General features: G+C 34.5%; 8 protein-coding genes and 1 pseudogene across 16 annotated transcripts; 5 read left to right on the forward strand and 4 right to left on the reverse strand.

Moving 5' to 3' along the window:
* The first annotated feature begins 18,175 nt into the window (after positions 1–18,175).
* On the forward strand, positions 18,176–20,724 carry LOC144571874 (uncharacterized). The gene is made up of 2 exons (XM_078321266.1): positions 18,176–18,293; positions 19,158–20,724. Exon 2 carries the CDS (start codon positions 19,169–19,171, stop codon positions 20,483–20,485), a length of 1,317 nt encoding a protein of 438 aa, XP_078177392.1. The 5' UTR covers positions 18,176–18,293; positions 19,158–19,168; the 3' UTR covers positions 20,486–20,724.
* A 262-nt stretch (positions 20,725–20,986) lies between these two features.
* Positions 20,987–22,662, forward strand: LOC144571398 (ferredoxin C 2, chloroplastic-like). Its single transcript, XM_078320670.1, has 6 exons — positions 20,987–21,361; positions 21,685–21,748; positions 21,872–21,960; positions 22,051–22,119; positions 22,291–22,335; positions 22,423–22,662. The coding sequence occupies exons 1-6, from the start codon at positions 21,122–21,124 to the stop codon at positions 22,465–22,467; spliced, it is 552 nt and encodes a 183-aa protein (XP_078176796.1). The 5' UTR covers positions 20,987–21,121; the 3' UTR covers positions 22,468–22,662.
* Positions 22,663–22,931: 269 nt separating this feature from the next.
* LOC144571397 (SWIM zinc finger family protein / mitogen-activated protein kinase kinase kinase (MAPKKK)-like protein) lies at positions 22,932–24,053 on the reverse strand. Its single transcript, XM_078320669.1, has one exon. The coding sequence runs from the start codon at positions 23,884–23,886 to the stop codon at positions 23,134–23,136; it is 753 nt and encodes a 250-aa protein (XP_078176795.1). The 5' UTR covers positions 23,887–24,053; the 3' UTR covers positions 22,932–23,133.
* LOC144571400 (uncharacterized) lies at positions 24,011–27,792 on the reverse strand. Of its 4 annotated transcripts, none has more exons than XM_078320678.1 (3): positions 27,521–27,783; positions 27,166–27,354; positions 24,011–24,140 (listed from the first exon to the last, which is right to left on the reverse strand). In XM_078320678.1, the coding sequence occupies exons 1-3, from the start codon at positions 27,590–27,592 to the stop codon at positions 24,108–24,110; spliced, it is 294 nt and encodes a 97-aa protein (XP_078176804.1). In that variant the 5' UTR covers positions 27,593–27,783; the 3' UTR covers positions 24,011–24,107. The 4 variants fall into 4 exon arrangements, with proteins under 4 accessions (XP_078176804.1, XP_078176806.1, XP_078176805.1 ...); XM_078320680.1 differs by lacking the exon at positions 24,011–24,140 and adding an exon at positions 25,277–25,546 and having other exon boundaries at positions 27,233–27,354; positions 27,521–27,781; XM_078320679.1 differs by lacking the exon at positions 24,011–24,140 and adding an exon at positions 25,277–25,546 and having other exon boundaries at positions 27,521–27,757.
* On the reverse strand, positions 26,844–39,693 carry LOC144571399 (protein NONRESPONDING TO OXYLIPINS 2, mitochondrial). Of its 5 annotated transcripts, none has more exons than XR_013517507.1 (3): positions 39,434–39,678; positions 39,034–39,267; positions 26,844–27,120 (listed from the first exon to the last, which is right to left on the reverse strand). XR_013517507.1 is itself a non-coding variant. In XM_078320675.1 (3 exons), the coding sequence occupies exons 1-3, from the start codon at positions 39,556–39,558 to the stop codon at positions 37,470–37,472; spliced, it is 273 nt and encodes a 90-aa protein (XP_078176801.1). In that variant the 5' UTR covers positions 39,559–39,685; the 3' UTR covers positions 37,221–37,469. The 5 variants fall into 5 exon arrangements, 4 of the variants coding, with proteins under 4 accessions (XP_078176801.1, XP_078176799.1, XP_078176798.1 ...); XM_078320675.1 differs by lacking the exon at positions 26,844–27,120 and adding an exon at positions 37,221–37,495 and having other exon boundaries at positions 39,146–39,267; positions 39,434–39,685; XM_078320673.1 differs by lacking the exon at positions 26,844–27,120 and adding an exon at positions 37,221–37,495 and having other exon boundaries at positions 39,079–39,267; positions 39,434–39,675.
* Positions 33,277–35,296, forward strand: LOC144571931 (ferredoxin C 2, chloroplastic-like; annotated as a pseudogene). Its single transcript, XR_013517612.1, has 6 exons — positions 33,277–33,397; positions 34,198–34,323; positions 34,447–34,535; positions 34,626–34,696; positions 34,868–34,912; positions 35,004–35,296. The product of XR_013517612.1 is annotated as a ferredoxin C 2, chloroplastic-like (transcript).
* On the reverse strand, positions 35,469–36,475 carry LOC144571932 (uncharacterized). The gene has a single exon (XM_078321325.1). It carries the CDS (start codon positions 36,207–36,209, stop codon positions 35,469–35,471), a length of 741 nt encoding a protein of 246 aa, XP_078177451.1. The 5' UTR covers positions 36,210–36,475.
* A 3,902-nt stretch (positions 39,694–43,595) lies between the features above and the next one.
* LOC144571523 (Leucine-rich repeat (LRR) family protein) lies at positions 43,596–46,860 on the forward strand. Its single transcript, XM_078320849.1, has 6 exons — positions 43,596–43,966; positions 44,492–44,722; positions 45,098–45,244; positions 46,017–46,159; positions 46,250–46,364; positions 46,500–46,860. Exons 1-6 carry the CDS (start codon positions 43,721–43,723, stop codon positions 46,575–46,577), a joined length of 960 nt encoding a protein of 319 aa, XP_078176975.1. The 5' UTR covers positions 43,596–43,720; the 3' UTR covers positions 46,578–46,860.
* A 610-nt stretch (positions 46,861–47,470) lies between these two features.
* Positions 47,471–48,927, forward strand: LOC144571808 (early nodulin-like protein 17). Its single transcript, XM_078321189.1, has 2 exons — positions 47,471–47,809; positions 48,467–48,927. Exons 1-2 carry the CDS (start codon positions 47,614–47,616, stop codon positions 48,766–48,768), a joined length of 498 nt encoding a protein of 165 aa, XP_078177315.1. The 5' UTR covers positions 47,471–47,613; the 3' UTR covers positions 48,769–48,927.
* The last annotated feature ends 22,054 nt before the right edge of the window (positions 48,928–70,981 follow it).

Raw genomic sequence — 70,981 nt, forward strand, 5'->3', positions numbered from 1 at the left:
CTCTAGTAGTGTCTCTAGATTGCAAGATAATTGGGCATTTACACCACTAATAAAACACTACAATTGATAGTCTTTTGAGCACTGTAGTAGTGTCGCTAGATGGCAAGATGGTAGGGCATTTACAACCATAATAAAACACTCCAATTGAACGTGTTTGGAGCACTCTATTAGTGTCTCCAGATGGCAAGATAATAGGGGATGTAAAACCCTAATACAACCCTCCAATTGATGGTGTTTGGAGCATTGTATCTCCTGATTGCAAGATAATAAGGCATTTACAACCCTAATACAACACTCCAATTGTAGGCGTTTGGAGCACACTAGTAGTGTCTCCAGATTGGAAGGTAATAAGGCATTTACAACACTAATACAACACTCGAATTGAAGGTGTTTAGAGCACTCTTGTAGTCTCCATATGGCAAGATAATAGGACATTTACAACCATAATACAACACTCCAATTGAATGTCTTATGAGCACTCTAGTAGTGTCTCTACATGGCAAGATAATAGGGCATTTGCAACCCTAATAAAACACTCCCATTGATGGTGTTTGGAACAACATAATAGTGTCCCCCTATGGCAATATAATAGGACATTTACCACCATAATACAACACTCCTATTGAAGGCGTTTTGAGCACTCTAGTAGTGTCTCCAGATTGCCAGATAATAGGGCATTAACAACCCTAATACAATACTCCAATTTTACGAATTTGGAGCACACTAGTAGTGTCATTAGATTGGAAGACAATAGGGCATTTACAACCCTAATACAACACTCCAATTGAAGGTATTTAGAGCACTCTTGTAGTGTCTCTATATAGCAAGATAATAGGGCATTTACAACCATAATACAACACTCCAATTGAACGTCTTTGGAGCACTCTAGTAGTGTCTATATGGCAAGATAATATGGCAGTTACAGCCCTAATACAACACTCCAGTTGAAGTTGTTTGGGGAACTCCAGTAGTGTCTCTATATGGCGAGATAAAAGGTGATGTAGAACCCCAATACAACACTCCAATTGAAGGTGTTTGGAACACTGTAGTTGTGCCTCTAGATTGCAAGATAATAATAGGGCTTTTACAACCCTAATACAACACTAAAATTGAAGCCGTTTGGAGCACACTAGTAGTGTCTCCAGATTGCAAGATAATATGGCATTTACAACTCTTATAGAACACTCCAATTGATGGTTTTTGGAGAACACTAGTAGTGTCTCTATACGGCAAGATAATAGGGCATTTACAACCATAATACAACACTCCAATTGAACGTGTTTGGAGCACTCGAGTAGTGTCTCCATATGGCTAGATAATATGACATTTGCAACCCTAATATAACACACCAATTGAAGGTGTTTGGAGCACTCCGGTAGTGTCTCCAGATGGCAAGATAATAGGGCATCTACAACCCTCATATAACACTCCAATTGAAGGTGTTTGGAGCACCCTCGCAGTGTCCCTCTATGGCAAGATAATTGGAAATTTACAACCCTAATACAAACCTCCAATTGAAGGTGTTTGGAGCACTTTAGTAGTCTCTCAATATGGCAAGATAATATAATATTTACATCACTAATACAACACTAATACAACACTGCAATTGAAGGTGTTTTGTGCACTTTAGTAGTGTCTTCATATGGCAAGATAATTGGGCATTTACAAGCCTAATACAACACTCCAATTGAAGGTATTTAGAGAACTCATGTAGTGTCTTTATATGGCAAGAAAGTAGGGCATTTATAACCTTAATACAACTCTCCAATTGAAGGTGGTTGGAGCACCCTAGTAGTGCCCCACTATGGCAAGATAATAGGACATTTACAACCCTAATGCAACCCTGCAATTGAAGGCGTTTGGAGCACACTAGTAGTGTCTCCTGATTGCAAGATAATAGGACATTTACACCCCTAATACAACACTCCAATTGAACGTGTTTGGAGCACACTAGTAGTGTCCCCAGATTGGAAGATAATAGGGCATTTACAACCCTAATACAACACTCCAATTAAAGGAGTTTAGAGTACTCTTGTAGTGTCATATGGCAAGATAATAGGGCATTTACAACCCTAATACAACACTCCAATTGAAGGAGTTTAGAGCACTCTAGTAACTAGTCTCTATAAGGCAAGATAATAGAGCAGTTACAACCCTCATACAACACTCCAATTGAAGGTGTTTGGGGAAAGTAGTGTCTCTATATGGCAAGATAAAAAGGGATGTAGAACCCTAATACAACACTCCATTTGAAGGTGTTTGGAGCACTGTAGTTGTGTCTCCAGATTGCAAGATAATAATAGGGCATTTACAACCCTAATACAACACTAAAATTGAAGGCGTTTGGAGCACACTAGTAGTGTCTCCAGATTGGAAGATAACACAGCATTTACAACCCAAATACAATACAACAATTGATGGTCTTTTTAGCGCTCTAGTAGTGTCTCTATTTGGCAAGATAATCGGGCATTTACAACCGTAATACTACACCCCAATTGAATGTGTTTGTAGCACTCTAGTATTGTCTCCATATGGCAAGATAATAGGGCATTTACAACCCAAATACAACACTAAAATTGAAGGTGTTTGGAGCACTTTGGAAGTTCTCCAGATGGCTAGATAATAGGGCATTTAGAATCCTAATACAACAATCCAATTGAACGTGTTTTGAGCACTCTGGTAGTGTCTCCAGATGGCAAGATAATAGGGCATTTAGAACACTAATACAACACTCCAATTAAAGGCGTTTTGAGCACTCTAGTAGTGTCTCCAGATTGCCAGATAATAGGGCATTGACAACCCTAATACAACACTCCAATTTTAGGCATATGGAGCACACTAGTAGTGTCATTAGATTGGAAGACAATAGGGCATTTAGAACCCTAGTACAACACTCCAATCAAAGGCGTTTAGAGCACTCTTGTAGTGTCTCCATATTGCAAGATAATAGGGCAGTTACAACCCTAATACAACACTAAAATTGAAGGTGTTTGGAGCACTCTGGTGGTGTCTCCAGATTGGAAGATAATAGGGCATTTACAACCCTAATACAACCCTCCAATTGAAGGTGTTTAGAGCAAGCTAGTAGTCTCTCAATATGGCAAGATAATATAACATTTACAACACTAATACAACACTCCATTTGAAAGTGTTCGGAACTCTCTGGCAGTGTCTCTAGATGACCATAAAATGCGGCAATTACAACCCTAATACAACATGCCAATTGAAGGTGTTTGGTGCACTTTAGTAGTGTCTCCATATGGCAAGATAAAAGGGCATTTACAAGCCTAATACAACACTCCAATTGAAGGTGTTTAGAGAACTCTTGTAGTGTCTCTATATGGCAAGATATTAGGGCATTTACATCCGTAATACAACACTCGAATTGAACGTGTTTGGAGCACTCTAGTAGTGTCTCCATATGGCAAGATAATAGGCCATTTACAACCTTAACAAAACATCAAATTGAAGGTGTTTGGCGCACTCTAATAGTGTCTCCAGATGGCCAGATTATAGGGCATTTAGAACCCTAATACAACAATCTAATTGAAGGCGGTTGGAGCACTCTTATAGTTTCTCCAGATTGCATGATAATAGGGCATTTACAACCCTAATACCACACTAAAACTGAAGGTATTTGGAGAACTCTAGAAGTGTCTCTCTATGGCAAGATAATAGGGCATTTACAATCCTAAAACAACCCTCCAAATGCAGGTGTTTGGAGCACTTTAGTTGTGTCTCAATATGGCAAGATAATATAACATTTACTACACTAATACAGCACTCCAATTGAAAGTGTTCTGAGCTCTATGGTAGTGTCTCTAGATGGCCAGAAAATATAGCAATTACAACCCTAATACAACACTCCAATTGAAGGTGTTTGGTGCACTTTAGTAGTGTCCCATATGGCAAGATAATAGGGAATTAACAAACCTAATACAAGACTACAGTTCAAGGTGTTTAGAGAACTCTTGTAGTGTCTCATATAGCAAGATAATAGGGCATTTATCACCTTAATACAACGCTCGAATTGAAGGTGGTTGGAGAACCCTAGTAGTGCCACTATGGCAAGATAATAGGGTATTTACAATCCTAATGCAACCGTGCAATTAAAGGCGTTTGTAGCACTCTAGTAGTGTCTCCAGATTGCAAGATAATAGGGCATTTACACCCCTAATACAACACTCCAATTGAAGGCATTTGGAACACACTAGTAGTGTCTCCAGATTGGAAGATAATAGGGCATTTACAAACCTAATACAAAACTCCAATTGAAAGTGTTTGAAGCTCTCTGGTACTGTCTCAAGATGGCCAGAAAATAGGGCAATTACAACTCTAAAACAACACTCCAATTGAAGGTGTTTGGTGCTCTTTAGTAGTGTCCCCATATGGCAAGATAATTTGGCATTTACAAGCCTAATACAAGACTCCAATTGAAGGTCTTTAGAGAACTCTTGTAGTGTCTCTATATGGCAAAATAATAAGGCATTTTACAACCTTAATACAACGCTCCAATTGAAGGTGGTTGGAGCACCCTAGTAGTGCCCCACTATGGAAAGATCATAGGGCATTTACAACAGTAATGCAACCTTGTAATTGAAGGCGTTTGGAGAACTCTTGTAGTGTCTTTATATGGCATGCTAATAGGGCATTTACCACCGTAATACAACACTCCAATGAACGTGCTTGGAGCACTCTAGTAGTGTCTCCATATGGCAAGATAATTGGGCATTTACAACCCTAACATAACACTAAAGTCGAATGTGTTTGGAGCACTCTAGTAGTGTCTCTAGATTGCAAGATAATAGGGTATTTACAACCCTAATACAGCACTAAAATTGAAGGCGTTTGGAGCACTCTGGTGGTGTCTCCAGATTGGAAGATAATAGGGTATTTACAACCCTAATACAACACTCCATTTGAAGGTGTTTTAACCAATCTAGTAGTGTCACAATATGGCAAGATAATATAACATTTACAACCCTAATACAACACTCCAATTGAAGGTGTTTGGAGCACTGTAGTTGTGTCTCCATATGGCAAGACAATAGGGCATTTACAACCCTTGTACAACACTTCAATTGAACGTGTTTGGAGCACTATTGTATTGTCTCCATATGGCCAGATAATAGGTCATTTACAACCATAATACAACACTCCCATTGAACGTGTCTGGAGCACTCTAATAGTGTCTCAATATAGCCAGATAATAGGGCGTTTACAACCCTAATAAAACACTCCAATTGATGGTGTTTGGAGCACCTTAATAGTGTCCCTCTATAGCAAGATAATAGGGCATTTACAACCCTAATACAACACTCCAATTGTTGGTGTTTGGAGCACCCTAGTGTCCCTCTATTACAAGACAATAGGGCATTTACAACCCTAATAGAGCCCTCCAACTGAAGGTGTTTGGAGAACTCTTTTAGTCTCTATATGGCAAGATAATAAGGCATTTACAACCCTAATACAACGTTCCAATTGAAGGTGTTTGGTGCACTTTATTAGTGTCTGCATATGGCAAGTTAATAGGGTATTTGCAAGCCTAATACAACACTCCAATTGATGGCATTTGGAGAACTCTTGTAGTGTCCCTATATGGCAAGTTAATAGGGCATTTACCACCGTAATACAACACTCCAATTGAACATTATTTGAGCACTCTAGTAGTGTCTCCATATGGTAAGATAATAGGGCTTTTACAACCCTAACACAACACCAAAATTGAAAGCGTTTGGAGCACTCTAGTAGTGTCTCCAAATGGCGGGATAATATAACATTTACAACACTAATACAACACTCCAATTGAAAGTGTTCGGAGCTCTCTGGTAGTTTCTCTAGATGACCATAAAATAAGGCAATTACAACCCTAATACAACACGCCAATTGAAGGTGTTTGGTGCACTTTAGTAGTGTCTCCATATGGCAAGATAATTAGGCATTTACACGCCTAATACAACACTCCAATTGAAGGTGTTTAGAGAACTCTTGCAGTGTCTCTTTATGGCAAAATATTAGGGCATTTACACTTGTAATACAACACTCCAATTGAACCTGTTTGGTGCACTCTAGTAGTGTCTCCACATGGTAAGATAATAGGGCTATTACAACCCTAACACAACACCAAAATTGAAGGCGTTTGGAGCACTCTAGTAGTGTCTCCAAATGACCTGATAATATGGCATTTAGAACCCTAATACGACACTCCAATTGAAGGCGTTTGGAGCACTCTAGTAGCGTCTCCAGATTGCAAGATAATAGGGCATTTACAAACCTAATAGAGCGGTAAAACTGAAGGTGTTTGGAGAACTCTGGTAGTGTCTCTAGATGGCTAGAAAATAGGGCAATTACAACCCTAATACAACACTCCAATTGAAGGTGTTTGGTGCACTTTAGTAGTGTCCCCATATGGCAAGATAATAATAGGGAATTTACATGCCTACAAGACTCCAGTTCAAGGTGTTAAGAGAACTCTTGTAGTGTATCTATATGGCAAGATAATAGGGCATTGATAACCTTAATACCACGCTCGAATTGAAGGTGGTTGGAGAACCCTAGTAGTGCCCCACTATGGCAAGATAATAGGGCATTTACAACCCTAATGCAACCCTGCAATTAAAGGTGTTTGGAGCACTCTAGTAGTGTCTCCAGATTGCAAGATAATAGGGCATTTACAACCCTAATACAACACTCCAATTGAAGGCATTTGGAGCACACTAGTAGTGTCTCCAGATTGGAGGATAATAGGGCATTTACAACTCTAATACAACACTCCAATTGAAGGAGTTTACAGCACTCTTGTAGTGTCTCTATATGGCAAGATAATAGGGCATTTACAACCCTAATACAATACTCGAATTGTACGTCTTTGGAGCACTCTAGTAGTGTCTCTATATGGCAAGATAATAGGGCATTTACAGCCCTACTACAACCCTCTAAATGAAGGTGTATGGAGAACTCTAATTGTGTCTCTATATGGATAGATAATAGGGGATGTAGAATCCTAATACAACACTCCAATTGAAGGTGTTTAGAGCACGGTAGTTGTGTCTCCAGATTGGAAGATAATAGGCATTTACAACCCTAATGCAACACTCCAACTGAAGGTGTTTGGAGCACTGTAGTTGTGTCTCTAGATGGCAAGACAATAGGGCATTTACATACGTAATACAACACTACAATTCAACGTGTTTGGAGCACTCTAGTAGTGTCTCCATATGGCCAGATAAAAGGGCATTTATAACCATAATATAACACCCCAATTAAACGTCTTTGGAGCAATCTAGTAGTGTCTCTATATGGCCAGATAATAGGGCGTTAACAACCCTAATAAAATACTCCAATTGATGGTGTTCGGAGCCCCCTTAAAGTGTCATTATATTGCAAGATAATAGGGCACTTACAACCCTAATACAACACTCAAATTGAAGGTGTTTAGAGAACTCTTGTAGTATCTCTATATGGTAAGATAATAAGGCATTTAAAACCCTAATACAACACTCCAATTGAAGGTGTTTGGTGCACTTTATTAGTGTCTCCATATGGCAAGATAATAGGATATTTACAAGCCTAATACAACACTCCAATTGACGTCATTTGGAGAACCCTTGTAGTGTCCCTATATGGCAAACTAATAGGGCATTTACTACCGTAATACAACACTCCAATTGAACATGCTTGGAGCACTCTAGTAGTGTCTCCAGATGGCAAGATAATCGGGTATTTAGAACCCTAATATAACACTCCAATTGAAGGCATTTTGAGTACTCTAGTAGTGTCTCCATATTGCAAGATAATAGGGCATTTACAACCCTAATACAACACTAAAATTGAAGGTGTTTGGAGCACTCTGGTAGTGTCTCCAGATTGGAAGATAATAGGGCATTTACAACCCTAATACAACCCTCCAATTAAAGGTGTTTAGATCAATCTAGTAGTGTCTCAATATGGCAAGTTAATATAACATTTACAACACTAATACAACACTCCAATTGAACGTGTTTGGAGGTCTCGAGTAGTGTCTCCATATGGAAAGATAATAGGACAATTACAACTCTAACACAACACTAAAATTGAAGGCGTTTGGTGCACTCTAGTAGTGTCTCCAGATGGCAAGATAATATGGCATTTACAACCAAAATACAACACTCCAATTGAACATGTTTGGAGCACTCTAGTAGTGTCTCCATATGCCTAGATAACAGGGCATTTACAACCCTAATACAACACTCTAATTGAAGGTGTTTGGAGCACTCTGGTAGTGTCTCCAGATGGAAAGATAATTGGGCAATTTTCAACCCTAATATGACATTCCAATTGAAGGTCTTTGTAGTAGCCTAGTAGTGTCCCTCTATGGCTAGATAATAGGGCTCTTACAACCCTAATACAATACTCCATTTGAAGGTGTTTAGAGTACTCTTGTAGTGTCTCCAGATGACAGGATAATAAGTATGTACAACCCTAATACAACACTCCAATAGACGGTGTTTGGAGCCCTCTAGTAGTGTCTCTATATGGCAAGATAGTAGGGCATTTACAATGCTAACACAACACTCAAATTGAAGGTGTTTAGAGCACTTTTGTAGTGTCTATATATCAAGAAAATAGGGCATTTACAACCCTAATACAACACTCCAATTTAAGGTGTTTCTAGTACTCTAGTAGTGTCTCTAAATGGCAAGCAAATATGGCATTTAGATCTCTAATACAACACTCCAATTGAAGGCGTTTGGAGCACTCTGGTAGTGTCTCCATATTGCAAGATAATATGTCATTTACAACACTAATACAACACTCCAATTGAAGGCGTTTGGAGCACTCTAGTAGTGTCTCCGGATTACAATATAATATGGCATTTACAACCCTAATACAATACTCCAATTGAAGGTGTTTGGAACACTCTTGTAGTTTCTCCAGATGGCAAGATAATTGGGCATTTACAACACTACAATTGAAGGTGTTTGGAGCTGCCTAGTACTGTCCCTCTATTGCAAGATAATAGGGCATTTACAACCCTAATACAACACTGCAATTGAAGGTTTTTTGTGCACTGTGGTAATGTCTCCAGATGGCAAGATAATAGGGCATTTACAAGCCTAATACAACACTCCAATTGAAGGTGTTTGGAGCACTCTGGTCATGTCTCCAGATGACAAGATAATAGGGCATTTATAACCCTAATACAACACTCCAATTGAAGGTGTTTGGAGGACCCTAGTAGTGTCCCTCTGTGGCAAGATAATTGGACATTTACAACCCTAATACAACACTCCAATTGTAGGTGTTTGAAGAACACTAGTAGTGTCTCTAGATGGCAAGATAATAAGGCATTTGTAACCCTAATACAATACTACAATTGAAGGTGTTTGGAGCACTCTAGTAGTGTCTTCAGATGACAAGATAATAGGGCATTTACAAACCGAATACAGCACTCCAATTGAAGGTGTTTGGAGCACCCTAGTAGTGTCCCTCTATGACAATATAATAATTTATGACCCTAATACAACACTCCAATTGAAGGTGTTTCGGGCACTCTTGTAGTGTCTCTATATGGCAAGATAATAGGCATTTACAATCCTAATACAACATTTCAATTGAAGATATTTGGAGAACTCTAGTTGTGTCTTTATATGGCAAGATAATAGGGCATTTAGAAAATACAGCACTTCAATTGAAGGTGTTTGGAGCACTCTAGTAGTGTCTTCTGTTGGCAAGATAATAAGTCATTTACAACCCTAATACAACACTCCAGTTAAAGGTTTTGTAATACTCTAGTAGTTTCTCTAGATGGCAAGATAATAGGGGCATTTACAACCCGAATGCAACACTCCAATTGAAGGTGTTTGGATCACCCTGATAGTGTCTCTCTATGGTAAGATAATACGGCATTTACAACCCTAATACGACACACCAATTGAAGGTGTTTGGAGAACTCTAGTAGTCTCTCTATATGGCAAGATTATAGGATATTTACAACCCTAATACAACACTCCAATTGAAGATCTTTTGTGCACTCTAGTAGTGCCTCGAGATGTTAAGATAATAGGGCATTTACAACCCAAATACAACTCTCTAATTGAATGTGTTTGGAGCACTCTAGAAATGTCTCTATATGGCAAGAGAAGATGGTTGTTGCAACCCTAATACAATACTCCAATTTATTGTTTTTGCAGCATTCTAGTAGTGTCTCCAGATGGCAACATAAGATGGTATTTGTAACCCTAACAAAACACACCAATTGAAAGTGTTTGGAGCACTCTAGTAATGTATCTAGATGGAAAGATAATAGGGTAGTTGTAACCCTAACAAAACACTCCAATCGAAGGGATTGTAAGAGGGTTGCTTCAAACATTGAAGGGAGTTGCATTGGTGGTTTCAAAGAGATTTAAACACTATAGAAGCTTCAATTTGACTTGAATTAGATTTTGCTCAAGTTCTGACATCAATATACTTGTATTTTCTTCCGATTTAGTCCCTTATACATGAATTATGTATACAAGTGTATAATTTTTGTTTATATAATCAAAGATATATAAGGAGGGATAGAATTAAACCTTTTTTGGTGACACTGAATTACACTCTCCATTTACAAAGTTTTCAAAGTTCAAATAGATCGAAAATTTGATCTACAAGCACATTTTAATATATCCTTCTTGTGAACGGTTTGGATCGACTGTTTGGACTTTCAAAATGTAGGTGTGTCACCAAAAAAGTGTGTAATTGGGTCCCTCCTCAAGATATATATATCTAGTATTTATTTGTTGAATTTCAAAAAATTTTGGAACTCAATTTCTATGCTTAATGGTCAATTCAATATAAAGGGCACCACAGGTTATTTTACACTTTTTATTTTAGAATTTTTATATTTTAAAGTTGAACTTCAGAAAATCATAACTAATTATAATCTGCACTGATCATTCTATCAACAGAGGTCATTTAATGCATTTCATTGTACCAGTTGGGTTTACATGGCCATTTGGTACGGAGTCCTTACTTGGTTTGATACCAGGGACTGTCTCAAGTGTCTATATCATAACAGAAAGGTCTGATATGAGGTTTATACTCATTTTAACAGCTTTGAACCACTGTTTTCATACCAGTAATAAAGGAAATGAAGATCAAAGTGTTTAAAATTCTTCAAATCATATTTTTAAGGTGTTTAAGACATGTCAAAACTTGGAAAATTGCATGGAAGTCCTTGGTTGTCTGAAAATCATGTTTTAAAGCATATTTACTTGATTTAAAGGGCATTATCATCAAAACTTCATGGATCTAAAGGTACAAATGACATGTAGCAACTGGTATTGCTATTTTTTTTACACTTTAGACCTCAATTTCTCACTATTTGTAAATAAGCCCTTGAAAATAGTAAAATTAGCCATTTTAATAGCATAACTTCACTATTTCTTTGATTTTATTTGCAAATAGGCCCTCTCAAGTGAACATAGGGTTAAGAACGACAAAGGATGTCATATAGCTCAACTTTAAATAGTCCTTTTATGATAATTTTTTTATTTAAGTCACTTTAGTCCCTTTTTTAATTATTTTTATAAAGAAATCATAGGGTCTGATGAGCAAGGATGCCAGCTGGCTCTGCTACACTCATCTTTGCCAATAATCAAGTTATAAAAATGATTGAGGGAGGCAAAAAAGAGAAAAATGCAAAAAAATAAATATGATAAAAATATGCATAAAAATGCCGTTTTATAAAAGATTTGTCTAGAAACTGTCAAGTTTTCATTTTTAAACATCAATGTGCATATTTTTATGCATTTGTATGATTTTCGAAAGAAGGCAGCAAGAAAGAACAGAAAAAAGAAGAAATGAACAAAGAAAAATGTTCAAATTTCAAAAGAAGGAAGCTTTATTCATCAAATAAAATACATATCTTGGCCCCTAAAGGCCTTACATCATGCCTAGGTTTTAAGTACCTAGTTTCTTGCTTTTCTACAGAGGAAGAAAAAAGAAAAGGGCTTCTAAGCCACTGATTTGCTAATTTACTGCTATATAATAGCTTTCTGCCTAATTTCAGGTGTATATTTTAACTTGGTTTGGATATGTTTATATAGCCTTCAAGGGATCAGAGGTGTATATTTTAATGCTTCATATTTGAGTCTTGGCCTTTAAGGCATCATTTGCTGGGAGTTTAAACCAATGATTAGAAGCCAGGTTGGCAATCCTTGACATACTGTAATCATAGCCATTGATTTAATTCATTTAAAGGGCTGAGATCTGATAATTTGGAGTCATGCTTCTCCTTATGCATGGGAGGGAAGATTCTTCTATTTTGTCATGTTATACAGGCACCAAGCCAGTTGTGCAGGAGGTTAATTGAGTGTTAGACCCCCCCCCCCCTTTGGCAGCCAATTTACATTTTATGATTTACTGCACCTCTCTTTCATATACATAAAGGTGTCAGTACCCAATTCGGGCATATACTCTTTAATTAAAGCATTGAAGGACTTCATTTAACCTCCAACGATTTGTTTTAAACACTCATAGAGCTCTGATTTCCTTTTATTGCTCTCAATTTTGCTAGACCCTAATTGTTTAGGTGTTTGAATTTGAGTTGTTGAAACCCTTTTTCATCAAATCAACTGTTCAAAGGGCATCGTATAGAGGTGAGAAATGTTCTTATGTTCTCAATTTATCCTTCTTAGCTTTAATTTCTTCCTAATTTTGCTTTTCTTAGCTATCGGAGATGAGAAAGGGAGAAAAGAGGAGGAGAGGGCTATCAGTAGGGTCCGCCTAATAGTCATCTGCACTGTTCCGTATTTTTTTCTCCTTTGAATCCCATTTGCACTTGGCACTTGGTGAGCCGTGTAGAAGCTCGGGCATGGTGCAGGGTGCTCTGGGTTCAGCTAAGCTGAAGGTGTCGCTCGCGTTAAGTTAAAATGCACAGCGACATGTCCTTCTAGTTGGGTGCTTTTGGCATACAATGCACTAAGGCACTGACAACTCGGCTCATGCTATTCTGGGATGATAAGCTGAATCAACACAGATTGAAGGGGTCAAAAATAGCGTTGGGCACTGATGTTTAATTTAGCTCAGAATTTGGTTGAGCATGGTGCATGATGAACCAACATATTGATATCTTGGTGTATGAAGTTCATCTCTCGTACTCTAGGTCCATCTATGTTCATAGATCAGCGAATTTTCATTGAATCACTGACCTGTGGGCCCAGGGAGGCAGGGTTTGGTTCAGGTGCTCCAATTTGTACACAAAATGACTAGGGTAATTATTATGGGTACCCAGAGCCACGTGGCACCAATCAGAGCTTGCCATTTCATCTGATTTTCAAAATTTCATATCTTTTCATCCATTTTGACTTAGGAAATGTATAATATATCAAAATTCATGATTATTTGTGTAGATTTTAATCATGAATTTCATTTTGAGGAATTTGTTTTCTATTTTGTGGATTTGTACCAATTAACATATGATTGACATTTGATTGGTCAATTTTGATTTAATCAACTGGTATCTTTGTCCAAATGATTATTTTCAACTTTTTAAGGTACAACAGAATTTTACTTGAGTTTTATTCTTTATATCATTGTCTATTTTGGTGCGTTTTAACCTCGATAGCATGGAGACGTACACTCCATGGTGGTATATAGGGTTGACCAGTAGGAATATGGTATGATTATCATAGATCCAATAAGATAATAGACGTAACAGTATCGGATGTGTACGGTTCTATCCAAACTGTGTGCGACTCCGATTAGAAGTGAGAATTGACACTGTACGGTTTGCGCAGTAGCATGCGGATGGTGACAGAACCATATGCGATTGACTAACTTTACTTTTGCAGATTTACGCAGTAGCTAGCTAATGGTGACAAAATTGCATGCGATTGTATACTTAACCAGAATTAGATTAAACTCGTTTGAATGACATAATGTATAATCCCTAGAAGCCTCATCTCTTATCTACTAATCAATCAACCTTCAACCTGTTGTAACTGAACATTACAACACAACACAACTCAATCAATCAATCAAACAAACAACAAAACCAAACCTAAAAAAAGACTTAGCTTTGCAATTAGATCTCTTAATACACCATCCTTATGGACCAACACCCCGATCTATACTATACGATTGATTCGTGCGCTTGCGAATTATTAGTAAAGTAGACAATTAGGGTTATAAATATTATTAGATCTAATTTTGACCCATTAGTGACCTCGACCCTAATTGATGGTTCACCGGAAAGACATTTCAAGGCAGTGGCATGGGCATATGGGCCATTTATTGTGGCAATACCGTTTCTCAGACCAGTGATTAGTATTGATGCATGTTTCATGTCGAGATAGTACCAAGGTAGGTTGCTGATGGCATGTGCACACGATCCCAAAAACCAATTTGCTCAATTGTCTTTTCGAATTGTGGAGAAAGAAAGTGCAAAAAACAAGATTTTTTTTTATGAGATGGTTGAGGTGGAAAATCATTAGAAATGACAGATTCTTTTGTGTTATATCATATAGACACTTGGAATTAAATCTCTCTTCCAGGATCCATATCTCGGATGAATGAGTGTACCGATCAATGTGTGCATCGCTTGTTTTCAATATTTTATTGAGAACCTTTTAAAGCATGTGAGGGCAGAGGAGAGAGGTTAGCGATATATTCAAAATTGGAGTAACCAAGAAAACCTAGGAGCTTGGAAGAGATGTTCCAACACTTTAAAGTCGATTGCCCAAAAGTAATCGATTACCTTAATAAGGTGGGTAAGAGACACTCGAATGATGAAGACAGCTTCTATGTCCATAGAAGCTTTACTAAACAATAGATGGAGAGCATCGATTGGGAACAATGACAAAAAAATGGATCTGAGCTTCTGAGGTATTGAAGAATGTGCTCAAATTAAGTCGGGGATTGCTAGTTACAACCGTCGTAAAGAACACATTCTACAAGATGAATTTTTAATTTTGTGAATGACAGAACAAAACTGAAATGACACTTTGGAATTTCCGCTGAATTATCCAAAGAATTAGTTAGTTTTTAAGTTTCGTTGAAAATTAAAGTACTTTTTAAAATTTTGATTATTAATAAAAATTTCGGTCATCCATCGCTTCAAAGTTACCAAAATACTGACCAATTGCAGTGCTATTCAATTTGTTGTAACTTTTCTATTCTGCTTAATCCATACGTGATCTTTATTGTAATACGAGCAACTAAAATTGAATCTAAGATTCCTGCAAAATCTAAATAAATTATCTTTTTTATTATTTTTCTTTTTTAAATGCTGTGAATAAAAAAAATCGGATGTGCAGCTACTTGTACGGGAAGTTTAGTTTGGGAAGAACGGAACTCTCAGCATCTTATGTGCACATTTCATTTTTTTTTCATAGATTTTTTTGGTTACTGGTTATTTTGTATCCTTAATTCTCTTGAGTTTTGAATGGCATTCCTTCTTATTTGCTTATTCTTTCACAATTCAAGTATTCACCGTCATCATCCAATAAACAGATAAGGACATGACCCTTATTTTTATTTCAAAAAGAAAAATATTTACCTAAAACCAATGAAATTTTTTTCCTTTTATATTTCTAAGACTAAACGAAAGGAAGTCTGTAAATCCTTGATCGTTACAATTAGCTGGTGGATTAGGTGTTGATAATTTGACTTGCTAACCATAGTTGGAGTTGGACGCCACCTAACAAGAAGTAAAAAATTGAAGTTTAGAATATGCGGTACATACTTTATTAGATCTTCTATTTTATAAATATGTATGATCTCGCATGTGCGATTCATGCGGCAACATCTTAAAATATTGTGTTGTTGACATCCCTACTTCTCTCATCACCAAAAATAAAAATAAAATAATAAATAAATGAACTATGTGATCTATAAATTGCCCAGTTATTTTTGTTCCGGCTGAAACAGTTCAAAGAACTGACTGTAATTGAAAAAAAACTGGATGCAGAGGCGGAATTAGAAAATCTTGATAAGATAAGAGAGACTACAAATGAAAATATTAAAATTGTGACTAGTAAAAATTGAATTCAAGCTCTTTCCAATTCCAACACTACATAAGCTTTTATCACTAGACTAAAGTGAATATGTTATTATTTATGAGGGGGACTGAACTATATAAAATGTTTCAAAAAAATAAAATTTAATTAAATCTTAGTATATATAACTAATATTTTAAAATTATAGGGATGGCTTAGCCACCTTTAATTGGCTTTAGATCTGCCCCTGCATGGATGGTAAAATCTAAAAGTTAAAATGCATTTGTATTTGCATGTTCGACTTTACAAAAACTGGACTTCTACATTTGATTAATTAAGAAGGAATTTTAAATATTTGGGTTACAAACTTTTGATTATAAAGCTATGATATAAGAGAAGAGTTTAAATATCTTTATTTTTGTTGTCTTTATTACGCTTTTATTTATTAATTTTTAAAGAATTAAGTTTATATAATTTATATGTCAAAATAAATTATTAGAAGTGATCTATATTATTTTCTTTACATCCACATAAAAACTTATTACTTTTTATTTTGTTATTATATGAAAATTATTAAATTAAAAAATTGGCGTACATAATTTATCTCTATCAAAGAATTTTTGCAAGATTTTAATACTAATTAAAACAAAATAGAAATATTGTGATCTTTAACGTGTGAGTAGAGAAAATGATATATATTATATTTAATAATTTTTATTTTGACATTTACGTTTTAAATTTTAAAATAGAGACATAATAAAAACACAAAAACTAAACGCATTTTAACCCTTCTCTTATTATAATAAATTAATAATTCATCCATTTGTAAATTCCAAACATATCATGAATAATTTAAAAATGTAAGTTTTATTAGTAACTTGTATTGTTAAGTTATTGAATGAGGCAATGGTATTCTGCATAGTGCACATTGATACGGCCATTTTTATTAATAACCCAAAAAAAAAGTTTTTTACAAAAGTAACCCCAAAATCTGAGTTTTTCCAAATATAACCAAACCGCCAGGGATGCTGGCGGTCCACTTCTATAGCGGACCGCCAGGGACATGGGCGGTCTGCTAGGGACCAGACCGCCAGCGTTCTGGGCGGTCCGCTTTTTTTTTTTTTTTTTTTTAGATCTGATTTTTTTTCTTAATATTTTCATTTGTGAAGTTTTAGTTTTTTTTGCTTAGAGTATTTGCCAAAAAATAAAACATTTGATATATTTATAAGTGATGTCGTAACTCTTTATAACTTTCAATTGATTTGTCAGTTGGATATCACGAGTCTACAGATAACACTAATTAAGGACTTGGCCTTGATTCAAAAAATTTCAACCTCTGACAGCTTGTTGATCTTCTTCTCTATATTTATGGTACTAAAACAATAGTTTAGAGATACCACTAATTTTTTGAATCAAGGCCAAGTCCTTAATTAGTGTTATCTTTACACTCGTGATATCCAACTGACAAATCAATTGAAAGTTATAAAGAGTTACGACATCACTTATAAATATATCAAATGTTTTATTTTTTGGCAAATACTCTAAGCAAAAAAAAACTAAAACTTCACAAATGAAAATATTAAGAAAAAAAATCAGATCTAAAAAAAAAAAAAAAAAAAGCGGACCGCCCAGAACGCTGGCGGTCTGGTCCCTAGCAAACCGCCCATGTCCCTTGCGGTCCGCTATAGAAGTGGACCGCCAGCATGCCTGGCGGTTTGGTTATATTTGGAAAAACTCATATTTTGGGGTTACTTTTGTAAAAAACTTTTTTTTTTTGGTTATTAATAAAAATGGCCGACATTGATATGTAGATTGAAATAATATCTTCGTTTATAAAATTTAAATAGTTAATTAAATAGTGGATCTTAAATCTTTTAATATAGTTTTCATGTGAAAATGTACTTACAACTTTAATTTTACAATTTAAAAAAAAAATTACTATTTTACATTAGTAGAAAATCACTTCATCTAAATATTTTGGAAATAAATCTCTTTGCTATAGAGCTCCAATTCTAATACACACAGGAAAGAAACCCTTTTTCGTCGATTTGGATGTAGACCCAAAATAAACAGCCATTTAATACTTAATTATTTATCGGCAAGATTTTTTTGTACAGAGGCAGTACGAGCATGTAGACCTGTGTCTCTTATATATATATATATATATATATATATTTTTTTTTTTCATTTTCCTAATATGGTAGTGAGTAGTTTATTTACAAAAATACCCTAACCAAAAAACGACACGCTCTCTTTAATCTCTCAGTCTCTGATCCAGTGTTCTATCCCTCTCTTTCCGAATCAAGAACAGTACGCACTTCTACTCATCGAAAGGTATGCTCCTTTTTGATCTGTATCTCCTGAATCTCTGCTCTTATCCTGCTACATTATGTGATTTCCCGCTATTTGAATAAAGTACTTCACTAATTGTGTCGTTTTTCTTTGAAGATTCGGGGACAGGGTTTTGTTTCTAGATCTTTTTGGTCACAAATAGATCCAGTTTTAGGGAGTTGAGGATTTATCTTCCCGCTTGACTCAGTTTCCAAATCGAGGATTCTGTTAAAATATTTCCAGATCTTTTCCCATCACATGTTGTTAAATGTGAATATCCCTGGTTTGTAGATAAGAAACATTCTTTGAACTGGAATTTCGGTTTAAAACAGTAAGGCATTCAATTTCTTATATAGGATAATAGGAAATGGTTATAATTGGAATTTGTTAGTTCTTAATGGGGAAAAATTGTTGCCATATGGCTGTAGACTCTTGGCTACTATGCAATTTGGTCCCTGCACTTCTATTCTCAGTACAATATGTGGTAATATATTCTCCATTGCAATCTGGCTAAGAGAAAATTGTATTGCTAGTCTAATCCAGTAACAGCACCAGTACAGTACCAAGCTTGTTTTGTACCACAGCCATCAAGATACTGCTTTTTGTTTCTTCTTGCCTGGAACGTGGTATATTATGCTCATTAAAGCCTCAACTTTTCTCCAATATTCCCAAACTAGAACACTGAGATTCAAGAATTGAAAAATAAGAACATGAATAAGAAAAACCAGTATAATTTCCAGTATCTGTATCAGCGTTTAACTGTACCAGAACAGCATGGAATTCTACCTTGTGTGTTATGATTAATAATACAAACTAAAAGAAGTTAATAGAAGATCAATGACCATATTACTTTGCTTAACTTTTCAGAAAGTTGGTCCATGATGTTTCATCACGCGAATAGCCGAGGCACAAGAAATAGGTTTTCTAAAATAAAAAGAACCTTTCAAACAACCCTGATTATATGTGTGGCTGTTTGGCTTCTCTATCAAATGAAGCATACATATGATAAGAAGAGAGAGTTTGCATCAAATGTTGAAACCCTTGACGATGGAAGTGGAGAGGGAGCTTTCTTGGGCCGCAAGGAGAGGGCGGGTGCATCTTTTGATCAGGACCCTGAAATTACCAATGTGGTCATGAGCAATGATTCTGATCAGAGACAGGATGACGGGAATGATAAGAACAGCAATGATGGTAATAATAGTATTGATGAAGGGGTTGAAGAAGTTAATTTTGATCATAATCGGAATGCTGAAGGGGGGAATGCAAATGATGAAAAACAGGAGGGTGAAATTAAAAGGGTGTCTGGTCAGTTTGATAATGGAGAAAATAGTGGTGAGGGAGAGAACAGTTTATCCATAAATGAAGAAAGTGGCGAATTTGATGAAAAAAAGGGTAGTGATGGTGAGGTTAATTCAAGCTCGAATAATGACAATTCAACTGTAGATGTCTCAAATGGAGAGGATCATAAGATGGAGGTGAGAACCGGTGAGAACGGGAATATAGAAGTCTCAACTGAAGAGGATAATAAGCTGGTGGCTCATAATTATGAGAATGGGGATGGTAGTGATTCAAATGGAGAGAATGATAAGCCTCAGGAACAAAATAGTGAGAATAGGACTAGCAATGATCAATATGGAGAAACTAATGAAAATGAAAATGGAGAGAATGATAAAACAGAGGTGCAAACTGATGAGAATATGACTGGAGATGTTCACAGTGAGGAAATTAATCAGAATGGAAATGGAGATGCTTCAAATGGAGAAAATGATAAGCTGGAGGTGCGGCATGATGAGAATACAGCTGGAGAGAATAATGTAGTTGAAGTGCAAAATGAAGGTGGCAGTGACAAGTCTGAAAGTGAGTTACGTGACGACAAGATTCCTGAGATGGAAGCTGGTGGGACCTGGCTTAATGAAAACTTAAATAGTGAAATTAAGGTTGAAGAAAGCACTGTTTCTGACAATGGTACAAATACTAAGTCTGAAAACAGTGAGAATATGAATACTGAGATGAAAATTGAGGGGGCAAATGAATTGAACTCAGCCAATGAAAACAGTAATGGTTTGGATTTGAAAGAGTTAGAATCTAACAAGTCAGAAGAAATTAAAATGGAAAAAAACTCTGATACAGCTGGGGATTTGAAAACCGAAGGTGGCAATGTTAGCGTGTCTCAGGATGGTACGTCTTCTGAATAGGAGTGTGGGAAGTTGCAAACTGGAACTACAAAATTTGTTTCTTAGACTCTTTTTTGGTATCGTAGTAAATATTAGCTATTTAGCTTAAAGGGGTGTGGGTAGTTTTAATGAACTGGAAGATAAGTGTTGTTTGTTTTCCAAATTTATTCCATTTTAATTGTTCAATTTTCCAACACCATGTTTTGGTATGTGACTTGAGCTCTTGTTACATTGTTAGTAAGTTTGAGAAGAATAAATCATTTGCAAAAATTTACTGATCTTTTCCTAAAAGTGGGTATCTATTTCGTTGAATCAAGTGCTTTCTCATGTCGTTTTCTATTATATGTAAAAAAAAAAATTATTTCATCTACAAATTCCTCTGCAGTCCATTACGTCTCTCTAATCAAAGCCCAAATCGGATTTGATTCTTCGAGGTACAACCATGTATAGCCCAGTAAAGGCCCAGTTTCAAGTTCGACCCGAATCGCTTATTACAGAAACCGGACCCGAAATCATTGTGGCCCGACCACAAACAAAGCTTATCTATTACTTTTTTTTAGAGCTCGAAGAGGCACCGGAACTTTGAGCTATAGCTAAGCGACGCTGACATGGCGAGCGCTGCGTGAATCCCCAGATTCAATAGAGGTTATTTTGAAAATGGCGAATGCTCTGCTTTCCCTCTCCAGTTTGTCCGCAGCCGCTCATATTTGCCGGAATAATGCGAGTGCGAGTAGAACAGCGAGTAGAACAGGTTCGAGAGGAGTGAGAGCGTCCCTAAGAGCAGCGGAGGTGTTTGAGCCTGGACCCATTGTCAGTACCTCAGGTGTGGTTCCCACGCACCGGGTCACCGTGCACGACCGCCAGCGTGGCGTCACTCATGAATTCGTTGTGCCTGAGGTGTGATTTAAGGCTTGGTTGATTACAAGCTTTACCGTTGTGGCCTGATTGAAACATAAATGCCAAATAATGACCAGAAAGAGCAACTGTATCTGTGGTACCAGTCAATCACCAAAACCAGCACAGAGGGCACCAGGTGGGGTCAAAACCTACTTGAATCAAGGGTCCAACCTGACCCCATCTACTGTTCATTTCTTGTTTATGTTAAGACGGAAGACTGAGTCTCAAATTACCTTGATATCTTTTCCTAATACTGATACTGTAATTTGTTCTACCCAAATTTTATCATTTTTACATTATTGTTTCTTAAAATACATTTTCAGGACCAATACATACTCCACACGGGTGAATCACAAAATATAACACTCCCCTTTTCCTGCCGTCATGGTAATTTGTCTCACACTGATTCTGCTTCTATTCAATTATTATTTTCTTTTGACAATATTTTAAGTTAATTTAAAGTATATAGTTTTCATTATTAATTAGTTGTCTTCTTCTTTCCATTGCCAGGTTGCTGTACCAGTTGTGCAGTACGAATAAAATCTGGCCAAATTAGGCAACCTGAAGCTCTAGGTATATCTGCCGAGCTCAAGGAAAAGGTATTATGGTCTTTTCATGGCATGTAAAGAGATAATTTTAATTTATTTCTGATATAATGAAATAATTATGTATACTTTTTATTTGGTCAGGGTTACGCATTGCTATGTGTTGGCTTTGCATGTTCTGATGTTGAAGTAGAAACTCAAGATGAAGATGAGGTTAGTATTAATACTCTTGTAAATAATTGATATTTGACAGATACACTTACCGGTGCCATACAATGGATGATCAGTGCTGGTATCCTACCAATATTAAAGTTATCGGGGCAACTAAGGCACCCATTTTTTTAATGATTGGTTTGCATTTAGTAGTTAACTATCCTTTTTCAGGTATACTGGCTTCAATTTGGAAGATATTTTGCAAGAGGACCTATTGTGAGTCTCTCTCTCTCTCCTCCCCTCCCCTCCCCTATTCTGATAAAGTTATGAAATGAATTTAAACGTTGTTCTATTGTTGCGCAGGAAAGGGACGATATTGCCTTGGAACTTGCTCTAGGGGATGAGTGACCAGTCCATGTTATGGCAACTGGGAATAGAAATAAGGGTTTCCCTCTTTCTCCTTGCTTTTATTGTTCAAAAATGATAGGCGGTTGTGTAGTTAATTCTATGAGAGGATACATCGTGAAACAGTTTCCCTACTTTCTACTGTTCTCATGAACATTGTGTAAAATAATGAAGGCGAAATTTTGCGTTTGCTGAGCACTCTCTTTTGTTGAATTGGTCAAATGAAAAATAAAAACAAGGTATTTTACCAAACATGCCAATTTAACTCGGACACGATACCTATCATTTGTTCTTTGGGTAAAACAACAAATTGGAAAAAAAAAAAAATCAGAAATTCCAATAACCAAAGCTGGGTTCAAGAACCTTTTGATCTTTGATAATATGGTTCAAATTCAACTGACACGCAGTTGTTTCAAAAGGTGACAAAGGGTTGCAATGAACAAACAAGCGGTAACACAATTAAGAAGTCCGTTAGAAAATAGCATTATCATAACAAAGAACAAATGAAATCTTTACAAAGAGGTTAAATCAGTGATCTAATCCCTTATTCAATGTCAAACTAAGAACAAATTTTAACTCCCCAGTTAGAAAACTATTTACATTTACATGAAATTAATCATACACGTTCTAACAAGTAACTAAATCCCTGTATTTTCCTTTAATGCATCATCAATCTATGCAGAACCGTTCATCCGTCTCTTGCACGAGCTCATCATCCCCGGTAACATAAACCGACAAGTTCACATACATCTCTCCTTGCCTCCTATCTCTCCACCGGGCTCGGCAGACAACACAGCTGACCCCACGTCGACCCCGGCTCCTTTTCCACCTATCAAAGCACTCTCCATGAACCGAATTCCCACATGTGCCGCATGTAACCAACCTAACTCCTTGACCATCAACCATCTCATCTAAACAAACTGGGCACACTGCACCTTCTTGCGTTAGCACTGTAACCTCCGCCAATGGCCTTCCCTGCTGATTTGAACCAGAAAGTAGCCTCAGAAACATTGCGCGTGCACGTGGCCCTGCTAAAACATCTGAGGCAGATGGCATGGCCAAAAACCGTGCAAGTTCGCAGGGACGAATCGACCTGCGCCACACACATGCTTCATCGAATGTTAAGTTTAATACACGCAGAAGAATGAATAGAATGTGTTTGCATGGGTTTGATCGGTCAGGGCACGTGCATGACGGGGTGGCAGCTAGGGTAACAGTGTAAACATTGCCGGTGGAGCCAAGGATGTAGAAGTAAGGCCCATCACGGTGCAGAAGGCGCAGCTGGTGCTCTAGGGCACGGATTATACGGTCCGCGACTTGTTGGGCAGAGTCGGCTTGGTTTGAGTTGTCAGGCTGTGACCGGGTCCGGGTCCGGGTCCGGGTCCGGGTTCGGGGTGGGGAGTTTGACCCAACAGACTCCATTAGTTATGATTTTATTTTGGCAGCGTTGGGTTTCTCTTTGTTTGTGGGAACGGAGGAGGAGTCTGGTGTTGGCGGATTTGATCTTATGTTATGGAAAAATTGGAAGTGGCATGGTAAGAAGGAAGAGAGAAAAGAAAAGAGGCACTTTGAGTGGCGTATTGGAATAGGCCAAGAGGGAATGGCGGGAGGGAAAGGAAAAGGGTTTGTCACTAACTTTTGTTTTAAGTATCCGTTTGAACTTTCCTCAAAGCCTCCTGAATTAGAAAAACTTGGTTAACTTCGATGGCAGCAAATTTGTAGGTTGAGTGGTACGAGAGATGATTCATGCGCTGGTCAATGGTCATACAAGGTAAGCATGGTTGACCAGTTGTTCTTTCTGAAGTTTGAAAGCGATTTTGTTTGTTTGGTATTTAGCCTACGGGCATTCCAGCAACAAAAAACTATTTGGTAATTTTTATTCTGTTTCATAATTCGGCTAAAGGGTTATAGCAACCAACATTGAATGACGAAAACGACAAATTTAGGGAGCAAAAGAGTTCCTCAAATTCATACATCTAAAACACACGTGATATCTCTAAATCACTAAAATTAAACCTCTTTAACTGACAGGGAGACGTGATATCTCTAAAACATAGATTGTTTTAATGACAATTTGGTGTATTCTTCAAAAATAACAATATTAAATTTTTTCTTTCAAAATTTATTATAACATATTTATCCACTAAATTAAAATAGCTCACATATTTATCAAATTCACCATCGTTTCCATTAATTCTCAATTCGTTGCTTTTCTACATTAATATTTTTAGTACCTCCGTTTTCAATACAATGTCTCTTCTTAAATCTAGCTCAATAAAGTAAAAATAATGATAGTAAAGGTAACGAAGCTTGAACAGCAAAAAATGTGATAGAATGAAACTAATGATGCTAATTTAGAGCCACAAAATAACAGTTGCACATAAATAAAATTATTTTAAAGAGTATGGCTAATATAACATCAGTGTAATTTCAGTTTATATAACACCAACTCCAAAACCTATCAAATCGAGTTTAAATGGTGAATCCAAACCGTTCAAACTAATTTACTTTATGAGTGATGCGTTTACATGCAAACTTTTTATATTTTCGAGTTATTTTAGTATCAAATCAAGTAGCAAAAAAATTGAAAAATGAATGTATTAAAATTAACTTAAAAACTCAAACATTTGACCACTTGACTTGATACCAAATAAACTCAAAAACTTATAAATTTTACATGTAAACGCACAACTAATGAAGTAGATCGGTTTGAACGGTTTGGATTCACCATTTGAACTCGATTTGATAGGTTTTGGAGTTGGTGTTATATAGACTGAAATGACACTGATGTTATATTAGCCATACTCTATTTTAAAATGGTGAAAATACATAATATAATTTGCCAGTTTTTCTGCTGCCGCAAAAAATGATATAAGAAATCTACTTGCCCAGTTTTCTCTTATAGCAAGATCATAACTAAACCTCTGCATTACAAAAAGAAATTGCTCAAGAGTTTTTCCTACATAAAGAACACTACAAAAGAGAATTTTATTTAAAATTGCTCCGGTCATACATAAAGCAAAAGGATCCGAAGTCGACTGTGACATCAAATCATATTATCGAGGGGCACTCAGACCATTTTCTGGAAAAGAAACAGGAAAATTATTTTAGAAAATTTTCAAATAATTATCTATATCAAATTCTAAGGTGAAAGCAAAATATGAATACCAAACAGCAAAGTTTCGAGCAAACTAAACTGAATACTTACTAGCAAGCATGCATGATTAACCTAAATAATCACAGAATTCAGTTGACTCATAGACTGAAGTCAAGTTAAGGTTGATTTACTTTTCAAGTTTGGGTTCTTGTAACCTAGTTTATAATTTGGTTATTCAGGCCAGTACTCAAGTAGATTAGAAGCATCTCAAGTTCCTTAGAACACCATTACCAACTATTAAAGTACTTTGTAGCAGCATTCATTTTATTGAGAGTAGCAAAAAAGGACCAATCGAAATTTCAGATTTTGGTCCCTGAATTGTCCTAGAAAACCAACTTAGTCCAATTTTTGTTTGCACCAAATTAGTCCCTGAATTTTCAAAAAAAATAAAAATAAATAAATACTTGGTCCTTTGTACTTTAAAAAAAGATCAAATTTGGTCCCTGCCAAATCAGTCCTAGACTTTTCCGGGGAAAAAAAACTAACTTGATCACGAGATCCTCTCAAACTAAACAAATTAGCCGTGAAAAAGCCTAATAGGACCTGTTGATTATTTTGAGAAGTCAAAGGACCAACTTGCTTTTTTTAAAGTTCAAGGACCCATTGGTGGGGAATGAATCTAGGGCCTAACACATTTTTTCAGAGAAAATGATTCAAAGACCAATTCCGTGCAAATGAAAGTTCAAGGACATTTTATGTTTTTAGGAGAAAGTTCAAGAAGCAAAATTGCAATTTTTCCAAGAATTTACATCTATCCTATTATTGGATGTCGATACGAAAATTTGGAGGATTCGTCAACTCCTTCCAAACCAACTTATTCCTTCATTGACAACAAATTAGTCCCTGAATTTTCCAAAAGGAACCAAGCTGGTCCTGGAACAATGGAAAAGAAAAAAAAATCGTCCCCTGAACTCTCGTTTGAACCAATTTGGTCTTTGGACTTCCCAAAATAATTGAATTGGTCCCTAGATTTTCAAAAGATAAGTTAGTCCTTGAACTCTTGGAGTCAGAATTGGCTTCTATAAAGGTGCTGGCATCTCATAGTCATAACAAACCATACACCATATGGCATATAGCTATATCACCTCTATGGCAGGATATGTGGAGTCTTAATACTCAAAAGAACTAACTTTGTTATTTTAAAAGAAGTTTACGGACCTTTTTTTTTACACAAAAATGTTTGAAGCAGATTTGTTTAGTAAACTGCATGATCTATAGTCCATTTCCACAGCATTATGAACTTTTTTTCATTAAGGTGAAAGATCTTACGGAATATTATTGTGGAGCCAATCAATTTAGAATAAATCCTAATGTTAACAAAAAACATTCACTTCCTATGTGCCTGCTAAAATTTTCATAAATTTTTTGACTTCCAGAAATGTAGTGACAAATATGGGACAAATTAAAAACTTTCAGGATAAGGTGGACAAAGGACTTATTCTTTACCAACAGGCAATTTATTTCTTTGTATCAAAACCTAAGGGTTTTGACCAGGGAACCTCAAAAATAAAAAACAGAGCAAATAAGAGAAGCCAGTGACTTACAGAAGAAGGGAAAATCAAAGAAACTGATAAGGAGATCAGACTACAGGGTTCGACCGGCAGAGCATACCCTGTGATAGCAACCTTGACAGGCCCGAAGCATCGATCCCCAGCCGTGACCTCAACCGTGCTCATGACACTGCACTGTGCAATGGCATGAGCGAATCCATCACCACCATTTGCCGCCTCATACTATCCATTTATTGGGCATCAATCAGTAAAATGTTAAGGCAAATTAAGAAATAGCTACCCTTGTTTTGATCTGGTAAGTCCAGTGCGCTCATGTTATATTAAAGACCAGATCAGATTATAGGAATTGGAGAGAGAAAAACTGATCGATGTCAGTTTGTGATGTTACCTGAGAAAGGACGGAGAAGAGCGATGAAGAGAGCTCGAGGAGTGAGGAGTCGAGGGTTTTGCAGAAGAGCATTGAGGAAGGAGAAGGCGGGTCTTGAGAGAGCACGGCACCGCGATGCCATTGCGTGCGAAAGAGGAGAGAGAGAGAGAGAAACGGAAGGAAAAATGGAGGGGTTTCTACTTTCTAGGGTTTTGATTCGTAATAACTCTCACTGGATAGCTCCATTTCTGTCGAGTACAAAGCTGCGGTGAAACCACTGACAGCGGACCCGCCTATCGCGAAAGAGGTTTGTTAGATTTATGTGCGGGATCCATGGAAAGCAGGGTTCGTTGTCTATGGATGAATTCAGACCCGGGGCAATACTTGACCGAGTAAAATGAGATCTGAGCTATCGGTTTCAGTCCGGCACAAATTTCCGAAACGGACTTTATAATTTATAAGAGAAGAGTTTCATTACCTCATATTTTTCATACTTTATTATATCTCATATTTTATATCTTTGTTTACAAAATTCAACTGTTAATCCGAATCGCTCAATACAATATTTATACTAAAATATATCTGAGGATGAAATTTAAATTATTTTAAAAAAAATTTACTATTTTTTAAAATAAATACAAAATTACTGTGTTTTTTTATCGTTAAAAAAACAGTGATTTTTCACCTATCCTAAAAATTATTAAAAATTATTAAAAATTTCAAAAATTATAAAATTTCATACCCAACCATATTTTAGTATAGATATCATATTGAACAGTTCGGATTGACAATTTAGACTTTGAAAATAATGATATAAAATATGAGGTGTGATGAGGTATGAAAGGCATGAGGCATTGGAACCCTCCTCCTTCTATAAATAGACTCCGTATTATTTTTTGGCTTGATTGTAAAGTATTGTATCCAATTCGGTATCTTAAAGTATATAGTTCTTTGATATGATAAATTAATTATTCTAATTTTTTAGAATAAATTTCGTTGGAGGTCACTGCACTTTATTCGTTGTCATTAATTAGTCATTTAATTTATTTAATTTTGATTTATTCCTCTCAAGCCACTGAACTTCTTATTTGTACTGATCAAATTATTCAGTTATTTTTTCCATTCAAAATACTAATTGAATATCAAGTAGAGATCCAACTCATCTTTTATTGAAAAATATTATATTTTTGGGACGATTTAGGACACCTATTTTCACTCTTTTCTTTGTGATGTTTTTTATTTGAATTGAAGATATTGATTGTAACATCCAATGCTTTCATCTAAGATCATGTGGTGAGATTTATATGTGCTGAAAATTTTATATTTGATTGATGATTCTTGCCTTTGTTGTTAATATTTTAAAGGAGGGATCAAGTTACAATAAGTTCCAACAAGCATTTTCTACATTTTCAAAGTCCAAATCATCGATCCAAACCGTTAGATGTGATCTCTACAATAAAATGTGCTTGGAGACCAAATTTTACATTTTTTGAAATTTTTTACTATTTATTAAGATGGGTACAAAAACTAGTCAAATTCATACCATTGAATTTTGTACCCATCTTAATAAATAGTAAAAAAATTCCAAAAAATGTAAAATTTGGTCTCCAAGCACATTTTATTGTAGAGATCACATCTAACGGTTTGGATCGACAATTTGGACTTTGAAAATATAGAAAATGCTTGTTGTAACTTGTTGTAACTCAAAAATTGTTATAACTTGATCCCTCCTCATTATATTATTGGTTGAAAAAGTTTACTTATCTAGGTGTGTCTTGAAAGCGTACGGTTATGATAAAGTTTATTATGGTATGATGACACTACAAACCAGATGTTTTAGAAACACAGTCTATGTATTTCGATATTACGTAGTGTATCGATGTGCAAAATCCCAATTCTGTTATTTAATTTTCAGATTTTTGTTGAATGGTTCAAAATTGAAAATTCAATTCCTAAGGACTACAAGAGAAAATAACGACGAATAGAATTTTTTTGCTTGATATTTCTTGTTTTTTTTTTAAATTTAACAGGGCCTTTTTGCTTGATATTTCAATTTGCCATTTTCAAGAAATGTGCAGCATTGCTTAAAACCAAAAAGTAAAAAATGCATGAGCACATAATTGAGACATATAATTGAACAAGTGATCTTAATGTAAAACGGATAATATTCAACTCTCTGAACTTAAATTCCTTTGCAGAATAAAATCAAAGTTCACTATCATCAAATAAACACATTGTTTATATAGCATACTTGTATATTGCAGGATTATTTACATCATTACATACTTCTCATACTAAATCAATATCTCCAATTCTTTAATAAATTCAAATATGTAAGAAAGAAGAGTACAGAGGAAGATAAAGAGAAAGGAAGAGGGAAAGGGTGAAACTAAGTGTTCTCAAATCATCCTTAGAATTTAATAATTTTTTAAAAAATGATGAGTTAGACCTCCACATGACATTCTGTTAGTATTTTGGATGGAAAACATAATAGAGTGACTTGATCAGAATAAATAAAAAGTTCAATGATTTTCGATCAAGGGACAAATCAAACTTCAGAATAAATAAAAAGTTTCGTGAACTTTGATGAAATTTAGCTAATTTTTTAGGTGTTAACTCTAAATTACATCATCTAGCAGACTTATTAAAAGCGAGCCGTTTTAGAATTCTACCCCACATTTACTACTAATGTTGTTATTGGAGGTGTTACAGACAAAAACCAACCCAGTAAAAAGCAAAAGAGATTTGAGATAGGAGTTTGAATTTATTTTTGATAGAATTGAGGTCATTAATGTAGTAGATTGAAAGAAAAAAAATATATGTCACAAAAATTTGCAAAATTTGCTCTAGAAAATTTGCCAGCAAATAAGGAATTTCACGCTTATGGAATTATTACAAGGCAAAAAATGATATTATTAATGTAGCTACCGTGCTACGAGACTGACGCTCGACTCAACCTCTTAAGTTCGATATAAATTTTATTTGGAGTCGTCACCCATCAGAAAACAGGAAATACAGTTTTATTTTAGTCTATAATTAATGGGTTCATGTCTTGATTATAAATGTAGAAGGTGTTAAACAGCACACTCGCCCGCAAGATGCCGGTCTTTACTAATTTCTAGCTTTGATTCTTCGAGATACAACCATGTATAGCCCAGTAAAGGCCCAATTTCAAGTTCAACCCGAATTGTTTATTACAAAAGCCAGACCCGAAATCATTGTGGCCCGACCACAAACAAAGCTTATTTATTATTTTTCTCTAGAGCTCGAAGAGGCATCGGAACTTTGAGCTATATCCAAGCGACGCTGACATGGCAAGCGCTGCGTGAATCCCCGGATTCAATAGAGGTTACTTTGAAAATGGCGAATGCTCTACTTTCCCTCTCCAGTTTGTCCGCAGCTGCTCATATCTGTCAAAATAAGAGCATCTCCATTGGTGCAAGTGAGATGCAATTGCAAATAGAAAAAAAAAAACTGTCAAATAAAATTAAAGCTATGCTCCAGTAATGAAGGGGAAATCCTCATTAAAGAGAATGAAGGAGAGAGGACGAGAGGAGTGGCTACCTTCGAAACAGTAGTTTCTACACTCCGATTTGGGGGTGACAAAATTCGGAGAAAATCAAGGCTACGCAGTACCGCTCTCCCCTCCAAACAGTAGTTCTTCACCTTCGCTCCCTCTCTGATTTTTCTCTTTTGAAGCAAGAAAAATCTTCGAGCAGAGACAGTCTAGGGTGAGCGTCTCCCTTCCACAGTGATTTTCTCCTTCCTTTCTTCCGTCTCCCTTCGTCTAGAGCACGACCTAAGTAAAAAATCAATTTCAAATTCCCTACATCCATGCAATTGCAATTCAATTGCATTTATGCCACGTTGGACTAGGTTTTAGTTTTTTTTTCGTTGACTCACGTAAAACCAATTATATGCACACGTAACCTCTTCCTTTTTTTTTTCTCTCCTCTCAACGATATCCTCTTTCTGTTTTAATTCTCCTCTCAACGATACCCTTTCTCTCTCTCTCCTCTCCTCTCCTCTCCATGAAACAAAAAAACAACTCTCCCTCTCTCTTTCTCTTTCTCCTCTCCTCTCCATGGAAAAAAAAATAGATGCTACTAAATCAAGGCATAATACAGTAAAATCTATAGTAAAGTTTACAATCCATAATACCATAGGTATGAAAAATTAAAAATTGATAAAGTTTACAATACCATAATACAGTAGCTTAAAAACTAAAATCTATTTAACGGAAAAATAAGAGACATCATTGAAAGTAAAAAAGGCAGCATTTAATTTTCTAAGTACCCGCTCTCTTCACCTATTGAAAAAGTAAAATAATGTGGGTCTGCTTGTAATTTTCCCTTTTTTTCTTCTGACAACCCCACCAATTACTAGTAAGAGCTGAGACCCTCCATCTTCATCTCAATTTTACCAACAAAAGCTGCTGCATACTTCTTAATGCCAGAACATTTAAGCTAAAAGACTGATAAGTAAATATGTTGAGAAAGTAAAAGGAATTTAAAAAACCAAACTAATATGTGCCAGTAAAAGGAGTAAGGCCTCCTTTGTTTACTACAGGATCAAGCAGATCGCATGTGCTTTTATGTACTCATCACCACACAAATGCTGTCAGTTCCAAGAATAGATGGGGACCAAGTCTGTAAAATATAAAACAAAATGCATAAATTTTCATGAAATGATAAATATTTTATCCAAAAGACAATAATACTTAATTATGTCATAATAAGTTAGTTTATTTACCTTACTGTTTATGAATATATCTGGCCTAATTCTTAATTCTTAATTCTGCATTTACTAAACTTCTGAGTTTAGAGATTCAACTTGTTTATCCAACCGGAGCTCATTAGATCTTAATCAGCCTTAAAAAAATACAAAAGGAAACTAAGTAAAATCAAGAATCTATTATCAAAAAAGTCAATAAGTAATATAGTTGTGCAGCAACTTTGAGTTTGTTTCAACTTCCACTTTGCTGGTATTGTTGTTTTGTTTCGGTTTCATCTGAACAAAAACCATGAATTCCCAAAATGTTGATAATTTAAAAATATATAGTCAAACTGTTAACCAAGCTCAAACCAGTACCTTCTCTTCTAAACTAATGACTTCTGAAGCCAGTATCTTGGCCCTTTCGTCAGTTGCATTGCACTCATGTCTTGCATTGTCATACTCCATTCGTAACGAATCAAGCGCCAGTTATTTGTAGTTTGTAGAATCAAAGCACAAAACCAAACAAAATAATGGTTACTATAACTCATTTGTGCCAGTAATCCAGTTTGTCTCATTTTTGTTCAGTTCTTCCTTAACTGTATAAGTAAGTCACACTGGACTAAATTATGTCTCAACTAACGATCAAACTATTTTAAGTTTTCATGAAATTTGAATATAGTCTTCTTATTGTTCTCTTTATTTTAAACAAAATAGCCGCAAAAAGCAAAGTTTCCAACATTGTTTCTCGTCAATTTAGGCTCAATCATACAGTTGTGACAGAATCAATTTGAATATAAGCTCAATTCTATATGTCTCGTCAATTTGAATATAGCCTTGTAATACCTTCTAGTACCATGTATATCTTGCAAGTAATTTTTGGGCAATAACCTTCTAAATCGAATTTGTATTACCTAAATCAATGGATTTGTGAGCTGGGTTTAGTGTTTTATCTTGCTACAGTGAAGTCCGTTGTCATTCGCGGACTGGAGGCGAACGGGAGTGGAAGAGCGGCAGATGGAGGCGAACGGTGAGGGGAAGAACGGAGGAATCCATTGGCGAAAATGGTGACAGAACAACGGCGGAGGAGGAGCAGGGACGAGAAGGGGAAGAAGGGGAGTTCTCTTTTCCTCACGAATGGCAGCTCGAAGTATAGCAGCGACCAGCAACGAGAGAGGCGATTTCGTATTTTGAGCGATTTGCAAGCGCTATGCAAGCTTGCAAATCTTGAAAGCTTACAATTATGAAAGCCGCTCTCCATCGATGTTTCATTTCTTTGAAATGCCACATCGGCTTTTGCGAGTCTAATTGAAAGAGATGCTCTAATGCGAGTGCGAGTGCGAGTGCGAGTAGAACAGGTTCGAGAGGAGTGAGAACGTCCCTTAGAGCAGCGGAGGTGTTTGAGCCTGGACCCACAGTCAGTACCTCAGGTGTGGTTCCCACGCACCGGGTCATGGTGCATGACCGCCAGCGTGGCATCACTCATGAATTCGTTGTGCCTCAGAGGTGTGATTTTAGGCTTGGTTGATTACAAGCTTTACCGTTGAGGCCTAATTGCAACATAAATGCCAAATAATGACCAGAAAGAGCAGAAAGAGTAACTGTATCTGTGGTACTAGTCAATCACCAAAACCAGGAATCCGTATCCTCTCTGTTACTACAGAGATACTGTTCCATAGAGTTACTAGATCTGAACCGTTCCTTTTAACTTGGCACGAATTTCAAAGCCCAAAAATACTCCCCCCTATTGCGACCTAAATCTCAAACCGGTTGAGATTTAATCTCAAACCGTGAAGTGAGAGTGATCCTCTACAATACTACAGAGGATACGGATTCCAAAATCAGCACAGAGGGTACCAGGTGGGGTCAAATCCTACTTGCACCAAGGGTCCAACCTGACCCCATCTACTGTTCATTTCTTGTTCATGTTAAGACGGAAGACCGAGTCTCAAATTACCTTGATATCTTTTCCTAATACTGATACTGTACTTTGTTCTTCTCAAAATTTACCATCTTTACATTATTGTTTCTTAAAATACATTTCCATGACCAATACATACTCCATACGGGTGAATTACAAAACATAACACTCCCCTTTTCCTGCCGTCACGGTAATTTGTCTCACACTGATTTTGCTTCTATTCAATTATTATTTTCTCTTGACAATATTTTAAGTTAATTTAAAGTATATAGTTTTCATTCTAAATCAGTTGTCTTCTTCTTTCCATTGTCAGGTTGCTGTACCAGTTGTGCAGTACGAATAAAATCTGGCCAAATTAGGCAACCTGAAGCTCTAGATATATCTGCCGAGCTCAAGGAAAAGGTACTTTGGTCTTTTCATAGCATGTGAAGAGATAATTTTAATTTCTTTCTGATATAATAAAATAATTATGTATACTTTTTATTTGGTCAGGGTTACGCATTGCTATGTGTTGGCTTTGCATATGTTCTGATGTTGAAGTAGAAACTCAAGATGAAGATGAGGTTAGTATTAATACTCTTGTAAATAATTGATATTTGACAGATACACTTACCGGTGCCATACAATGGATGATCAGTGCCGGTACTCTACCAATATTAAAGTTATCGGGGCAACTAAGGCGCCATTTTTTTTATGATTGGTTTGCATTTATTTGTTAACTATCCCTTTTTCAGGTATACTGGCTTCAATTTGGAAGATATTTTGCAAGAGGACCTATTGTGAGTCTCTCTCTCTCTCTCTCCTCTCCTCCCCTCCCCTACTCTGATAAAGTTATGAAATGAATTTAAACATTGTTCTATTGTTGCGAAGGAAAGGGATGATATGTCCTTGGAACTTGCTCTAGGGGATGAGTGACCAGTTCATGTTATGACAATTGAGAATAGAAATAAGGGTTTCCCTCTTTCTCCTTTCTTTTATTGTCCAAAAATTATAGCCGGTTGTGTAGTTAATTCGATGAGAGGATACATCGTGAAACAGTTACCTACTTTCTACTGTTCTCATGAACATTGTGTAAAATAATGCAGGCGAAATTTTGCGTTTACTGAGCACTCTCTTTTGTTGACTTGGTCAAATGAAAAATAAAAACAAGGTATTTTACCAAACATGCCAATTCAACTTGGACACACGAATCCTATCACTTGTTCTTTGGGTAGAACAACAAATTGGAAATAAATAAAAAAATTCAGAAATTCCGATAATCAAAGCTAGGTCCAAGAACCTTTTGATAGTAGGAAATAAATCTGCTGTGATTCCAATGGAATAACAGGTTCAAATTCAACTGACACGCAGTTGTTTCAAAAGGTGACAAAAAGTTGCAATGAATAAACAAGCGGTAACACAATTAAGAAGTCCGTTAAAAAATAGCATCTCTCCTTGCCTCCTTTCTCTCCACCGGGCTCGGCAGACAACACAGCTGATCCCACGTCGACCCCGGCTCCTTTTCCACCTATCAAAGCACTGTCCATGAACCGAATTCCCACACGTGCCACATGTAACCAACCTAACTCCTTGACCATCAATCATCTCATCTAAACAAACTGGGCACACTTCACCTTCTTGCCTTAGCACTGTAACCTCCGCCAATGCCCTTCCCTGCTGATTTGAACCAGAAAGTAGCCTCAGAAACATTGCACGTGCACGTGGCCCTGCTAAAACATCTGAAGCAGATGGCATGGCCAAAATCCGTGCCAGTTCGCAGGGACAAATAGACCTGCACCACACACATGCTTCATCGAATGTTAAGTTTAAAACACGCAGAAGAATGAATAGAATGTGCTTGCATGGGTTTGATCGGTCAGGGCACGTGCATGACGAGGTGGTGGCTAAGGTAACAGTGTACACATTGCCGGTGGAGCCAAGGATGTAGAAGTGAGGCCCATCACGGTGCAGAAGGCGCAGCTGGTGCTCTAGGGCACGGATTATATGGTCCGTGACTTGTTGGGCGGAGTCAGCTTGGTTTGAGTCGTCAGGCTGTGACCGGGTTCGGGGTGGGGAGTTTGACCCAACAGATCCCATTAGTTATGCTTTTTTTTAAGAGAAACCATTAGTTATACTTTTATTTTGGCAGCGTTGGGTTTCTCTTTGTTTGTGGGAACGGAGGAGGAGTCTGGTGTTGGTGGATTTGATCTTATGTTTTGGAAAAATTGGAAGTGGCATGGTAAGAAGGAAGAGAGAAAAGAAAAGAGGCACTTTGAGTGGCGTATTGGAATAGGCCAAGAGGGAATGGCGGGAGGGAAAGGAATAGGGTTTGTCAAGTAACTTTTGTTTCAAGTATCCGTTTGAACTTCCTCAAAGCCTCCTGAATAACTGAATTAGAAAAACTTGGTTAACTTGATGGCATCAACTTTGTAGGTTGAGTGGTACGAGAGGTGATTCATGCGCTGGTCAATGGTCATACACGGTAAACATGGTTGACCCGGTTGTTCTTTCTGAAGTTCGAAATCGATTGTCTGTTTGGTATTTTTAGCCTAGGGCATTCCAACAACAAAAAAAACTATTTGGTAATTTTCAGAATAAAAAAAACCATGGAAACTTTTTGTTTCATAATTCGGCTAAAGGTCATAGCAACCAACATTGAATGACGAAAACGACAAATTTAGGAAGCAAAAGAGGTCCTCAAATTCATACATCTAAAACACACGTGATATCTCTAAAACACTAAAATTAAACCTCTTAACTGACAGGGAGACGTGATATCTCTAAAACAGAATGTTTTAATGACAATTTCAGGTGTATTCTTCAAAAATAACAGTATCAATTTTTTTCTTTCAAAATTTATTATAACATATTTATCCTCTAAATTAAAATAGCTCACCTATTTATCAAATTCACCATCTTTTCCATTAATTCTCAATTCGTCGCTCTTCTACATTAATATTTTTAGTACCTCCGTTTTCAATACGATGTCTCTTCTTAAATCTAGTTCAATAAAGTAAAAATAATGATAGTAAACGTTACAAAGCTTGAACAGGAAAAAATGTGAGAGAATGAAACTAATGATGCTAAGTTTGAGCCACAAAATAACAGTTGCACATAAATAAGATTATTTTAAAATGGTGAAAATACATAATATATTTTGCCATTTTTCTGCTGCCGCAAAAAATGAAATAAGAAATCTACTTGCCCAGTTTTCTCTTATAGCAAGATCATTACTAAACCTCTGCATTACAAAAGAAATTGCACTTTAAGAACACTAAAAAAGAGAATTTTATTCAAAATTCCTCTGGTCAGACATAAAGCAAAAGGATCCAAAGTCATCTGTAACATCAAATCATATTATCGAGGGACACTCAGACCATTTTCTGGAAAAGAAACAGGAAAACTATTTTAGAAAATTTTCAAATAATTATCTTTATCAAATTCTAAGGAGAAAGCAAAATATGAATACCAAACAGCAAAGTTTCAAGCAAACTAAACTGAATACTTAATTACTAGCAAGCATGCATGATTAACCTAAATAATCACAGAATTCAGTTGACTCATAGACTGAAGTCAGGTTAAGGTTGATTTACTTTTCATGTTTGGGTTTTTGTAACCTAGTTTATAATTTGGTTATTCAGGCCAGTACTAGAGTAGATTAGAAGCATCTCAAGTTCCTTAGAACACCATTACCAACTATTAAAGTACTTTGTAGCAGCATTCATTTTATTGAGAGTAGCAAAAAAGGACCAATCGAAATTTCAGATTTTGGTCCCTGAATTGTCCTAGAAAACCAACTTAAGTCCAATTTTTATTTGCACCAAATTAGTCCCTGAATTAAAAAATAAAAATAAATAAATACTTGGTCCTTGTACTTTAAAAAAGGATCAAATTTGGTCCCTGCCAAATCAGTCCTCGACTTTTCCCGGGAAAAAAAAAACTAACTTGATCACAAGATCCTCTCAAAATAAACAAATTAGCCGTGAAAAAGCCTAATAGGACTGTTGATTATTTTGAGAAGTCAAAGGACCAACTTGCTTTCTTTAAAGTTCAAGGACCCATTGGTGGGGAATGAATCTAGGGCCCAACACGTTTTTTCAGAGAAAATGATTCAAAGACCAATTCAGTGCAAATGAAGGTTCAAGGACATTTTATGTTTTTATGAGAAAGTTCAAGAAGCAAAATTTCAATTTTTCCAAGAATGTACATCTATCCTATTATTGGATGTCGATAAGAAAATTTGGAGGCTTCGTCAACTCCTTCCAAACCAACTTGATCCCTTCATTGACAACAAATTAGTCCCTAAATTTTCCAAAAGGAACCAAGCTGGTCCTGGAACAATGGAAAAGAAAAAAAATTGTCCCCTGAACTCTTGTTTGAACCAATTTGGTCTTTGGACTTCCCAAAATAATTGAATTGGTCCCTAGATTTTCAAAAGATAAGTTAGCCCTTGAACTCTTGGAGTCAGAATTGGCTTCTATAAAGGTGCTGGCATCTCATAGTCATAACAAACCATACACCATATGGCATATAGCTATATCACCTCTATGGCAGGATATGTGGAGTCTTAATACTCAAAAGAACTAACTTTGTTATTTTAAAAGAAGTGAATGGACCATTTTTTTTACACAAAAATGTTTGAAGCAGATTTGTTTAGTAAACTGCATGATCTATAGTCCATTTCCACAGCATTATGAACTTTTTTTCATTAAGGTGAAAGATCTTACGGAATATTATTGTGGAGCCAATCAATTTAGAATAAATTCTAATGTTAACAAAAAACATTCACTTCCTATGTGCCTGCTAAAATTTTCATAAATTTTTTGAGTTCCAGAAATGTAGTGACAAATATGGGACAAATTAAAAACTTTCAGGATAAGGTGGACAAAGGACTTATTCTTTAGGGTTTTGACCAGGGAACCTCACAAATAAAAAACAGAGCAAATAAGAGAAGCCAGTGGCTTACAGAAGAAGGGAAAATCAAAGAAACTGATAAGGAGATCAGACTCCAGGGTTCGACCGGCAGAGCATACCCTGTGATAGCGACCTTGACAGGCCCGAAGCATCAATCCCCAGCCGTGACGTCAATCGTGCTGACGACACTGCACTGTGCAATGGCATGAGCGAATCCATCACCACCATTTGCCGCCTCACACTATCCATTTATTGGGCATCAATCAATAAAATGTTAAGGCAAATTACGAAATAGCTACCCTTGTTTTGATCTGGTAAGTCCAGTGCGCTCATGTTATATTAAAGACCAGATCAGATTATAGGAATTGGAGAGAGGAAAACTGATCGATGTCAGTTTGTGATGTTACCTGAGAAAGGACGGAGAAGAACGAGGAAGAGAGCTCGAGGAGTGAGGAGTCGAGGGTTTTGCGGAAGAGCATGACTTGAGGAAGGAGAAGGCGGGTCTTGAGAGAGCACGGCACCGCGATGCCATTGCGTGCGAAAGAGGAGAGAGAGAGAAACGGAAGGAAAAATGGAGGGGCTTCTACTTTCTAGGGTTTTGATTCGTAATAACTCTCACTGGATAGCTCCATTTCTTTCGAGTACAAAGCTGCGGTGAAACCACTGACAGTGGACCCGCCTATCGCGAAAGAGGTTCGTTAGATTTAGGTGATGGATCCATAGAAAGCAGGTTCGCTGTCTATGTAAACTGATCGGATATTATCCGATTTCGTTCGGATTCGAATTCGAAAAATTATCTAAATTATCCGATATGTGTCCATATATGTATCCAAAAAATTATAATGGATACAGATACGATAAGACATTTAATTATCCGTATCCGACCGTTTGTATTTTTAAACCACAACAATGTGTTATATGTTCTTAAACTGATTTATTAAATTGTATATTATACCCAATAATATATTAAATTGCATATAGATATATATTTTGATGAACAATGTAACACTATGACATAATTAGTGACTAATGTCTTAATAATATAATAGATATTTTCTAACAAACAAGCTAATTATGAAAAATATCCGTATCCGAAAAATTATAACGGATACAGTAAGACCACTATTCGATCCGTATCCGACCGTTTACACCCCTATCTATGGATGAGTTCAGACCCGAGCAATGCTTGACTGAGTACAATGGTGTCGTTCAACAAGGGTCTCCTTAAACCTCCTTAAGGCTAAAGGAGTATCTTTTATCTTCCTTAGCTTAATCGTGCCGAACACCAGTTTCTTAGCGTAGATTAAGAAAATCTCCTTTATTCTTTTTTTTATCCGGATCTTAATCCCCTGCCTCTTTCTTAAGGCACCCCCCCTCCCTTTCCTTTAGCTTCTTTTAGCTATCTTGATCCTTTATCACTTTCTTTAGCTTACCGAACAACCCCTCCTTAACAAAAGATAACAATAAGTACGGTGTGGATTTTGCCAAAACTATTGCAATTCACATATTTTTGGTACTAACTCCTCGTGAATCTTGAAACTACCAATTGTATGAGCATTTAGAACATTTATTATTTTTATAGACTTAAAGACAAAAAAAGCCTCTTAAGTTCACAACATGAAATAATTTTGTAAGTTGAACATTTGTACCACTATTTCGAATCAAGATGTTGTAAACCAACATATTTGTTTAAATATATTGAAGGGTTATCATGATAAAATAATTTTATTATACAACATATCAGGTTCCTAATTTCGCACCATACTTCAAATCTGACTATCCATACCGACACACTTTTATTTGCCTTGAATTCACGAATTGTAGTGCAATACAGTTCATGGAAAAATTAATGTGATTGTAGTATATCAATACAATATTATATAGTTTAACTAGTGATTTTCTTGCAATAATATATATATATATGATATTACTATAGCTCAATTTATAATTTTCTTATTACTGTGACTACAGTATATCGGTATGATATTACCATAAATAAAGTATGCATTGTAGCGTTAAAGAGTTATCGCAAAAACTAAATATATTTTTCCATTATATTTTATCTTAATTTTATTAGATGATATATTTTTGAAATATATTTTTCGCATTATATTCTTAGATTTCATCTTATTTTTATGAGATGATATATATTACTAGAATTCATCTCAAGACTGTGGATAAAAAATAAACGAAAAAATGGCTGGTATGATCAATGCATTAACTAAAAAATTGAATTGTAAAGCATACCTTTTTGTAGAAGCACGAATATTATATCGTTGATTCATCCTTAATTTTAGAACTCAAGTGTTTGGTGCAAATATATTATTTGCTTTTAAGATTATACAATTTTGGGTGTCTACAATTAAGGAACAAAGACTTAATACATTTGGAGAGACATTCAAGTATAACAAGGAGTTGAGTCGTAAAAAAATTAACACCTATTGTTGTCATGAATGAGTATATATTTCGCATTGTTAAGTTAAGTATGAGTACTTTGTTGATTTTGTTAAATCCCCACATCCGGTTTTTCCAATAAAATCAGAGACCATTTGTAGAAAGACAATACTAAATATGTTCAAGGAAGAAAAAGATTAAATGTTTATTAGTTTTTTGGAGTACTTTCATGACAATTGAGTTACATCATGGATTTATTGACTTCACAATATAATAAGAGCTGCATGTGAATATCATTTCATTTCATTAATAGATGTTTTGTTTGATTGGAACATTGATAAGAAAATATTTTCACTTACAATAGATAATGATGGTGTCAATGGTGTGTGCATGAGAGATACGATCGATTGATTCAACAAAAACGAGAGCATTTATTGTGGTGGAAAGCTCTTTCATGTGAGATGTGATGATCACATCATTAACCTTGTTATGCTGAATGGATTAAATGTGATAGTATACGAGAAGTGGTGAAAAGAGTGAAAAACTTTCCTACAATACGAAAATAATTTGAGCAAAGATCTAAAGAATGCAAGTTAGACATATGGAGATCACTCTTCTTGAATGTCTCTATTAGATGGAACTTGATTTATGATGCTAAGAGATGTTATTTACTATGCAGTGGAATTTAGGACTGGGGTCCGTAGTAGAATTCGGATCCAGTAGAGTACCGCACAAGGGAATCTTTTAAAATGATTCCCTAATTGGTGGATCCGGACCGTTCTTTTAACTTGGCACAAATCTCAAAGCTCAAAAATTCTACCCCCTATTGCGACCCGAATCTCAAACAGGTTGAGAATTAATCTCAAACCGTAAAGTGAGAGTGATCCTCTACAATACTACAGAGGATATGGACGAATCCGTAGTACAGAAGAATAAGTATCCTATAAGATATCTCATATTTTGCGTGACTTAATCCTCACCGTTTGTATAATCCAACGGATTAAAATCAATTAGTTTTTTCACTCGTTGCCCAAAAAAAATATGTAACCCCCCTCTCTCTAGGAATTCTCTAGCGACCCCTTTCTCTCCTCTTAGAGCATCTACATCCCTGAAACTCTTTGAGTTTCTAATCTGATGTGGCAGTTTCTAAACCAGTTTCAGGGATGCAGATGAGTTTCTTATTTAGCAACTTTGCTCCAAAGTTTCTTAATAAGAAACCGTTTATAAACTCTGACGTGGCCAAATAATTCGCTGAAATTCTTTTCTCTTGTAATTTATTTGCTGATGTGGCAATTAAGAAACTCTAATTTTGAGTTTCAGGGATGTGAGAGTATATAAACTTTCAGAAATAAAGTTTCTAAAAATTAGTTAACAGTTATTTAAAAACTCCAAGAGTTTCAGGGATGTAGATGCTCTTAGACCGATGGATCCCCTTTTTAATATAAAGAAAAAAATACCAATTCGCAAACTCCCTTTGGTTCCCGCCCCCCAACGACCTCCGCCTGAACTGCATCCTGAGCGCTTTCTCTCGCTACCCCTACACGCTTTCTGTCTCTGTCCCGGCACGCCCCTTCTCCCCAACCCCTCTCTGACTCTTCTCCGCTCCCTATGCTATCTCTCCTTCACCTTGCAAGGAATCAAAAGAGAACCATTTAAGTTTCTCTCCCTCTCTTCTTGTCTTTATTCTTACAGTGAGGAGGAAGAAATATTCGATCAGAATACATATGACGATTAAGTCACACAAAATATTCTTACAGTGAGTGAAAAAACTAATTGATTCTAATCCGTTAGATTATACGAACGGTGAGGATTAAGTCACACAAAATAGTACAAAATATGAGATATCTCAGAGGATACGAATTCAGTATGGAAGCAGGGTCCGTTGTCTCATAGAAATCGGATCCAAACCAGCCTATGTTTCTCCAAATTCGTATCCTCTGCATTAACTCAAGGGAATTTTTTGAGTTAATGAATCTCAACTGTCTGATTTGTCTTAAGATTCGTGTGAACTAGATCTGCACTAATATTGAAAAGCGCCTTTTGTTATAAGTAGGTGCCGGCTTGGCACGGTTTAAAATCAGACGGTTCAGATTCATTAACTCAAAAATTTCTCTTTGGAGTTAATGCAGAGGATACGCATGCATGTTTCTACCATGTGGGACCGACAAGTCAGCAACCATTTTTGCTTGCTTTGGGAATCAGCAACCTCAGCGCTAGTGTAGACTAGAAACTAGAAAAACCGGAAAGGAAAAAGAAAAGAAAAGGGAAAGCGGTCCTCTCTTCTTCCTCTCCGATCAAAAATGGAAACCAATCCGACCGACGAGTCGCGGTTTCTAGACCTGACGAGCTGCCAGTTGCACGATCTGGCTGATATCGACCTACCTGAAATCCTGGAAGAGATCGATCTCACCGCTAACCGTCTCACCAAGCTCGACGAGCGCATCTCTCTCCTGTCCCATCTTAAAAAGCTGTCGCTGCGACAGAATTTGCTCGACGATCAAGCTGTCGAGCCCCTCACTCACTGGAATGCAATCTCTGGTCTAGAGGTGAGTAGGATACTTAGCTTTTCGTTTATGCCCCTCAAAAGTTTAATACTCTTTTCACCCCTTTCTTTTTGCTGATATCTTATAAGCGGTATTGCTTTTATTTCCATTTATATGTATGGTAATGGTTAACCAATGTGTATCTGTTTATACCTGCTGTACGTCAGTATTTGTACCAGACAAAATGGTAAGTTAGAGAATTTTATCTTGTATGCTTCTGGCCAGCAATTAGTTTGGTGGCAAGCTTCAGAGTTTTATATTATGTTATTCTGGTCAGATTCTACATGTTTGAGTTGTTTCAGTAAACACAATTAGAACTAATAATTGAAAAACAGATCCTCAATTAAGAACCAACAAGAAGAGAAAGTTAAAACATTATTTCACTGACCTAACTGAATTTTGCCTGTCGTCACATTACTTAAGGGTACTAGTATATCAGTATGCTGTTGAACCTGAGAAGTATTTAATGATATTTTTATCTTATTCCCAGACCACATCTTTTATTTCCCCTTTTTGTCCTTTCAACAGGAGCTGGTTTTGAGGGATAACAAGCTCACAAACATACCGGACATGAGCATTTTCAAGAGTCTCCTAGTGTTTGATGTCTCATTTAATGAGCTAACATCTCTGATGGGTCTTTCCAAGGTGTCTCCAGCATTAAAAGAGCTTTATGTCTCCAAAAATGAAGTGCTGAAAATGGAGGCGTTGGAGCATTTCCAATCCTTAGAAATTCTTGAACTTGGTTCAAATCGACTCAGGGTTAGCCTCCAAATCTCATCTTGGTATTGTATGCTTCCATACTGGTACACTGGAGGATTTGAGTGATTCTTTCTTCTTTGCTAGTATACTGGTATTTTTCTGTTTATGCCCATAACCAGGTTGAAGGGGGTCTGTTCCGTTGTTAGCTCAGTTCAATCTGGTGAAAATGGTTTAGAAACCTAATAGAACTTGCTATATTGTGTCAACTGGCACTAGTAATTCTGTGCCAGCTGGCTGTACCTGTATCAATATTGTGGCATGCCTGTGATTTCAAATAATTATTATCAAATAGAAAACCTTGAAATGACATCTTCGTCTTCTTTTCCTTTCTTAATTTTGAAAAAAAAAATTTCTTGTAATTCAATTGAATATCAGATAATGGAAAACTTGGAAACCTTAACAAATCTTCAAGAGCTGTGGCTTGGCCGAAACCGAATCAAAGCTATCAATTTATGTGGCTTGAAATGCATTAAAAAATTGAGCTTACAAAGCAACCGTCTGACAAGCATGTTGGGTTTGCAGGTACTATACTTCAGCATGATGTTTTATTCTGTTTATATAATAGCTTTTGCAGCAAGCACTTAATAACATATTATGAAATACATCTCTCCTCGTGCATAGATACAACTTGACAAACTAGTTCCTTCGTTATTTCCATTAACATTTAGTCTAACCCAAAGTTTTTAAATGTGAAAAGTGGTGGCAACCACCAATTCCAAGAGAATGCAGATGTAACTTTGGAAGGTAGCACTTTTGTGAGTAGCATGCTGGAAGGCTTGTAATAAGAGAAGGGATATATTGACAACCACTTATACATGACAAATGTGACAACCGTGAAAATAATTATGAAAATTAAAAAAGTAAATTGTAGAAATGTTTTTTATAGTTTAGATGGATTGTGTTTCAAATGCGGTGCAATTCGGAAATTGTTTGGTACTGAACCATTAATTTTTCAAGCTGTTAGATGGATGATCAAAGTATTTTCAAATTGCACCAAATTTGATACGCAACATATCTAAGCTACAGAAATATCTACAATTTTACTTCAACTTTTACTTTTATTTTTTATTTTGATAACCATTTGATTGGCTGTTCGGCTGTCAAGTAAGTTGGTTGTTAGTAATAGTATATCCTATCCCTTCTAATAAAAGATGCACACAATATGCATCTAATGGTGCATTTTTGACAATATATCAGTTGGATCCTTTTCGCAATTGTGAACAAAAAGCTCATGTTTTAAACATTCAATTATTACATTCTATTACTGATGACTTTTCTGACAAATTATCTACAGGAGTGTGTTGCTCTAGAAGAGCTATATCTGAGTCACAATGGCATTCAAAAAATGGAAGGGTTATCTACCCTGCACAACCTTCAGATATTAGATGTTTCTTCCAATAAATTGAGCTCCGTTAATGATATTGAGAACCTGACCAAGTAAGATCAACCTTATTAAAGTGCTGTATATTTGTTGTGGTTAAATAAATTTTATTTTTAATTTTTCTTTGTAAATATTTGTTTTTATAGGTTAGAGGATCTGTGGCTCAATGACAACCAAATAGAATCTCTTGAAGGAATGGAAGCAGCTGTGGCTGGTTCAAGGGAGATACTCGGTACAATCTATCTTGAGAGGAATCCTTGTGTATGTTTTTTTTTTTTTTTTTTTTTTTTCTCTTGCTCGATTACATAAGACTGCATTGCAAATATTGTGCATCTTTATTTACGGATCTCATAATTTAAATTCAAATCTTTTCGTTGTTTTTGTGTTGATTTTCAGGCAAAAGCTCCGGAGTACTCAGCTAGGCTCAAGGTGATATTTCCTAATATACAGCAAATTGACTCTGATATAATGTGAGCTGTTGATTTCCAAGAGATTGGGTTTGGCTCGAATATTTAGTTGACGCCAACTAATTTTTTGAAGCATCTTTATATATTTACTTATCTTACCTTTTTTTTTTTTTTAAATAGTTTAGGTTGTAGTCTATCACTACTGTCTGTCAAGTCTTTTTTGGATGTACTTTATTGGATTGTCTTATACAGTTTTCCCCAGTAGTTTGCTTACTGTTTGAATAAAAATAAACTCTTTTATTTTTTTTCTCAGAAATGAAAATTTGCAAGTTGGAGGAGTCAAAGAGTAATTCTTTCGTAATATCATCACTCAATTGTTAGATATGAGTTGATGCGTATATCTAACATCTTTATTAATCTCTTCGTTTCTACTAAAATAATATTATTTTCGGATTAGACTTTATGTGCCTCGGAATACAATGAAATAGATTTAATGCGTGATTACGAGTATTTGATTTAAGGCGTGATTACGCAGTTTAATTCCAGGACTTCGTAATGAACTGCTTATGGCTGTTAATGATGTGTTAGATACATTAGGGGATAACTGAACTGATTTAAGATATGTATACTTCTCTGAACTTCAAGGTACGTCAAATAAAAAAATAAACATTCCTGGCGAACCATGAATTCATATCACCAAGTTAACATAATCTACATGAATATTAAAAGGGTTTTGTGCATTTCGCGTCCAATCAGAATCTGCATGAATATTAAAAGGGTTTTGTGCATTTCACTTCGGACCGAATTAGCCATTGGACGGTCCAGATCTAAACAGAAATATTCTGTTACCTTTTATGGATTCAGCGAACCATGCCCTTTTGGATCAGGTTTATAACTACCTCCTTTGAGAATTTTAAAAACCGGAACATCATACCAAATTTAATTTCTCAAATTCAAACAAGAAGCGCCTCCCGCCTGTCAACAGAATCCAATATATCGCCTATTTAAGGCTTCAATCTCATCTTATAATATCATAATTCAACCCAGACGCGCCTCTCTTTCACAACTTCAGAAATCCTGTATCCTTTCCCTTCTTCCAATCGATGCCTACCATGGCCAAATTTTATGGTCTTCGCATCCTTGTGTTTGTTACCATCATTTTTACAGTTTTTTCAACAGGATCTGCTTTCCAGTACAAGGTCGGCGATGCCGACGGGTGGCGTCTGCCAGAAGATAACAACCAAGAGATGTACGAAACCTGGGCGAGCAATATCAATTTTCATGTCAAAGATTCATTACGTGAGTATTATATACGATCAATTCTCTCTCTTTTTTTTTAAGAATAAAATTAAAATTTGTTGAGGTTTTCCTGGTATTTTTGTTAGTAATGAAGAGAAGTACAATTTTTTGTTATAGAATTTTACTCATTCTATTAGTCTTTGAAACATTTTTTTTATTCTTTTTGTAGGAAATTAAATATTGTTGTTTTTCGTTTAAAATAATAATAATAATAAAGTACATCCAAAAATTCACCAGTAAAATTCAATAAAATTCCTATATTTACTTATTACTGGAGCATTAGTATCTGACATACTTCATACTGAAGCATTATATTTGAACTCCAAATATATTTACTTATTACTTATTGAACTCCAATTATATCATAAAATTCTATCCTCTTATTACTGAAGCATTAGTAGTATTTGACATACTTCAGACTTAACCTATATCATGTTTGCGTTGCCTTTATATGTCATTCTTTGGCCACGTTGGTATCAGTTGTCACATAAGAAGTTGTAGTAATATTTATACTAACTAAAAAAATAAAAATAGAATACTGAATAAAATTATCAAAATATGAAAATTAATCCAAGCACATGATAATTATGTACCACCTTCTCTAACTTCCCCTTTTCTTGATTTCTAATTAATTTTCTTTTTTAATTACCTTTCCAGTGTTTCTGTACAAAAATGACTCGGTGATAAAGGTCTCAAAACCAGGCTACTACCACTGCAATGAGACAGGCATCGGCGCAGCGCCAAAAGACGGGAGTACCCTTTTCACTTTAGACAAACCAGGTTTCTACTATTTTGTGAGCGGTAACCTTGACCATTGCATGAGGGGACAAAGGCTTGTGATAGAAGTTCCGGACCCGGCATCAGCCCCCTCGAAGACTAATACGGCTGCCTCGTTGTCCGTGCTGGGGTTAGGCATGCAGTGGATGCATCTCTTGGTGTTGTTGCTTATTTGGAAGTAATTGTTTGGTTTAAAGCATGTGTTGAACTAATGAAGACTTGTCTAGTAGCTTTAATTTGGTTTAGTGTTTGTTTTATGTATTAATTATGTAGGTGCATGTGATTTTGTATCAGACATTTGCTGTCTTTTATCTCTTGTTGAAGGAGACTTTAATTTGAGTGATTTTATTATGTTTGTTAGTTTCGTTATGAGAAGTTTTGGTTGGTTCTTAAAATATACCTTGGGGTTCCATTGCTTGTTTTTTATTGCACAGACAGGACTTGTTTGAAAATTTGGAACATTTTTCATTCAAAACCCTTCCTTTGAAACAGACATATAAATGTAGTATTTTGTTTCAAATTAAGAAGTGATAATTTGAAATTGAGAAAGCTAATAAATTGATTAGATGCATCTATGGATAATACAGGTATACAGAAATTTTACATATAATTCTCACAGAATTCCCTATATATATTAGTAACAAATAAGGGTCAAGCCCTCATTTTATATTAACCTCAATTGGTTACATATATGTCAATAAACAGTAGTATTTAGCATAAAAGCTCAACAGCAATATTTTGAAATTTGATGCATCGACAGATAGTAGTTATATTCAAATTTGACATATAAATTAGAACCTGAATAAGCATCTTTCGATTTCCCATAATTTGGGCTAAAGTTTATCTGAATTCCAACTCCGCCCATTAAATTTTTTTGGGTTGAACTGTTTCTTAATCAGTCCTTATAATTTCTCAACGAGGCCTTAAATCTTCTATACCAATTATTGCTCTAAATAGCCCGCAAAAGCCTTCTATAGTCTCTCTCTCTATCAACGGCTTAGTTATAGTCTTTACATGAAATTGCAAAACTCTACATAAGAAAGTGTAGTTATATATTTTACTCGTGTTTCATCTTAAATCCAACACGATACCATTTTCTCTACTATACAACTTTTTACTTGATTGCGTTTTCTTCTACTAATTTATACCATTTTTAATTAGAACATTTTACCTTAATAATGGATACACCTTTGCTAAAATTCTGAACATTTTATTCGTTTTCAAATATTTCATTATCAGCCCTTTCGCCTTCATGTTGTTTATACAAACCTGGTATGGAAATAGAGTGGGAAAAATGGCACGGCAGAGCCGGCTTTGTCACGGAACGGCACTGCTACAGCACGGAATGGCACAACTACGACACGGAATTACACGACACGTGTTACTGTCTCGTGCCGTGACTCGCGTGTTGCGTGCCAGGACCACCCCTTAATATTTTGGTCACGGTATGGCACGCAAAAAATCTGATCACAACACGGCAAGTAATCACGTGAGTCACGTGTAATTAGGACTGTTAGGTCTTAATCAAATGGTGAATCTTGAATAAACTAACATAAATTATGAAAAAATAGTTAAACGTGAGAAATGTGACCAGACATTTGGACACGGCACGCGAGTCATGGCGTGACTCGCGTGCTGTGACCACTCCTTAACATTTTGGTCACGGCACGAGTTACTATTCACTTGATCACAACATAGCACAAGACCAAAATCACAGCGTATTAATCACAATAAGGCCCATTTTTTCCACTCTGTATGGAAATGCACAGTCTAAGAACATGTGTGTTAATTTGATTTTTCCTATCATATTCTACTGATATACTGCTTTTACTACATCTTGTCAACCGATTTCAGGTCTTGTCTAAAGAAGATTGGTTCACATGCAACATGGAAATCTGATTGGATGTCTCGTTTATTTTTCTGTTAATTCCTCATTGGTTCTCTTATATTTTTGTTTTATATAATGAAATGTTACATATATACACGACAAATGAGACGTGGCCTTACCTTAGCCACTTGTACGAAAACAAATATGTACATTATCCAGCCGAATTTTTTATTAATAGAAATAAAATAAATAAAATATTTAAAAAGAACACTACTGTTGAGTTTTTTCGAAAACTAAGTAGACCGGGTCCTGTAAACCCGTCCCACCGGACGGGTCCAATTGACCCGTCCCAGTTAATCGGATTAGCCCTTAACTAACATCACGGAAAAAAAAAAAAAAAAAAATTCCCGGACGGGTTTAAGCATCCCGTCCCGAGTCTGTAAAAAAAAAAAAAAAAAAAAAAAAAAAAAAAAAATTCCGGACGGGTTTAAGCATCCCGTCCCGAGTCTGTTAAAAAAAAAAAAAAAAAAAAAAAATCTGGACGGGTTAAGTAAACCCGTCCAAAATTTGAAATATTATATTTATATTATATTATTATATTATATTATATTATATTATATTATATTATTATATTATATTATATTATATTATTATATTATATTATATTATATTATATTATTATATTATATTATATTATATTATTATATTATATTATATTATTATATTATGATTTTATATATATTATATTTTTTGTTTTTTATATTATATTATTATATTAATATACTTATATATATATATTATATTATGAATAGAACTAGTTTAGTTGTGCTTAAGTTCACCAAAGTGTTTGGTGAGCTTAACTCCAAAACTTATTAAATCGTTTTCAAATGACGAATCCAAACCGTTAGAACCTGCCTATCTTGCGAGTGATGCATCTACATGTGAAAATTTTAAACGTTCAAATTAATTTAGTATAAAGTCAAGCGGTAAGAAAACGTTCAAAAAATAAATGCACTAAAATTAATTTATTAATCTTTTAATCTTGACCGATTGACTTTATACTAAATTAATTCAAATATTTAAAATCATAATATAATAATATAATAATATAATATAAAAAACAAAAAAAATATAATATATATAAAATCATAATATAATATAATATAATAATATAATATAATAATAATATAATATAATATAATAATATAATATAATATAATATAATAATATAATATAATATAATATAATATAATAATATAATATAAATATAATATTTCAAATTCTGGACGGGTTTACTTAACCCGTCCATATTTTTTTTTTTTTTTTTTTTTTTAACAGACTCGGGACGGGATGCTTAAACCCGTCCGGAATTTTTTTTTTTTTTTTTTTTTTTTTTTTACAGACTCAGGACGGGATGCTTAAACCCGTCCGGGAATTTTTTTTTTTTTTTTTTTTCCGTGATGTTAGTTAACGGCTAATCCGATTAACCGGGACGGGTCAATTGGACCCGTCCGGTGGGACGGGTTTACAGGACCCGGTCTACTTAGTTTTCGAAAAAACTCAACAGTAGTGTTCTTTTTAAATATTTTATTTATTTTATTTCTATTAATAAAAAATTCGGCATTATCCAGATCAAACTAGAGGTAGGAGTAGGACAGACTAACTGGCTTCAGATTTTTATTCAGAGGATAGACTGGCTAGAGCTAGTAGCTAGATATACAGATGACTCATTTGTTTGCATGCAAGTTGTTTTGAACACAAGTAATACCGAAAAAATATAAACTATTGATGTCTGGTTGCAGTGAATTTGCATCGACCAAATTTTTTAAATTAATTGAAATTACTATTGATAAGTCGGCTCCGTCAGTACACTGTATGATATCCACTTCATTTTCTGACTAAAGTTATTGTTTTAGGGGAAAAATTAATGTTATCTTATAATTGCAACGAGCGTTGTACTAACTTTTTTCTAATTAGTGACAACCAAACAATGGCGATGATAATATTCTGAGATTCACAGCCGCTGTGAAATTTTTCAAAAAAAGGGCAATATTCTGAGAGTAGCACCAATCAGGAATTGCGGACAACTATTAACTATAGCAGTTTTATGTGACTTGGGCATATCTCTCATTCTTATTAAGAAGCTTAATGTCTAAATTCTGCAAGGGTTCTGATTTACTGTTTTTTTTTTTCAGAATGATGCTCAGCCGTTGAATTTTCAGATCGCACATAGATGAATTTTTCAAATTATGAGCTTCAATACTTAAGTATGCATTGGTCGCGCCGCATATAATCCCAGTGCCCGTAGATCACGCGCCGCACCCGCTCTAAACCACACACGGCACCTGCGGACCGAGCCTGTGCACCGCGCACCCTTTTTCTTTTTTTTCTGCTGAAGGCGGGATTAAAACTCAGTTGGGTTCTGTTGGTGCCAAAATTCTTACCACTACACTAGAGTTTACATGTGTTTTCTTGTAGATAAATATAGTATTTAACAATTTTTTTTCTCTACAAATTTGATTTAAATTATCTCTCCTCCTTATTAAGGAGCTTAATGTTTTCTACTACATAATTTGCTCCCGTTGCTGTGCACGGGCACGATTACTAGTACAATATATTACGGTCAAAATTATAAATGTTCAAATATTTAAAAAAAAGTACTTATCCACTAAATGATGATAAATATATAGATTGACGATTAGCGCAAAATGAATATTTTGTAAGATTACAACAAAGATACTTAGGAATGCACATCACTATTGTAAGAGGAGTGCTATATTGAGGGCATTTATTTTGATTTTGAGAGCTAAGAGTTTTTTTTTTTTTTTAAAATACCAATTTTGTTGTCCTTCCACTTTTCTCTCTTGTCAATTAATAAAACCAGTTAATAAAAAAACTAATAAAAATAATTAATAAAAGGAAAGAACTAATAAAGAAAATAAGACAGAAAAGTTTCCTACCGCTAAAAACATTGCACTCAAAAATCCCTCAAAGAAGAGGTTATTAAGAGTCTATAGCGTTATTACCAAGAAGATCTAATAGTGGAAAATATGAGGTTAGTTTCGAGAATTTCACATGATGTTACTAATTCGTAACGTATGTGATTTAAATGTGTGCATATCGGGTAAATTTGGATGCACTCTAGAATAGCTAGAATAGCTACTATTTGAGAATAGTAGATGAGAATAGTGATTTTTGGAAGAGTGTGAGAACAGTGTTGTTGTGGTGCTATTCGGAATAGCGAACATGTTGTTTGTATCGAACATTTAGAATAGGGATGGAGGGATTGAACATTTGAGAGAGCACCAATTGTTATTTCGACTTTTTGTAGGAATAACAGAACAGTGCTATTCTTGTTGTTCCAAATAGCAATTGAGTATGTTTGAATGGATCAGAACAGCGCTATTTTGGCTATTCTCGTTATTCTCGCTATTCTCAGTACATCCAAACATAGCATCTACTTTTCCTTTTGACATTTTAGTGTTGTAAAGTGAAATTACTGGTGAGCATAGATCCGGTAGTATTGGTAATAAAAGTTCTGAAACTCTGAAACTTTTTTTTTTTGTTTATGCAGTTTATTCTGCTTGAAATACGAAAAGCTAATTGGCATTTGTACTTTGCAAATATAAGATTCTCTTATAATTAAATTTGAATATAATTGATTTATTTTATTTAATACATGTCTCTTCAAACTTTGCAACAACACATGTATTTCTCATGCGCTACTAGAAGCATCATATGTTCTTAATAGATGGCACTCAGCCTGTTGCACTGTAATGCTATATTGTTCTAGCTTACCTTGATTTGGAATTCTTATGGACCACCCATTTATGTGCTTCTAATTAACAAAAAGAAGTGAAAAAAGACTGATGTACCTGTATCTTTTGTCAGGGGTTGTATTCTGACATCCTTATAGTTTTTTTTTTATTATTATTTTAATCTTCAAGCCCGTACCGGAACCTGGTACATCAATACTATACCCTTCTTTGGAAAACTTACAAAAAGCATATTTCATATCGTACCAGTAAACAAAACAGAGAACCCCGTAACAGTAGGCACATCTGAGAAACCATTTCTATCCCAATCATTAATTCTTCCCTCATTTTCTAGATAGTGTGCAATTAATCTTTGTCCCTGAGTCTTCTTTGCTGCAAAATGAAAATGTCTCGTAAGAATCAAACAGGATATAGAGCTTGGCGAAATATCTCGAAGAGTTCATTTTAAAGAGTAATAGTCTAATATATGAACTGCAAAATTTTAAATATATTGGATCAAGGTGTAATTTTTGTTCTTTTAATCACAATTGTTTTAAAAGAAAGGCAATGTATTCCATATACACGAGAACAAATGTACTCACGAAGCAGCTAAATGCATTTTAGTTATTTTATAGTAGAGTTGCTTTCCGGACTTAAAAAAATGTTTTAATAAAATTATTAAATTAAATTAGTTCTTACCAGCAAAAGTTATCGGTATTAAATAATTCGAGCTAAAGAACAAGAATCGGGCAATAATTGCTAAAATTTGGAAGCTCCCAAAAAAGGAAAAATAATTGCCAGAAAGTCACATATACATACTATTATTAAGGCCATTGTCAATTTATAAACCAAGAGAAAGGCGATGATATTACCTCATCAATTGTATATTTTATTGATAATTTCACTGTCAACAGATTTTGCTGCTTGCATGAAAGAATCTATTTCCCCATTAGTACAAGTTAAGTTGACCTTAGTGGGTGCTTAGAAACGACGTGCTGCCAACTTATGAACTATTCTTCAAGTTATCAAAATGGTCATTTGTTTATTAATCTCTAGTTAATAAATCAGCACCTTTTCATATACGACCCCGTATAACTAATAATTGTGAATTTTATTCTTTATAATGTCCTTTTTAGCATTTTGTTGTGTGCCGACTGCTGTGCACCCTAAAAAAGGGTGAAAAAGGTTGTGTTGCAGAAAGACCCCCCTCCCCCTGAGTGCATATCCTCTGAGATATCTCAACTTTTGCGTGACTGATGTGTCCGGTGCCTATTCGGGGGTGATGTAGGGGGTCAGTATTATCTGTGCTTTTAGATTTGTGCAGAACGTATTTAAACGGCTGAGATTTTCCATAAAGTCACGCAAAGTTTGAGATATCTCAGAGGATACGAATTCCTCCCCCCCAATGAAGTATTCTTGATTGTTTAATTTTAAATGAAGCCAATCTAACTTTGGCTTATAAAGTAGGGGGTTCTTTAATATTAATCCGGATCTAGTCTATACGAATTTTAAAACAGATTGTACAGTTAAGATGCATTAATTCAAAAGATTCTTTTTTTGAGTAAATGCAAAGGATACGAATTCTCGCATGAATCCAAAATTTATAATTAGTCCCATTAAATTTTGTTAATCATATATGCAGTAATACCTTTCAGCCCTTTATAAAGTAAAATTATATTATATTTGAATTTTTAGTCCTAATTTTAATTTTTTAGTTCTACTTCTGACTAAAATTGATATGATTACAACATTACGGCGTCAAAGGGTCGAGCTACGATTTGTTAAACTTGCAAACAAAATGGAAGAACAAGGTTGTGTTTAGCATGCAAGTTTATGCGTGAGTTTTAAAGGCTTTGGAGGGTCAGATGAAAATTTGGAAGTTTCAAGGGCAAAACCGCAAAGTGAAAATTAATTCTTCTATTAAATTATTTCCTTGATGTGGGAATCCATCACTATATTTTAGTGAATAGTGATATATAATTAAATTTATTGATAGCTACTTGCGTTCATAAATTATTAATTTCTCAGATTTATTTGTCGTATATATTTGGCTGCATACTAGAAATTTAAAAACAATTATGATAGGCTCCGCCCAATACAGTAATATTATGTTGGAGTGTCCCATGCATGCTTAAAATTTCCACTCGATTGCAAATAACTAGGGAACTTTTTGTCATCATGTTCAAGATATTTATTTATATATTTCTAATATTTCCCAACAACAAATAATCTTATGATTGCCCATGAAAATTTAAAATTTATATAAGAGCCCTTTAAGAAAAGTGCCAACAACAATTAGTGATTGTTCGGATAAATATAACAGTAATGCGATAAAATATAAGTAGCTCGGACAACTATAATTAGATAACATAAATCAAAGGATTACCAATATTTCTTATACATTTTAGTGAATTTTGTGGAGTAATTAAGCTTAATGTGAAATTTTTGACATTTCGCACGCGCTTAATTAGCTTAAGTTCAACATTACAATATATCTTAAGTTGTATGATTTAGATTGTTTTAGTCATTTAGCCTTCTCAACCAAGCTAAAATGCAAAACTAACATATTATTGTAAAAAAAATTAAGCTGTTGAGTAAAGAATTTTATTTGTGATCTTCTAATTTCATTAAGAACAAGGTTTTTCTCGAGAAAGGGTACAACCTGTTCAATTTGAGGCATTATTTTCTACAAATATCAAAATCAAGGTACCATCTGATGATGCCTCTGACTGTGGGAAAGACCTTAATTTGTCTTTTTGTGTTTATGTTTATGATGTGTGGGGTACCTGATGGTGGGACCAAGATATACAATTAATTAGTGGCAGCAAGAATCTTGTAACTACAATAATAGTTAAAACTTTGAACCACTAAACGAGCACTAATTGAATGGACAACATCCAAATTATCTAATATAAAATTTACAAATATCTTTTTTTTTTTTTTTTTAAATCCTTGCATTTAATCAAATAATCATTAGTTTTCTATCTGATATTATTTCAAATTATGAAGTTCTAGAAGAATTCGTATCCTCTACACATTAATTCAAAAAAGAATATTTTGAGTTAATGTTTATGGACCGTCAAATCAGATTTAATATTCATGCAGATTAAATCTGCACCAATATTAAAGAGCTCTATATTATATACCGAGGCCGGATAAAGTCCGTTTACAATCAGATGACCCAGATACATTAACTCAAAATCTCTTTTGAGTTAATGCAGACGATGCGGACTCGTTTTTGAGGGATACAAGCTCCTCTACCCTTGAAAAATCATACGAAAGACCTCACTATATATGTTGAATGAAATGTCAAATTTCATTTTGTTGAGGATTTAAATCCATGTATCGGTATCCAATGCTTGATTATACTGTAGAATGAAATTGGATCATGTTTGAAATCTTCTAGCCAATTATGCGTTTATGCTTCAAATAGCAAAATGTAAACATACATGTATGTACGAACATATTGTTATTTTTAATTATATATATATAATTAAAGTAAGAATATTAACAAATTTAATAAGACTAACATGTATAGGTAATACTTATTACAGTATTTAAAATATGTAAAATGGAAAACAAAATATGTAAATGATCGCGTATTTTATATTTGTTTGATCCCTAGCTAGTTTTAATATTAGCAGTTGGTAAATCAAATACAAATTCAACAGAATTGTTACATCCATTCAGACAACTATTATATATATTGCTCAGCGGCAAAGCATGGAGATATATTGATGAGGACATTAGATTTAAGTCATGTTGATAAAAAGTTTGAAAGTAAATATCTTTTTTTTTTATTGAAAGAAAGTAAATATCTCACCAACTAGCTATCACTATGGATAGCGTTGAACTTGCCTTTAATGTATTTAAATTCGTATACTGTGTGGACGTATCTCAAAAGGTCGGCTTCATATTATAAGCGGGGAGCAGTTTAATTTTTAATTGTTAATATTTTGCCAATTATATATTCAGATTTTTTTAGGTACGCAGGGAATTTTACGTCGTCATTCGTTTCAAGATTTTTTTTATATATATATATATAGAGAGAGAGAAAGAGAGAGTAAGGCTACGGTGAGTTGCAAAGTAAAACACGTTTTTACTTCACGCAATATCTTCATTTTCAAAGTTTAAATAACTGATCCAAACCGTTATATATTTAATCTATATTAAAATATGCTTGGAAACTAAATTTTACATTTTTGGAATTTTTTTATTATTTATTAAGCCACTTTGAAAATCTGAAAATCTGGGCGAACAGTAAAAAAATAGAAAATTTTCTGGACCACTGGATCGGCGATTTTCAAAGTGGCTTAATAATAGTAAACAAATTCCAAAAAATGTAAAATTTGGTCTCCAAGCACATTTCAATATGGAGATCATTTTGAGCGGCTCTGATCGACGTTGTGAACTTTAAAATCGCAAAATATGAGTATGAATTAAAATAGTCGCTTTACTTCGCAACTCACCGTAGCCCAACTCTATATATATGTATGTATGTATGTATGTATGTATGTATATATATATATATATATATATATATATATAGAGAGAGAGAGAGAGAGAGAGAGAGAGACTAATGTGCATTCGAATGTATTTGGGCCGAAATACATACGGTCCAAATTCGACTTTTCAAAATCCAAACGATCGATTCGAACGTTTATCTTGTTCTCCATACTATTTTGTTAAGCCACCGTTGGATCAACAATTTTGTAAAATACTTAATAAATAGTAAAAAAAATTCAGAAAAATGTAAAATTTGGTCTCCAAGCACATATTAATACGGAGAACAAGATGAATGGTTCAGATTGACCGTTTGGATTTTGAAAAGTCGAATTTGGACCGTATGTATTTCGGCCCATATACATTCGAATGCACATTAGTCACTCTATATATATATGAAAATGCTAATATGCTACGCATAGCATAGAGGGCCTCCGTGCAACGATATTTGAGTTTTCAAAATCCTAACGGTTGATCCGAACCGTTCAACATGATCTCCATATGAATATGTACTTGCAAACTAAATTTTTAATTTTTTTAATTTTTTTTTTCTATATTTTTAGATAGGTAGAAAATCACTTGATTTGAAAATCCTGTATGAGAACCTTTTATGGCTGGTACAGAACTGAGACCCTCATGAACAGTTGTTATGACTGATATAGAGCCTTTTATGACTGGTACATAACCTTTTATGATGGGCAGCAGGCTTATTCCATTTTGCGACCTAATCAAAGAATTACATCAGGTTTCAATTAAAATTTGTGATTTGATTTACCAACTAATGAGGAGTTGAATTACCTAGCCATCAGGTTTCTTTGATTACCTAGTTTTTAAATTACATCAGGTTTGAATTACCTAGTTTTTAAATTACATCAGGTTTGAATTACCTAGTTTTCATTATATGATCTCTGTCACAATATTTTGACATCAATCCTTGTCACGGCATTTTTTTTTATTATTGCTTAAATTCAAAATCCAAATAGTAAATCTAGATAATTTATTTTATTCTTCTATACGAGTAATGTTTTCACATTAAATTTAATAACGTTTTGAATTAGATATATTTTAATGTGTTTATTTCTTAGCTCTTTATTTTGTGAGAAACAAATTAATTCGAAATTTCATCTTGTAATCGAAATTGTTGGCGGATCGTGACATCTAAGTGCTTAATATAAAAAAGGAGATATTATAAATTGAAATCCTCTAAATCGATTAATTTGATAAGTGATACATTATTTTTGAAATTTCTTTCATAAAAATTAAGCGGTCAGATAATGGTAACAAAAATATAAACATTGAAATAAATATTTGAACATTCAATTATTTATCGCTCAACTTTAATGGTAGGTGAAACTGAAATTTAATAAATATATACGATTTATATTTGTGATTACAATCTAATCCAATAATTTTTATGATTTAATAAAGTTCGGAACCTTTCTCTAAAGAAAATTAAGTTTGAAATCATCTTAAAATGAACATAACTGCTAATATTAGTGTACACTTTTACTCTAAATCATCTAACTAACGGATTACTGAGACCACATAATTTTCTATCCATCAAAACTGAGAACATTTCATGTTTAATTAATAAAAATTATACTTGACAGTCGTTTTTAAAAAAAAACGGTAAAAGGCTGAGGGACATGTCGGCAAAAAAACAAGAAGAAGAAAAAAAGACTGACTATTAAGGGTTTTTTTTTTTTTTTGAAAAGGAAAAAACCGTAAAAGGCTGAAGGACATGTCGGCAAATATGAAGAGCTGTATTGTCTTGATTCTGATCCGTTGGATCTACATCGTGTTTTGCACTTTATCTTTACAATTAAGTTCTCAGTAATTTTCTCGCCTATATAACAATAAGTCAGGTACGTAGCTCATAAATTAATTTTCTGGTCGATGGATCAAATCACTGGGCTGTATCGTTGTACACTCCGGAGGAAATTCATATTATCTGTGGTAACATATTTTTTTAGTTTGAATCCGGTCCGTTGATTGTATATTATCAGAAATTTTAAAGAATTCCGTTCTATCATAAGCTTGGACTGAATTGACTTGAATTCTGATTGGACGGTTCAGATTGAAACTAAAAAAAATATATCAGCTCACAGCATGCATGCTGCAATTCTATATCGACCATGCAGGGGTTCTATGACTGCAAATTCACATCGTCCCCAATACCTGATAAGGGAATCTTTCACAATTATTAGATCTGGACCGTTCTTTTTAACTTGGCACGAATCTCAAAGCCCAATAATACTGCCTCCTATGGTGACCCGAATCCAAAACCGGTTAAGATTTAATCTCAAACCGTAAAGTGAGGGTAATCCTCTGCAATACCTGAGAGGATACGAACTCCTATGACTGTAGTGTACATTAATAGTTGTACACAGCAGGGTTTGGAGTCTAGACTGGACAATTAGACGAAACACTCAGTCTGCTTGTATCATTTGATATGGTATTCTATTTTGAATTTTGTTTTTGCATAATATTACTGTTTTTTTAGTGAGGTTTTGTTGAATGGATTTGAACAAAGTCTTATTCAAAATCAATCTAAATTGTTTGATATGTATGAAAATTTACACAAACGCTTTGGATTTACAAATTCATTTAAATTTATAAAGCTTAAATCTATTCGCACAAAACTCATATCAGATTGTCAGGCTTTGAATAAATTTGTCTACAAAACCCAATTCCTTTCTTCTTCAATTTATTTTATTATAAAACTTCTTCTTCAAAAAAAAAAAAAAATTCCTTTTACAATTATGTAGTTATTCGTTTTGTTTATAGTATTTACTTGGTTAATGGATAGAAAAGGGGTCCGAATCTGCTGCGATCCTTATATGTCAACAATAGTCTACAATCTCTGTCTTTTAAATTTAACTGTTGATTTGTTTCGAGATACGTGCACAGAAAAATTAGTTCTTTAGAGATGCGTGCACAAAAAACTTGAATGGCTAAATTTGCAAAAGCAAAAATTTAAGAAACACTGTTCATGAACTTTGGATCGCAGCAAATTTATTTGCTAGAAGAGGACTCCCACGTACTCCCAATTCCTAACAGAAAATCATATTTGTTTACAAGGAGGCAACTTAAAAAAATGAAGAATTGATTAATAATCCGACGTTTGATCAGATTACTTGAATTTACTCTGGTTTTAAGAATTCAACTTTTCGCTAAAATCCAATCCGCGTGATCTTAATCAGGTGGTGGAGATAAATTTATAATTGAATAAATTGTTTAGCTTCTGGATTTTGGAATGAAATATGCAATATTGGTTTGATTGTTCATAATATCTTTTTTTCTAAACCATTGCAGAAGCTTCAAAGTCATGAGAGAATCAAATTTTCGATCTATGGATAACCAATAATTCTAAGACTTTCTTTCTAGTATTCTACAAGATTATTATATAACCAATTTATTAAGCTCCTTAAATCGAAGTTTGAAGTTTATACGATATGCTTTTGAGATCGTAACACGGATGTCAAGCCGTCCATCTCTGATCCAATGGTAAATAAGCTGGGTGTTACTGTAGAATGAACAGTAATACACCATTCAACTTTTATGGGTTTATAATATATAGTGGTTGGTTTTTAAGACTTATCTCATGAAATTAGTGTTATAATTATTCTATGAGAAAATGTTTCTGTCCACTGGGTTTTGTCCACCATCTGTCCACAATCTTATCCAACTTCCGTTCTAACTGTCGGTCCCCACCTTCTTCTAACGATTTCCTTAAACAAACCTTCCTTCTTCACCATCAATTCCTTTTTACAAATTTTCGATCTCTCCGCTGACTCTTTTCTCTTCTAATCTCTCTCCCCGTTCTCTTCTCTCACCATTCTTATGGATTCAGATCTGATCTCGCCCCGTTTACACACTAGCTTTTGCCCCGTTTCTTTTTCATCCAGATCTGATCTCGACAGAAACATACTTTCTGCTCTTTCCAAAATCTCTCTTCCGATCATCAAATCATCACATCGACTTTTACTTCTGCCTCTAAAACACCATTGCAAGATCGAATCTGAAGAATCAATGAAGAATCGATGCTAACTCGGTCGACAATGGAGCAAGCGGAAGAGAGGGACGAATGGGCCCTTGACAACGACATTAACTTGCTCAGAGAAGAACGGTCTAGAGCATAATCGGGTTATTTTACAGTATACAAGATTCAATTTTACTGTGTACAAGATTCAACCCAGTGAACATATTTTTTGTGTGGTGAACAGATTTTTGTTGAACAGATGATGAATGTATGTATAGATTTAGAAATTTTACAGTATACATGGTATTATTTTATGGTTTATATTTTGAAATTTTACAGTATACATGATTCTTTGCAGGTTGTAGTTTAAGCTGAAATGTAGCATTTTTTACATTTTATCTTACAGTATACATGGTATTATTTTATGGTTTAGATTTAGAAATTTTACAGTATACAAGATTCAATTGAAAATTTACAGTATTATTTGAAAATTTTACAGTATACAAGGTTCAATTGAAAATTTTGCTGTATACAAGATTCAATTTTACAGTATACAAGATTCAATTTTACAGTATACAAGATTCAACCCAGTGCAGACGCTAATAACTAACTCTAACTGTCAATAACCAGTAATAACCGCTAATAACTAACTCTAACTACCAATAACTTCTTATAATTGCAATTTCCGAAAGTACAGTTTGAAAGTACATTTCCTTTCTCGTTGCAATCTTTTTCTAACTATCATGGGACCACTTCAAATAGTTGCTGGATGTTTTGTGATTAACTGATATATTTTATGTGATATATTATATAATTATACAGCATGTAGAAGTAATTTTACAGTATTCGCGCAAGTCAAAGCTGTGGACAATTAGACGCTTCCTAATTATTCCTTACTTTTACAAAATCCGGATCTAGCCCCTAGCTCTAAAGAAGATATTTAGTTAAAAAATAAAAAATCGGGGGGGGGGGGGGGGGAGGTAAGTAGGTCTCATAGTTTAACTTGTGTATAATAAAAGAATCAATTGGTAATTAAGATAAATTAAAGAAGAGACCAACTGATCATGTTTTGATTAAACTAATTGATAGTGGACATGTCAGTTGATTCGGGGCAATTATCAGATAATATCTTTGATTAGAGAATCAATTACAATAATTGCATGGACCCACGTGATGCTTAATGAGGTAGTCTAATCTAATTAAACAATTAATCAACTAATCAATTCATTAATTAGCTACTGAGCACTTACTACAATTAGGTAACAACATAATTAATGTATAAACCTGTTTGTTTGTACGCTGACGCTCTTGTTGCATCACTTCATTTTGACCCCTTGAATGTTGGATACAGTCAACATTTTTATTTTATTTTAGTATAGAAAAAGATTGATTTTTGTGTGTGTGTGTGGAGAATTTGAAGATGTTAGATGTTACACAGTCAAAACAATTAGAGGAGGATATATGCCGGTTTCTTTTATTTTATAATTTAATTATTTTTTAATGAGAGGGTTGGGGTCATGTAACATTCTTTTTAAGTTCTTCTTATTATAACAAAATATTTCATCTATGTGGGTTTCAAATTCATGATCACCTATACAGAAAACATGTTCATTTGTCACTAAATCAAATTCTGAATTTTATTTTTTAATTATTATTTATTGCATTTGAGTAATAAAATTATTTACCTTATTGCTTTTTCTCAGAAAGTACTTGCCAATGAAACTTTTTTTACTTAAAACCGTAGGAAACAGTAAGAGCAGGACTCATAAGGATAATAAGCAAAATCAAAGGGGCAAGTGGCAACAATCTCCGGCATATCAATTATGGGTGTTAATAAATATTTGTATTCATCTATTTTAGATGTAAGAGCATTTTCATAAGCTTATCGGACAATGGAATAGAAAAAGTAAAGTTTTCATTTGCTTGGAGATCATGTTTAACGGTTCAGATTGACTGTTAGAATTTTTAAATTGACGACCTGAGTTCATAGCACGAGCCAATATATACTGTACATTGTACCATAGTCTCACTCAATAAAAAATCATGTATGGTAATATTTTATTCGTACTATTTGACTATATAATAATAATAATCATCATCATCATCATCATCATCATCATTTATGTACAATGTTTTCTATATTTTAAATAGTTTTATGTAATTAGTAATTTGCTTATTTTTAAAGTAATGTAATCAATAATTATAAGTTTTAAATATTTTATGATTTTATGTATATGAAGTGGTTAAAACATAATATTATAAATAACTTTAATTACTAATAATACAAATAATTATGATACTTAATAAATAAAAATAAAATAGAGATAAAATTAATTTGAAATAGCACGGATATAAAAAAAAACACCTCAATCCAATGCCTATTGACAACCTTAGGTAGAACCATAGAAGTTTGGATCTGGATTGGCCACGCTCCTCGGTTAATGATTATTTTTGTTTGTTGGTAATAGTGATTTGATCATTTAATTGACTTTTTTCTTTATTTTTTTTTACTTAATTTGAGTTGTAACTTTCTTATTTTATTTTTTTAATAACAACGGATTTAGTGTAGTGACACTAGTTTTGTCTTTCTTTCAATAGAACGCATATTCGACAATAGCATTTAAACGAAGCTGGAATCTACCGAAACTCTTTAATAAAAAAATTTACTTTTTCATTAAAAATATATACAAATAATTCTAAATAAACCCTCTACTTTTAATAAAAAAAAAATACTTACTATGACTCCCATACTTTGGAATTATTGAAGCGACATTAGAATTATGGTTTAAAAACTATAATATCTATCTTGAATCTTGATCCCTTTTTAAATATTTACATAGGCATGTAGCCATGTACCATACATAACGAGGACCTAATTAAATAAGCCTAGCAATAGAACTAGCAATATAATGACAACTAAAAAAAATAATTGATGACAAGTTGCCAACCTTTCAGGCCGTGTAATGCAAAAGTACAAAAGCGGGACAAACAACCAGTCAAACTGAAAGTCCAGTCCAGTCCAGGTCCTTAATAGACAACCAAACTGGAGAGCCGACCAATAAAATTAAGGGCACGTGTCAGAATCATATGAACACTTGTTGGCGCCACCTAAGCTGCCAGCTAATGATAACGAAGAGACTTAAAGATCAAATACAACGCATAAATTTAAGAGTAGAACTAGGGTGTTCTTAAGCTCACCAAAGTGCTTGGTGAGCTTAAATCCAAAATTCAAAATCCATCAAATCAGTTTCAAATTATGAATTCGAACCGTTGGAACCCGCATATCTTACGAGTAATGCATCTACATGTGAAAATTTTAAACATTCAAATTAATTTAGTATAAAGTCAATGGGTCAAAATTAGAAGGTTAATAAATTAATTTTAGTACATTATTTTTTTGAACTTTTTTTGACCACTTGATTTTATACTAAATTAATTTGAATTTTTAAAATTTTCATATGTAGACGCATCACTCGTAAGGTAGGCAGATTTCAATAATTTGATTGCTATCATCGTTCATATTATTTTTAGCTTGCTTTTTAACGAATAAAACTAGTGTATTATGCTAATTAAGTAGTGAATATAATTTTAAAATCTATTAAATTGATTTCAAATAACAATAGATCTATTAAATTCATTTCAACAATACATCTTCGAAGAAAGTCGTAAAAGTTGTAAATATTGGAACCTTGCTGTCATTTTCAGATCCAGCTGGTCCGTACGTATTCAGGCCCCCTAATGCCACGTGTCATAATATTGGGGTGCCGACAGTCGCTATCTTTGATAACTTTTGGCTTCTGAGATCGTGCGAATAAACACTAGTAGAATCCGGATTCGATAGTGTACGCCCGAACAGAAGGTTCTGACAACTTGGATCTCTTGCGGCGCTAAATCTGTAGCGAGTTATGGTGTAGTAAACCTTTACTCCTTTACGAGAGCTGCTACCATAGTGACAAAAACGAATAGTTTGGATTCGGTTCGGTGGAGTCAAAAATCTGTGATTCAGGTATAATTCTGATATAGTCCGGGAATAATTTGGTATAACAAAGAAGCAGAAAAAACTCAAAAAAGACCCCACCAAAAAAAGTTCGTTTTTGTCTAGCAAATTATTCGTGATTCGTATTTTATTCACGAATAAAATGTATTATACTTTTCTTTTACATTTTATTCAGAGTTCGATTCAGAAACGTTAAGAAAAGAATAAAATGTGAATTATTCGTAAATTTATCGCATATATAGTTACTAGAGAAGAGATCCAATATCTTATTTTTTTCATACCTTATCATACCTCATATTTTATATCTTTGTTTTCAAAGTCCAAACTGTTGATCCGAACTGCTCAATATGATATTTATACTAAAATATGCCTGTGGATGAAATTTTATAATTTTTGAAATTTTTTTAACTATTTTTTAATATATGTGCAAAATCACTGTTTTTTTAACATTCCAAAAATAGTGATTTTGTACATATCTTAAAAAATAGTAAAAAAATTCCAAAAATTATAAAATTTCACCTCAACTATATTTTATTATGAATATCATGTTGAACGGTTCGGATCGATAATTTAGACTTTAAAAATAAAGATATAAAATATGAGATATGATGAGATATAAAAGACATGAGGTATTGGAACTATCCTCTAGTTACTATTGCTGCTGCCAGCAATTAATTTGGTATTTCAAAATTCACACATAAAAACGTGGTAGTCAATCTGAAAAACAAATCACTTCCATGAGTAGAACTAGGGTGTTCTTAAGCTCACCAAAGTGTTTGGTGACTTTAACTCCAAAATTCATCAAATCGGTTTCAAATGACGAATCTGAACCGTTGAAACCCACCTACCTTACGATTGATGCGTCTACATGTGAAAATTTTAAACATTCGAATTAATTTAGTATAAAGTCAATCGGTCAAAATTAGAAGGTTAATAAATTAATTTTAGTGCATTCATTTTTTGAGCGTTTTTTGACCGCTTGATTTTATACTAAATTAATTCGAATGTTTAAAATTTTCACATGTAGATGCATCACTCGTAAGGTAGGCGGATTTCAACGGTTCAGATTCATCATTTGAAACTGATTTGATGGATTTTGGAGTTAATCTCACAGAATACTTTGGTGAGCTTAAGAACACCCTAGTTCTACTCCACTTCCATTGCAGTATGAAACTATTAGGATTGTATAAAGAAGTTGCAAAGTTTACTTAATCAAAAGAAACATATATTTTCGTAGGAAATGTGCGTAGTATGTGCATACTAAAATGTTTATGGTAAATATCAGCGATATATTAACGAGATATGTCAATAATTTTTTATTTTTATATGTTCTCTTTTATTTTTATTTTTATAGATTCGCTTGAACTGACGGATCAATGTAAAAGTGCTATTGTAGTGTCACCTTGTAATTATAGTAAATCTTTAAAAGATCCTAAAATAAATTTACAGAATCATGTAGCGGTTATTCTGCTATTCCAACGAATTGTTGAGTTAACGGCTAAACTCGATCAGTGTTGTAGCCATGATTTGAGTTAGAAATGGACATAATAATTCATACAATTTTTTTTTAATAAATTTAACAATATATTCATTGATCAAGTAAATTAGGGTCACCAATAGAAAAATTACTAATAGCAGTTTCAAAGAATCTAAATTAGAGTTACCGGTAAACAAAAAATTACGAATCACCAATTTGCCAATTTAAAGATTCAACGATGCTATACATTCAAAATTACTAATAGCAGATTTACATTAAAACAAGTTTAGAGTTACCAGTGCGTCTCTGAATTTTGCTTCTTTCTTTCACGAAGAATAAATATACTTGTTTTAGAGAAAAAAAATTAAAAAGATTTCGAAATATACTTATTTTACATTCAAAATTACTAAAGCAAGGAAAAAAAGATTTGTCCGGACCATCCGATAAATTTAGTCCCACGAAGAATAAATATAGTTGGGTTTGTAATATACAAGGGGAGAGAAGAAAAAAAATTTCTGGAGAAAGTCGGGAGCGGAGCGTAGGAGAGTTTGTGCATTAAGGTCATGTTTGCTGGAGAAAGTCGGGAGCGGAGCGTATGAGAGTTTGTGCATTAAGGTCATGTTCGTTTGTGGGAACACATACTCATAGGTATGTATAGGAATAATTATTGGAATATACTAATGAGTATTCGGTTATACGATGAGAATAGTTACGGAAAATCTTAATTTATTTAAAAAAAATTCCATCTAAATTTTTCAATCAAATAATATTTTATTAGTGACAAATAATCAAATACTATTTTATTTCTTAATGAAATCATTTAGCTAAAGCTAGTGACCAACTACTTGTAACAATATAATTTTTTAACAAAAATATTTTTCTAAAGTTTTAATCAGTTTCCACCAAGATTTTTATATTTACCCAACAAAAATATTTTTTAATAAAAATAACCACGGTTCGGCAAAATTTTTAAAAATACCCAACCCGCGGAAAAAATCCGCGGCCCGGAAATTTTAATAATTTTTTTTTTTGAGATTATGCTATTCAGTTTATTTGTAATTTAGATTAGTTTGAATTGTTAAGTTGGAGTTTTGTATGAATTTTATTTGTATGAATTGTTAAGTCAGAGTGCTTCTGAATTCAATTTTGCACCTCTGGTTAACATAAAAAAACATTTTCAAAAATCATGAAAATTGACCGACATGCAGTCTTGACATCGTAGAAGATGGCTGTGAAGTTTCACAAAAAATCTCAAAACAGATCGCAAGATATTATCTCTCAAAAATTGCCCGAACTGTTGAAGGAGTGCTTCTGAACCCAACTTTGCACGTCTGGTTAACATACGAAAGCATCTTCCAAAATCATGAAAATTGATCGACATGCAATCTTGACATCGTAGAACATGACTGTGAAGTTTCACAAAAAATCTCAAAACAGATCGCGAGATATCATATCTCAAAAATTGCCCGAACTGTTCAAGGAGTGCTTCTCAGCCCAACTTTGCACCTCTGATTAACATAGCAAAGCATCTTCAAAAATCATGAAAATTGACCGACATGCAGTCTTTACATTGTAGAACAAGACTGAAGTTTTATGCAAAATCTCAAAATAGATCGTGAGATATATATCTCAAAAATTGCTCGAACTGCTGAAGAAGTGCTTCTGAGCCCAACTTTGTACCTCTGGTTAACATACGAAAGCATCTTCAAAAATCATGAAAATTGATCGACATACAGTCTTGACATCGTAGAACATGACTGTGAAGTTTCACACAAAATCTCAAAACAGATCGCGAGATATCATCTCTCAAAAATTGCTCAAACTGCTGAAGGAGTGCTTCTGAGCCCAACTTTGCACCTCTGTTTAACATAGCAAAACATCTTCAAAAATCATAAAAATTGACCGACATTCAGTCTTGACATCGTAGAACATGACTGCATGTCAGTCAATTTTTATGATTTTGGAAGATGTTTACCTATGTTAACCAGAGGTGCAAAGTTAAGGCTCAGAAGCACTTCTTCAACAGTTCGGGCAATTTTTGAAAGATAATATCTCGCGATCTGTTTTGAAATTTTTTGTGAAACTTCACAGTCATGTTCTACGATGTCAAGATTGTATGTCGGTCAATTTTCATGATTTTTGAAGATGCTTTGCTATGTTAACCAGAGGTGCAAAGTTGGGCTCAGAAGCACTCCTTCAGCAGTTTGGGCAATTTTTGAAAGATAATATCTCGCGATCTATTTTGAGATTTTTTTGTGAAACTTCACAGTCATGTTCTACGATGTCAAGATTGCCTGTCGGTCAATTTTCATGATTTTGGAAGATGCTTTCATATGTTAACCAGAGGTGCAAAGTTGGGCTCAGAAGCACTCCTTCAATAGTTCGGGCAATTTTTGAGAGATAATATCTAGCGATCTGTTTTGAGATTTTGTATGAAATTTTACAGTATTGTTCTACGATGTCAAGACTGAATGTCGGTCAATTTTCCTGATTTTTGAAAATGTTTTTCTATGTCAACCAGAGGTGCAAAATTGGATTCAGAAGCACTCTGACTTAACAATTCATACAAAACTCCAACTTAATAATTCAAACTAATCTAAATTTCAAATAAACTGAATATCATAATCTCCAAAAAAAAAATTATTAAAATTTTCGGGCCGCGGATATTTTCCACGGGGCGGAATAAAAAATCCCGGGCCGCGGATTTTTTCCGCTGGTTAGGTATTTTTAAAAATTTCGCCGAACCGTGGTTATTTTTAATAAATTTTTGTTTTTTTGGGTAAATATAAAAATCTCGGCAGTTTCCATTCCAAGGTGTTGTTAACCCTTCTTTTAAGTTCATTTGATGAAAAA

This window comes from Carex rostrata, chromosome 19, assembly GCF_964058835.1.
Source record: "Carex rostrata chromosome 19, lpCarRost1.2, whole genome shotgun sequence".
Taxonomy (NCBI): Eukaryota; Viridiplantae; Streptophyta; class Magnoliopsida; order Poales; family Cyperaceae; genus Carex; species Carex rostrata.

Coding starts and splice junctions, on each gene's coding strand:
- LOC144571932 (XM_078321325.1), bottom strand. CDS start 36,209: ATGGGATCTGTTGGGTCAAACTCCCCACCCCGAACCCGGTCACAGCCT.
- LOC144571399 (XM_078320672.1), bottom strand. CDS start 39,558: ATGGCATCGCGGTGCCGTGCTCTCTCAAGACCCGCCTTCTCCTTCCTC. Junction 39,268..39,433: donor TCTTCTCCGTCCTTTCTCAG/GTAACATCACAA, acceptor ATAAATGGATAG/TGTGAGGCGGCAAATGGTGG. Junction 38,536..39,145: donor GTCAAGGTCGCTATCACAGG/GTATGCTCTGCC, acceptor TTGAAAATCTAG/GGACCAATTCAATTATTTTG.
- LOC144571874 (XM_078321266.1), top strand. CDS start 19,169: ATGATGTTTCATCACGCGAATAGCCGAGGCACAAGAAATAGGTTTTCT.
- LOC144571523 (XM_078320849.1), top strand. CDS start 43,721: ATGGAAACCAATCCGACCGACGAGTCGCGGTTTCTAGACCTGACGAGC. Junction 45,245..46,016: donor CAAGCATGTTGGGTTTGCAG/GTACTATACTTC, acceptor AATTATCTACAG/GAGTGTGTTGCTCTAGAAGA. Junction 46,365..46,499: donor ATCTTGAGAGGAATCCTTGT/GTATGTTTTTTT, acceptor GTTGATTTTCAG/GCAAAAGCTCCGGAGTACTC.
- LOC144571400 (XM_078320677.1), bottom strand. CDS start 27,592: ATGCTCTTCTGCAAAACCCTCGACTCCTCACTCCTCGAGCTCTCTTCA. Junction 27,355..27,520: donor TCTTCTCCGTCCTTTCTCAG/GTAACATCACAA, acceptor ATAAATGGATAG/TATGAGGCGGCAAATGGTGG. Junction 26,587..27,232: donor GTCAAGGTTGCTATCACAGG/GTATGCTCTGCC, acceptor TTGAAAATCTAG/GGACCAATTCAATTATTTTG.
- LOC144571397 (XM_078320669.1), bottom strand. CDS start 23,886: ATGGAGTCTGTTGGGTCAAACTCCCCACCCCGAACCCGGACCCGGACC.
- LOC144571398 (XM_078320670.1), top strand. CDS start 21,122: ATGGCGAATGCTCTGCTTTCCCTCTCCAGTTTGTCCGCAGCCGCTCAT. Junction 21,362..21,684: donor ATGAATTCGTTGTGCCTGAG/GTGTGATTTAAG, acceptor ATACATTTTCAG/GACCAATACATACTCCACAC. Junction 21,749..21,871: donor CCCCTTTTCCTGCCGTCATG/GTAATTTGTCTC, acceptor TTCCATTGCCAG/GTTGCTGTACCAGTTGTGCA.
- LOC144571808 (XM_078321189.1), top strand. CDS start 47,614: ATGCCTACCATGGCCAAATTTTATGGTCTTCGCATCCTTGTGTTTGTT. Junction 47,810..48,466: donor TCATGTCAAAGATTCATTAC/GTGAGTATTATA, acceptor TTACCTTTCCAG/TGTTTCTGTACAAAAATGAC.